The sequence below is a fragment of the Malania oleifera genome, chromosome 12 (genome assembly GCF_029873635.1).
Source record: "Malania oleifera isolate guangnan ecotype guangnan chromosome 12, ASM2987363v1, whole genome shotgun sequence".
In the NCBI taxonomy this organism is placed as follows: Eukaryota; Viridiplantae; Streptophyta; class Magnoliopsida; order Santalales; family Ximeniaceae; genus Malania; species Malania oleifera.
In genome coordinates, this window is record NC_080428.1 from 87,889,457 (window position 1) to 87,961,545 (window position 72,089).

The 72,089-nt window shown below is 36.0% G+C and overlaps 2 protein-coding genes and 1 long non-coding RNA gene across 3 annotated transcripts; 2 read left to right on the plus strand and 1 right to left on the minus strand.

Moving 5' to 3' along the window:
* Positions 1-1,546: 1,546 nt before the first annotated feature.
* Positions 1,547-22,260, plus strand: LOC131144467 (uncharacterized). Its single transcript, XR_009133823.1, has 3 exons — positions 1,547-2,239; positions 21,755-21,899; positions 21,975-22,260. It is a non-coding gene; the product is annotated as an uncharacterized LOC131144467 (long non-coding RNA).
* A 272-nt stretch (positions 22,261-22,532) lies between these two features.
* Positions 22,533-40,728, plus strand: LOC131144468 (glyceraldehyde-3-phosphate dehydrogenase A, chloroplastic). The gene is made up of 5 exons (XM_058093139.1): positions 22,533-23,017; positions 23,298-23,423; positions 32,299-32,615; positions 32,926-33,170; positions 40,021-40,728. The coding sequence occupies exons 1-5, from the start codon at positions 22,964-22,966 to the stop codon at positions 40,521-40,523; spliced, it is 1,245 nt and encodes a 414-aa protein (XP_057949122.1). The 5' UTR covers positions 22,533-22,963; the 3' UTR covers positions 40,524-40,728.
* A 603-nt stretch (positions 40,729-41,331) lies between these two features.
* On the minus strand, positions 41,332-44,103 carry LOC131144470 (xyloglucan endotransglucosylase protein 34). Its single transcript, XM_058093140.1, has 5 exons — positions 44,024-44,103; positions 43,556-43,827; positions 43,325-43,425; positions 42,952-43,145; positions 41,332-41,898 (listed from the first exon to the last, which is right to left on the minus strand). The coding sequence occupies exons 2-5, from the start codon at positions 43,749-43,751 to the stop codon at positions 41,499-41,501; spliced, it is 891 nt and encodes a 296-aa protein (XP_057949123.1). The 5' UTR covers positions 43,752-43,827; positions 44,024-44,103; the 3' UTR covers positions 41,332-41,498.
* Between the last annotated feature and the right edge of the window lie 27,986 nt (positions 44,104-72,089).

The following is a 72,089-nucleotide window of genomic DNA, read 5'->3' on the forward strand; positions in this document are numbered from 1 at the left end:
AAGTGGGGTGCCCGGCACAACAATTACTATATTTTAGTTTTTGTCACTAGTGAGATCTTCTTTTCTCTTGTTATTTCTTTTCTGTACTATTATTAATAATTCTCCAAATAGTTAGTTAGTAGTGGATATTTTGTGTTTATGATTTGTAGGATTAGCATATGTGTTTTGGTGTTTTAGTGTTTTTCATTTGCAAGTTTTGGAATATAAAAATCAAGATTTTTTTATTTTAATTTTGAGAGTTGTGTTTGAGTAATTATTTAGTTAATGCTATAACTATTTTGTCTTTCTTATTGTTATTTTATTACGATCATAACTATTACTACTATTAGTTTTATTATTATATATCATGTATGTATGAATAAAAATACATATATTGACGTGGCTAAATTAAAGGTCATGACTTTTAATATGTTTTTCTTTGAATAGAGTTTAGTTAGTTATTGTTGGTAGTGGTAATTTATTTTTAATTATTTCCAATTTCTTGCTTTAAAAATATTTAAAATTTAATCAGAGAGTGAAATCATAAGTTGGTCCCTATTCTGTTAACTAAAATCTATTTTAGTCCCTATATTTCTAATTAGTACAATTAAAGACTTGCACTAATTGATTCATGTTGTTATTTTTGTCATCCTAATTGGATCTAAAAATATTAGTGAATTTAAATACATCGCTTACATATATGAAATATTGAATTAATATTACACTTTGTATAACTATTATTCATAATAAGTTGAGCATTAAAAGAAATCTAAAAAAATTATTTGTGATATATGAAGTAGTCATGTCTTCACATTTATAATTAGTATAAAATAATTTAAAATTAATATATTCTTTTTTGCAAATAATAATATCTAGACCCCAAATGAGCTAACTAATCTCCCAAGGTCAAAAAGTCTTTTCATTAATTTTCACTCTTCAATTCATAAGCAATAAATTAGTTTGGGTAAGAACTTTAATTGAATAAAATTAATAAATACAAGTCCTTAATTGTACAAATTAAAAGTGTAGGGATTAAAATAAATTTTAGTTAAAAATAGAAGGACTAACTTATCATTTCACTCAAATTAAAATATGAAAAATTACATAAAATTTTCTAAAATATTAAAACGATTTTTGAGATTTTTAGGGCCTCTATGGTTCCATTTTGATATATTTTTGCAAAGAGTAAAATTTTAAACACGTCTACATTTTGTAATTCTATGCATAACATTGTAATTTTTTGTTCTTATAATTTAAAACAATGTCAATACAAATCCATTCCATCTAATTTTATTAAACAATTACATTGAACAAATGAAACAAAATAAGGTTCAGGCGTTTAATATTATTGTTAGGAAGTGTTAGCCTGTATTTTTAGTGAAATTGAAATATAAATATGGTGGACCCCGAGTTTTCAAGCTGTACGTGCGGGTTTTGTTCGGGTTGGGGGGAAAATGCTAAATGATGAAGATTGAAGGCCATTTTTTTTTTATTTTTTTATGACAGGTGAATTTTCACCATCCACGAATCCTTCACACCATAGTGCGGCACCAAATTTCGGGCGCCCATGTTAATCTAGATGCAAATACTCTCCTGGCTTCACATGCTTTGTGTACGTTGAATATTTTTGTATATTATCTTGGTAAAGAGTAATGTTATAGAAAATCAGGGCTGATTCCTTACTAAGTGGCCACGTGTTATCACGGTCCACGTCACTGAGCATTTTCCTTTGGAAAACTAGCTCTCCTTTTCCTGCGTGCGAGTAGGGCAGTCCGTCTGAATTTATTTGCGTTATAGGCCAGGATGCGACCTTGGGGTTGGTTTTGTGAGCGCCAACTGTTCTTGCGGCGGGGACATGCGATGATGTTCCATCGTCCGCGGAAGCACGGGAAGCTGCACGGCCAGATGTTGAGCAACCTGGCGCCCAACCGGTTTTGGAAACCGGAGGTGATTCGGGATGCGTTTGATAGGGTTTTAATCTGAGTGGTCTCTGATGTGTTTGTTAGGGTTTGAGGTTTTTTGATTGGAACAATGTTGACTAAATTCTAGACGAACTGAAACGGGGCGAAGGGGCTGAGCTTTCGCGGCAAGAGGCCGTGGAACTAGGGGATCCAGCGGCGGTATTACTTGGAAACTCTTTGCAGCGGTGTGATCTAGCTGTAGTATTACATTATGGGGACTCTGATCGCTCGGTTCAACGACAACGGTGGACCGGTCCATGGGTTCTACAGCTCGCGCCCACTGTCGTTTTGGGCATATGGTATATTATGACGCTATTAGGGATTGATATTTCAATTTAGTCGCAATCTTGCGATTCTGCATCTGTTAAGTTGTTATATGTTACTGATTGCATCCACTTTATCTTTGTTACCAATATTGCATATTTTTGCAAAATCTGTGACCCTGTCTTGGGATGACACCAAATTCTAACAAGCCCAAGAAAATTATCTGCTCTCATCTCGTGCAAGTTACACGGGATTAACAATATATACTTTATAAAAAACCACATAAACGATGACAAATCAATCCTCAAGAGATGTAGGTAATGTTTATGTGGAAAATCCTTCAATATAGAGGGAAAAGTCATAGGATTAGCGTACGGAAAATTATCCACTATATCAACAAGGTGATTACAAATAATGTTTCTAGCCAAACAATAGTTCACCTATTAACAAGATACATAGTCATCAAGCACATACAAACTCTTGGATAACAATAATGTTCACAACCCTAAGGTAGATTTAGACAAAAACATCAAGAAAAGGTCCCCCCATGTGGGTATTTTCACCAAAAAAATGGGAATGCCGATGAATGTTCAAAACCAGTATAAATAATCTTCATGCTAGTGATAGAAACCTACTATAATTTCATCAAAATCAAGCTTTAAACAATGATTCGATCTTGGCTTCAAAGATGTAAAACTAGTGAAGAAAAACTCAAGTTTTCCCCCTCTTCTCTTGCATGCAAGCACAAGAATGACCCTTCGATCTCACCCATGAGAAAAGGCAACCAACTACCAAGAATAGTTACATGGCAAGTTCCTTTGCAATCTCACTAACTAGGACTTTGACTTCTATTTTTTTGTTTTTGCTTTTTTCATTTGTTGCAAGATGAAGTGGGTTCCACTACATGGGTAGGATACCACCCAACATATCTCCCCTCTAACGCCCATGTGAGGGTTCCACCAAGCCTATTGCCCTTATGAGTTGTATTCATTTTCTTATGGTCTAACAAGTTCATCTATAGCATCTCGAACCCAATGATACCTTACATCAATATGCTTCGATTGTGGATGAAATGTCATCTTCTTGTTGAGATGGATGATTCTTTGATTGTCATAATAAAACACTTTTTTTTTTGTTTTAAGCTCAACTCATGTAGTAAAATTTTCAACCATAGGAACAAGATTTTGTAATAGCAATGTACTCAACCTTGGTTATAACAAAGTAACACATTTTTGCAATCTGCATTGCCACGATATTGCACCCCTTGAAAATTTCATCAAGCATTTGAAGTGGACTTCCTAATGTCAGTGTTCCACTATTCCTTTCCGTATGTGCATTTGTAAAACCAACCAAAGTTGACTTTTCATCACCAAAGCATAAACACTAAGAGGTGCCCCTGAGATACCTAAGAATCAATTTTACTAAAGCCCAATGCTCTTTACTTGGATTAGAAAGAAACCAACCAACCACCCTAATTGGGTGAGCGATATCTAGCTTGGTGCAAACCATAACATACATGAAACTACCAATGCATAAAGCACTCTATTCATTTCTTCTTTTTCTTTCTCATTGTGGGATAATGTGTAGTGATAAGATTAAAGTGGCTTGCAAGTGGAGAATGTATCGATTTTGCCTTGTTCATATTGAATCTCTCCAACACCTTTTCAACATGTTTCTCTTAAGATCACCAAAGGTTGTAGTTCATTTTGTCACTAGTAATTTTGGCTCTAAATATTTCATGGCTAAAAGCTTGCTAAGTTCCTTCGTCAACATGTCTCTTTTGTTAATGTCATGGCCAACAATTAACATATCATCAATATAGCAAGTGAATAATAAAATTATCATTGAAGAACTTTGCGACAAGCACACAATGGTTCGAAGTAGTCCGAGTATATGGTTCATCATAAAGGAGTTAAACTTTTTATACCACTGTTAAAGTGCTTTCTTGAGGCAATATAAGCCTTTTTTACAATCTGTGTACTCAAGATATTCTTTACCTTTTACTTTGAACTCCTCTAGTTGTTCCATAGATTGTTTCATCTAGTCACCATGAAGGATTGTGGTCTTTACAACACGTTCAATTTCTAAATTCATTTTTGTTGCCAAATCAAGAACAATTCGGATAGAAGGCATCTTAATCAATGATGAGATGATTTCATCAAACTCAATTACTTTCTTTTACCCAAATCCCTTAACAACCTTCCTAGCTTTGTATCTTGGCCGTGAACTTCTCTTCAGACCCATTTACTTTTAAGTGCTCTCTTGACCTTGGTCAATTTCACCAACTCAAAAATGTAATTCTTATGCAATGATTTAATCTCTACCTACATAGTTTTTGTCCACTCTTGTTTGTGCTTATGTAAGATGACTCGTTGATAGTATTTAGGTTCTTCAACATCTGTAAGTAACAAATACTCATGAGGAGAATATCTCTTGGAAGGTTGTCCATGTTTGGAACATCTCCTCAACTGAGGCTTTGTAGGTAGTTGACAAAGTGCTTGCTTAATATCCTAATCGGGTGTTGTTTCATAAGTTGAGCTATCACCATGTCTACCATTATGATTTTCTTGCATCTCTCCCCCATTTTCATCACTTATTGTAGGTTGAGGAATTGAACTAAAGTCAATAATGCCTTCCTTACAACTTTCGGCTGCTCAATTTTCTTAAAGCCTTCAATTTTTTGATCCTCAAAGAATACAACATCTTTACTTCTGATAAGTTTCTTGCCATTGGATCCCATTATTGGTAACCAAATTCTTCATGTGCATAACCCATGAAGATACACTGTCTAGACTTGTTGTCAAGCTTAGATCTTTAATCTCTTGGAATCTATACAAATGCCGTGCAACCAAATACACGTAAGTGACCATAAGATACATCTTTCCCTCGCCATAACTTTTCTTGCACATTCCCTTAAGTGGTACGGAAGGAGAAAGGTTGATTAGATCTACTACATTTCTCATTGCTTCGCTTTAAAAGGATTTAGTTAGCTTTGCATGAGAGGGCATACGCGTGATTCTTTCTACAATAGTACAATTCATCCTTTTTGCAACCCCATTATGCTTTGGTATCTTGGAACTGTTTCCTAAAGTTTGATGCCATGATTGTTGCAATAAGTTTCAAATGAACCTGTACTCACCACCTTTGTAAGCTTGAGCACATTTTTATTGCACTCCCTTTTCTTTTTCAGCACTAGCATGAAAGTGTTTAGAGTTTAAACATAACCAACACTTGGTCTTTAGATTTCAAAGCAAAAGCCCACATTTTCTTGAGCGACTCAATAAAAGTAACGAATTATGAAGCACCATGGTGTAAACATTAGTATGAATCAAATCTAAAACACTTGTTCTTCTAGATGGAAGAGATCTATGAAATGCAACTCTATGTTGTTTACGTGCTAAACAATGTAGGCAAGTCTTTAGAGGTATACTTGTCTTAGGAAGGACTTGCATTTTACTAGGAATGTCAAGTCCTTTCTCACCAATGTGCCAAGCTGTTTATGGTAGAATTTGGTAGAAGAGTCTTTAATTGCATTCACCTCTCCCTTGCATAGCTTATCTTGTGTTATGTAAATAATGCTCTCTTTCTTTTCTATAGCCACTATTAAGCTACTCTTAGTGAGTTTCATCTCTCATTTTCAAAGGAATTTACAAAACCCTTCATCATCAAGTGCCCCAGTGGATATCAAATTAAGTTGCATCTTAGGAACATGTCTCACATTATTTAGAATCAATTTTGCACCCAGTATTAGTTTCCACGTGGACCTTACCCATGCCAACTATTTTGGCTATAGCATCATTCCCCATCCCAATAAAGCCAAAATCACCACTAGTGTAAGATGTGAAGAAGTCATGATGAGATGTACCATAAAATGAGGTGATTGAATCAAAAATCAGTGTAGAGTCTTGACATGTGAGATTTACACAACCACTATTACAAATGATAACATCACCTTCAGATGAAACTGATGTTGTGTCTCTAATATTCTTTCTTTTTATCACCTCTCTTTGTGGACTTCTCAATTTTATATATTCTTTTTTCATGTTTTTGAGCTTCCCACAATGGTAACATTTGATCCTTTTATTGACTTGGATCTTCCTTTTAATTTATTGCAATTGTTGCTATCATAAGGTTTTCTAACTTTACTTTTTTATTTTTTTTTCTTTGTAACAAGCGCCTTTGAACGTGAAGAATAAATATCATTTTCTTTCCTTCTATTTTTTTTTATTAAACATACTATCTTTCACCATACTCAAAGTCAAATCACCATTAGGAGCTGAGTTGCTAAGTGAGACTACTAGCGTTTCCCAACTATCTAACAAAGAACTCTTTTTTTTTTTTTTGATAGCAAAAGAAATTGATTGATAGATTAAGAATGTACAATTAGGATAAAAGACATCTCCTTAACTATAGGATTCGCCAGAGAATACAAAAAGGGAAAACCAAAAAGCACAAAAAACAATGCAGGAAAATTGGCATGCCCTAATAAGTCAACAAAGAATGCCAATCATGCTGAATATCCGAGCAGCACATCCCGTTGAAGTTTCCATGACCCACACACCAAAGAAAAGCCAAATAACGAATCTTCTCCCACACCAACAGGAACAATAACTTCTTCCCTGAGAATATATGTGCATAACGTTCCTTATTTTTTCCTACCAAAACGACAAAAGAAATTGCCAAAAACCCCTCCATCGTCTAATTTGCAATAGGTTATTAGTGTTGATCCTATTAAGCACAACTACCCATAAAAAAAACTTTGATTTTAGGGGGGTGGGGACTTTGGCCTTTCAAATAGTTTTGTAGAGTGAAAAGGAAAAATTTTTACTAGTCAAGAAGTCCCCAAAAAGATTTGCAAGAATGAAATCTGAGGAGTCCAAAGACCAGGATCGACTATTAGCTTTTGAAGAGACCCAACAATTGTTCAACAAGACAAACAAAGAGGATAATTCTTTCGTCTCCCTATCATTCAAGTACCTCTGAAAGTGAAAATCCCAAAAGGATAAAGGACCTCTTGGATCTACAATAAAAGAAGAAATGGAATCATTATGTTCTAAGCTTAGACGAAAGAAGCGAGGAAAATCGGTGGACAAAACAATGCTTCCCAACAAAAGTTCTTTTTAAAAACGAATATTACAACTCTACCTAGAAAAAATTTAGTATGGGGAATAAAGAGAAGTTAAATTTGAGAAATAGCTTTTCACGGAATTTCCAATGAACATCTAGAACCCAAATTAGTATCCAAACTTGATTTTAACAACTTTATGCTACAATGAGGAATCCTCTAGGTGGAACTGCTAAAGCCATTTGGCTTAGAGAGCTGTGTTTTTAGACACTAAATTTCCAAGACCCAAATGACCCTTCCATTTAGACCTACAAACCATCTCACATCTCACCAAATGGTCCCTAAAGCCCCCTACCTCGGACTAAGCAAAATTCCTTTTCGGTCCTCATTCCCTTCACCTTCCATCAATCTGGTTCTTGTTGGTAGTATGATTTGATTACTTGGTGAGCCGATGGGAGAAGACTAGTTCAAAGGCTACGAAGGAAGGAGATGACTGATTCCAAGCCCTCAATTGATGGAACTCTATAATCTTGTAAGTTCTTGCTGCCTTCTAAACTTTTTTCTATTAGAACCATCCAATTGAACTTCATTCCCTCTCGAGTCAGCTAGCCACAGTCCCATATCATTCAGAATTTTTTGAGCACCAACATCCTGTGCGCTAATCTCCTCCATTGGAGTAGGTGTTAATCCATCCCCACACTGATTAGTAACAACTTTGTCCACACCCAACTCCCCTCCCCTCTTCAAACATAGAAACATCCTCTAAACCTTTAAGTGGAGAAGGGGGCACATAAGAAATATGCCCAAGAGTGTCAGAAGAATTGGAACTAATCTATATTTTTTTGAATCTCATCCAGCAAAAGATCACTATCACAATAACAATAGCTCACCAAGTAATCAAATCATTCTATCTAGTCAAACACACAAGCAATCACAGATCAACCTAACATAGGAAATTTTTATGTGGAAAGCCCTCCAATGTAGAGGGAAAAACCACAATATCGAAGTTTGACAAATCTTATGTTATGTCAATAATGGAATTAAAGTACAAATATTTATAGCCATGCTAGAGATTACCAATCAACGAGATATATGATCATCAAGTGTGAACAAACTCTTGGAGAACAACAATGTTCATCATCTTAAGGTGAATTTTGACAAAACATCAAGAAAAGGTCTCACCAAGTGGATATTTGTAGCCAACAAGTGGGAATGCAGATGAACAATCAAAACCAATAGAAATAATCTTCATGCCATTGGGAATTGGGATAGTCATATTAAAATTGTCAAAACTAGGCTTCAAACGAGCATCCAATCTTAAGCGAGGTTGTTAAGGGAAGATCTCCTTTGGAGTTCTCAAGTCATTGGATGGAGGTTTGCGAATTGCAGGAACAAAGAAGGCTTCCATCGTGGAGGTAGTCAGGTAGCGGCAACATAGTATGATTGAGAAGAAAAGATGATGACGGCGGTTCGGCGAGATACAAATCTAAGGTTTAGTGGATTTTTGAGTATAGGTAATGTTTCGTGGGCTTGCTGTGAGAGGTTAGGGCAAGTTTGAATGATCTCAATAGACTTAGTCCATTTGGTGAGTTATTGTGGCCTCCTTACTGAAGGGCCCCCGATTAATTAGATTGAGGGGATTAAAGAGGTAGCATTCTCTTTTAACAAAACTAATGAAGATTCCTAGATTCGACTTGTAGGGGACTCTTGTAGATAAAAGGGCTTTGCCCCCTGATAATGTGGATGTTGTGCAAGTGGATAAATGGAGAAATTATGAATTGGAAACTTCTTATGCCATTGTAGCTAGTATATTTGTAGAAATCTCATTGTAAAATCAGAGTGTTGGAGGTAAACAAATTGTCAAGAATCCTTATGAGAAGCAGAAGAAGCAATCAGATGCAGGACAGAACAAGAAAAGCTTGGGCAATGGGTTGTGCCCAAAGGTGGCAAGTACTTCTGGGGATAGAAAGGATGCAAAAGAATGTACAAAGGCAGTGGAAATGAAGGTGTACAAGTGTCAATCAGTGAGAAAGGAATGGGAAGGTAGGAAAAAATTGTTTCATAACAGTTTTAGAAACTCAAGTTTAAGGGAGTAAAATTTCTAAAAATTGAAGATGCTGAAAAGTTTTATGTTCAGGAATCTTAGAATTGTTGTAATGCTAGCTTAGACAAAGGAGGTAATTATTATTAGAAGGGAAAAAGGAATTGGGGGGATATATTGGAGGAAGACAGTCAGTATGATAGTTTTGCTTGTGATAGTGGTCTTTTGTTGATGAGATTTGTAAAAATATGGATTTTAGTTCTGATTCTTCTGACACTCTTGGGGATATTTATGTGTTTCTTCTCCGCTTGAAGGTTTAGAGGATGTTTCTATTTTTTGAGGAGGGGGAGTTGGGTGTGGACATAGTTGTGACTAATCATTGTGGGAATGGGTTATTACCTACTCTAGTGGGGGGCAGTGTGCAGGATGTTGGAGCTAAAAAAATTCTGAATGACAATGAGACTCTGGTTAGCTGACCCTAGAGGGACTGAAGTTCAATTGGATGGTTCTAATAGAAAAAAGTTTAGAAGGCAGTGAGAACTTACAAGATTACAGAGTTCCATCAATTATGAAGAGAAGGGCTTAAAGAGGGGTTTTTAAAATTAAGGTTTGGTAGTTATTTTATTTATTTATTTATATTATTTTATTATTTATTTATTTTTTAAGTTTTAGTTTTTTGTTTCTTCTTGCTTTGAGGATGTCTTGTCCTCTTCTAGTATGTAATTCTCTTCTCTCTTTCTTAATAAATTTCCTTTTATTTTTTACCATTTGTTGCAAGATGTAGTGGGTCCCACCACATGGGTGGGACACCACCCAACACTATATGTTTCCTATGAATCATTGAAATTTATATTAAATTTGATTAATTTTGTATGGAACATATGGGCAAAAATGCAGTTTTTTATCATCAAATTAAGCCTTCATATTTTTATTGGTTTCGACTTGGAAAAAAATAATAATAGTGATAATTGATGACAAAGGATAAAGAAATGAATTGATTATTATTATCCTTATTCTGTCACTAATTTTTGCTTTATGTTTTAGCCTTGGCAATTAGATGTTAGATTGCCTCAATCTGTAGTGTGGGCATTCTCTGGCAATTCTTTTAACAAATTGTTAACTCGAATTAAGGGCTTGGAATCAATCGTCTCCTTCCCTTGTAGCCTTTGAACTAATCGTCTCCCCTAGCGCTCCTTTGATGAAAACTTGCGCTCATTCGACGAAGCTTTACCAATCTTCTTGAGTGAGAGCCCTTCTCCAACAAGATGCTAACTCAAATCGAGGGCTTGGACTCAGTCATCTCCTTCCTTTGCAGCCTTTGAAACAATCGCCCCCCCTCCTGTCCAACCTTTGAACTAGTCGGCTTTAATATGAAAGGCGTTCTGCCATGTTTGTGATGAACACTTAGGTTTTCTCCATTCTGAAACCTTTATACCAACCTTTCATCTCTTGTTCCTACTGGCAACCATGCCTGTGACCTTCTCGAATCTTGTAGCCTCATCTTTTTGACCCACCTCTCACCATCTAAGTTAAACTAGTTGTTTCAAGCCCTAAGTCACTATACTAGTAGGCCTGCCTAGTGAGACAGTTACAAGCCCCAAGTCCTTGTACTAGTTGAACCAGTGAGACAAAGCCTCGATCATCCATTTTTAGGCCTTTGTTATTTTGCCTCGATCTTCGTTTGCCCCACTTTGATAGATATTAGGCTTATTTACTCTTGTTTCCTCCTTTTAGTAGTGCTTATCGGGAATCTCAAGTTCTTCATTAACAAAAAAAGCTTCACCCTTGAAGAAAAGGGAGGGTTCCTCGCATCACTGAGAAAACAAAGTGCAACCTGTTTTCCATTTCTCTATCAGAATAGGGGAGATTGTGGATTTGTGGCTGGTAAAAGAGCTCATAACCTTCCTCACCTCAAGAACAAGAAGTCAATGGTTGAAAACCCTTAGAGCTCCAAACCATGTTATCATGATCCAATCAAGAGCTAATGCTTTGGCTGGTTATATCTTAGAAGAAAATCTCAACTAATGGTGTGATTTTTAATGGTGTGTGAACCAGATGGAAAGGAGGCGATATGGTGGAAGCAATTCTAGGAGGTAGTTACAGAAGATCATTCATCTCGAAGAGATTCTCACTCCAAACTAGTTTTGAGGTGTTGTGGCTGTGGCTCATATAATGTTTGTTTTGCAAACAAGCAACAACAACAACAACCTTTGAAAGAATCTAGACCTTTGGTATTCACAAGATTGCAAGCCTCAGAAGGGTCTTATTTGAGAAATGAAAGTGGGTTAGCAGAATGATAAGAAAGGAAAGGAAGGAAGATTTTTCACAATTTGGGCAACTTTTCAAAATCAAACCTAGTTTGAGAAAAGGAAAGTTTGACCTAGGTCATGGGAATGATAAGAAAGGAAGGAAGATTTTTCACAATCTGGGCAACTTTTCAATTTTAAATACCCATGCTACTGCTGGGTATTTTAAGGAAATGGGCCATAATAATAAATACCATGATCTAAGAACTAGTAATGGTCTAGATGTGGGAGAGGCTTTTCACCAATCTAAGCCCAAGGATATTTTGGCTGCCACCTGTGGCAAATCACCCTAAAATCCAAGTAAATAAAGACTCAAAGTAGGAAAATATGGAGGCTATGTTTTTTGCTGAGAGGGTAGGACCTTCTTGGGCCTAAGTTGTCTCAAAGGACATCAGGAAAATAACAGGAAATAAGATAAAGGCATCATGCGCTGAAATTGAGAAAGAATCCCAAAGTACAACCTTGCAAAGACTCTCAGAGACATATCAGGAGATTAAAACAAAGATGGGAGTGGAGGATTCTAATTTGGGAACCATGGAAAATTGATAGTCGAAGCTGTTGGCATTGGCCTATGGATCCTGATGAAGGTGAATTTGTTTCTCTTTCACTGTACAACCTTGAAAACAAGGATTTATTAAGCGAGTAGTTGTGAAAAATAGGAGCTACTGATAGCCAGAGCGGCCCCTCCCAATAAGTTGCTCTTATTGATTCTCAACGAGAGAAAAGAAGAATAGTCAGAACAGTCTAGGTAAACAAGTTGTTGAGGGTTCACAAGGTTCGGGTAAAGCTTTGTTTTTGGAGGACCCTAATATGAACTTTTCCCTCCCCCATCACCTCTTCTTTGGAAGTGCCAATTTGCAACGCTCGAATTGAACCTCTCAAAACTTCATTGATCAGCACAGTTAACCCAAAAGGTATTCTTTCCAATCCAAGCATTCTATTTCTACATCTAATTCACTTTTGTTCCAAGAGAGGTTTTGTAACGACCCCAAAAAGATATATACGTGATTAGGTTAAAAATCCTTTAAAAAAATTATTATTATTATTATTAATAATATATATATAATAATATAATAGGATATGGATGATTTGAAGATTAGATTAAAGAAATTCAATCTGATCCATATAATAATATAATATAATAACATAATATATATAGATTGATATCAATCTGGAAGATCAGATTGACCCCTTCCCCTTCTCTCTCTCCTTTCCTGTCTTTATCTCTCTCTCTCTTAAATTATTTCATTTATTTATTTATTAATATATATATATATATATATATCATTTCTTAATCCTTAAGAAATCCTTAAAGTTACGAAAATACCCTTCCTCCAATTCTTTATAAATAGGAAAGTTCTGAGTTCATTTTTCATAGGAAATTTCAAAGAAGGAATTGAAGGAAAAGTGAGGAAAAAGATTTAGTGGGGGACTGAGAATTTTTACATACTTAAAATTCTTACTCTTCTACTCTTTCCCAACTCACTTTAGGAATTCATCTTAAACCATATTAGAGTAGATCAAAATAAGTGAGCTTGATTAAGTCAGCTTTTTATTAAAATGTTCCCAAGTTAATACTTTACAACATTATTATATTGTGTTAAAAATAAATATTTTTAGCACGAAAATCGTGTGGCATGAGCTTATTTTTATTTAATTACATTGCATGTTAGATATGGTAATATTATACAATGTTGTTTTAATTGTATATCTAAGAGATATGTTTGGTGATATCAAGGCAAAGGGGGGACGATGATATGTAACGCCTCAATTTTCGGGACTTTAGTTCAAGGGCTTGTTGAATTGGGGGGACTTGCTGAGTAGGCCCATCGTACGTGGTAGGGTGCTAGATAAGTGCTCAATCTTAGCGAATGCTTTGATATGTACCAGATGTGGTCACCGAAAGATAAATTTTTATATATGTAAACATGGTCGGCAGTATTAAATGTTATTTCTTATGATACTGTAAAACTCATTTTTACCACACACTGATAATAATCTAGTCTTTACTTGTTGAGCGTCATCTCATCCCAATTATTATCATACATTACAGATACCTTGAGGAGCATATCAGAGTGACGCAACGAAAGCGTGGGTGGGATAGAAAGAGCTATTTAGGATAAATAGTTATGTTTTTAACATTTTGGAATTTTAAGTATGTATATTTGATATTGGAGATATTGTTGTAATAAAGAAATTAGTACTCTGGTATTAAATGTATTTGAGGTTATATTTGCTTCCACTGTAAAATTATTTATAGGAACCCACGCGGGTTGGGGTCACTACAGATTAATTAAGTCTTAATCTTGTTAACTGTGAGGGGGAAGTGGTTAATATTAGTGTTGGGGCGAGGAGGAAGAAAAAAGGATCTTTTAAGTTGAGTAGAGAACTAGGTAGGCTTGCCTCCTCAGTCAATTATGACAAGGGGGAAAAGAATTTGGGTGGTGATAGAAGTTATCAATGAAGATTCTCTTGTGGAATGCTCAGGCTTAGAGAAGTAGTAGGAAGCATGGGGTAGTGATAAGTTAATCGTTGGGTTTCTTTAGATATCTTGTTCATCCAAGAGTTAAGATTGAGTTAGTAGATGCCTTGTGGTGAGTATTTGGGATTCTAAACTTAGATATTAGGTGTTCTTTCCATTTTTAGGTGCTTTGGGAGGGCAAATCGTTGTTTGGGATACTATGGTGGCCTCTTTTAGGTGGTGGATTCTCTCTTTCTATAATGAAGGTTAATGAAAATAGTAATTCACTATTCTTAACATTAGGTCCGGGAGACTTTTTAGTTCATCATGCTATTGTTCTAGGTTTACATACAACTAGATGCACACGGTTCCAAGTTAATGCCAGATAAAAAAGATTTCGGTTATAGTTTTCCTTGCGATGGTCTAGGACGAGGTGGTACTTGTGATATTTCGGCTTGGGACACATTTTATTCGGCTTGGGGATTGGTGGTTTTTGTCAATTAATGGACCAACTCTTTTTTTTTAGGGGATGGATAGTTTTTTTGGCCTTTGCAGCCTGCATTAGGTGGTGGGTGGAGATTTTAACACCATCTGATTTACAAAGGAGAGGTTGGGGGACTCTAGGGTGATTAGTAGCATGAGAATTTTTTATTCCATTATCTGAGTTTTGGTGAAGGATTTATCACTAAATAATGGTCATTTTACTTGGATAACTTTAGGAGACAGGAATGCTTCGTCTCGTATTGATCGCTTTTTGTTCACCAATGAATAGAAGGATACTTCACCAATGAATAGAAGGATACTTTCCCGAATATTTAGACTAGTGTCCGGTCACTGCTCTCTTCTCTTTGACACCAGCCCTATTCATTGGGTCCCTACTCTATTTTGAGAATATGTGGTTCATGCACCCTTCTTTTAGAGAGAGCATTGAGTCTTGTTGGTGAGAGATCAATGTTAAGAGATGGGCGGGCTTTAGATTTTATAAGGAAGTTAAAGAATGTGAAAAGTAGATTGAAAATCTGGCATAAGGACGTTTTCGGTGATTTGAGAGTAAAAAAACATCTAATTTGAAATGAGATTGAGTGTTTGGATGGGTGGGAGGAGTGTGGCTTGGCTAGCGAAGAGTATAGGGTTAGAAGGGGCCAACTTTGTAGTGATTTGGAGACTGCTCTTTAGGGACAGTGTAAGTTGGAAACAAAAATCTAGGATCAAGTGGGTGAAAGAAGGGGATTGTAATAACAAATTATTCCAAAAAGTGGCCAATAGAAGGAGGAAGAAGAATTTGATTAAAGAGTCGGAAATAGATGAGGGTAGTGTGGTGAGGGATTCAGGACAAATTAAGGAAGTGGTACGAAATTCTATAAAGGGTTGTACATCAAGGAGTGTTTGAATAGGTTAATGATTGAAGGTATAAACTAGAGCCTCATTGATGAAAACCTTGTTACTTGGTTGGAAAGACCTTTTGACATTAAGGAGTTGGGGGGGGGGGGGGGGGGAGTTTTTAGGATGGATAGGCGCCAGTGAGGAAGAGTGAGTTAGTTGTTGTGAGGGGTAGTAGAAGGGGTAGAGGTAGACCTAAAATAACTTAGAATGAGATAGTGTGTAAGGATTTAATAAACCTAAATTTGTTGAAAGAAATTGTCCATGGTCGTATAAATTGGCGGAAAAGGATTCATATAGCCGACCCCACCTAATGGGACTTAAGGCTTGGTTTTGTTGTTGTTGTTGTTATAGGGGCAAGGCACTAGGATCTGATGGGCTTACCATGGTTTTTCTCCAAGATAGTTTGGAGGTGATTTAGGAAGATCAAATGGTCTCCTTTAGCGAGTTTCATAGAAACTAGGTGGTGGGAAAGAACATGAATGCCACGTTTATCGCTACTTCAAAGAGGGTGAGGGACTTCCTACTAATAAGTCTGGTAACTAGCCTTTGCAAAATTCTTTCCAAGGTCTTATCCAAGAGGCAATAGGAGTTATTAGGGAGAATAGTTACTATTGAAGGTTATTTGTCTTTTTGTATTGTTATTAAATGTGTTAGAATGTTAATTAGTGAGTTAGTAAGGGTATTATGGTCAATAGAATGTATTTGATTTGTATGATTAATTGAGGAAGAGATCTATCTTCAAGTTAGGTCATTCATTTAATCAAAATCTCAACACGATATCAGAGTTTGGTCCAACCTAAACCCTATCACACTCAGTTGTTGCTGAAAAACAGCTTCACATCGCTGCCCTTCTCAGATCCACCTCCACCCTTCATTATTTCACAAATCCAACCATATAGCCAAAAATAGAACCCTCTGAAGCCTAACTTTACAAAACCCCATCACTGGCAAGTGCCCCATGCACCAGCAGATTGCTGATAATCCCAACCCCATGCGCCAGCGTGTGAGAGAGATTTTGGCCGACTTTTTCTGATTTTTTCCTCCACCATGTCCTGATTCCTCCCCTAGACCATATTATCAAGCTGTTGGGCATTTTTTTGGCTCAAAGGTCCAACCTTGTTCGACCGTGTGCTCGTGGTAATCCTTCAATTTTTGTTCATTGTTTGTAAGGGATTTTTTGTGAGTTCTTGGAGTCGTGGGAGTGTTCATAAGTTGAGTTGTGAGGCTATGGCTGTGCTATGTCAGTTGTCCGTGGTTGTCTTGGTGCTTCACATTGTTTGTGGTTTCCCTGATTAGTTTTGATTATTCTCCTTGTCTGACATTGGTGTGGCTGTTGGTTTGTGAGTGTTGGGATGGAGTCTATGAATCCCTACAACTTGTTTACTTTATTGTTGCCATAGACAACAACTCGAAAATTGGATGGAAAAAATTATGTTTAATGGTCTAAGGCTGTTTGGGTTTATTTAGTAGGATTAGAAAAATCTAGCCACTTGCTCCAATCTGATCCTTTTGATGAGAGAGAAAAGAAGTATGGATTTAGAAAGACACCTTGATTGTTTCCCTTTTGTGGAATTCAACGGATCTCCATATTGCACGGATGTGCATGCATCTAGATACGTGCAAGGAGATTTAGGATTATGCCAACATTGCCAAGCTTCTGTACTATAGTAATATTACACATATGTATGATTTATCTTAGGAGTACTTTCAGTTACAACAAAGTGATATGGGCCTTGCTGATTATTTTGGAGAGATGAAACATATTCATGATTAGCTTAACGTCATGCAACCTATAACTTCCAATGTTCGTGAGATGCAGAAACAAAGGGAGAAGATGACAGTTTATTCTCGCATCCTTCATGCTTCCTTTAGCACACATTCACTTGTTCTTGCATTTGGCTCTAAGAAGACAACCTTTGCCACACAAGGTGGTTCTAGTTATCTACCAAACAATTGTTGAAGTTATTGAGGTGGTTTGAGCGGTCATGGTGGTAGAGATGGACAAGATAGAGGCACTTGTTGCAAGTGCACTCATTGTGGACGAGGTAATCGTACTATTGAGCTGTGTTGAGATCTCCATGGTAGACCTTCACGTGTTGCCAATGTAGCCACGACCGAATCCACGCCTTTGGGGGCAGCCAATGCAGCCCCCACCAACTCCACACCTTTGGGGCCAAGTAGGGGGCAATGTACTGTATCTATGTCAAATGAAGAGTATTCCAAGTTCTAGCAGTATTAAGCATCACAACAAGCTTCTCTTCCAATTCCATCTCTTGCTCAAATAGGTAAATGCCACACAACATGCTTGTCTTCTAGTACTTCTCGCCCAAGTCCTTGGATGATAGACTCTTCAGTCACTGATCATATCACAAGTATACCTAATTTCTTCTCTACTATTCACTATCTTGCAAATTTACCTTGTGTTACTTTCGCTAATGGATCCACTACTATCGTCAAGGGAATTGAGACTGTAAATTCCACTTCTACTATTTCTCTTCCTTCGATATTGTATATTCCCAACTTTCCTTTCAATCTTATGTCCGTTAGCAAGATTACTAAATCCATGAATTGTTCAGTAACATTCTTCCCTGATCGTGTGGTTAATCAAGATTTGAAGAGAAGGAAGATGATTGACTGAGGGCGTGCTTTGAGTCGCTATCTCCTTCTACCGCCTGCATTGCTACTACCGCACCTCTCCCAAATTCATTGTTGCCTTGGTCATCCTCCATTGAAAAAGTTGAAATGTCTAGTTCTTGATTTGAGTTTTGTGTCTAGTCTCGATTGTGAGTCATGTCATTTGGGAAAACATCATTGTGCCCCTTTTGCTTCTCGAGTCAATAAACAAGTTGCAAGCTTTTTCATGTTAGTCCATTTTGATGTTTGAGGTCCTAGTAGAGTTGTGCCCAAGTTAGGTTTTCAGGATTTTGTAACCTTTGTGAATGATTATTCAAGAATGACATGACTATATTTAATAAAAAATCATTCCAAGTTATTTCATATATTTTGTGCCTTTTGTTTTGAAATAAAGGCTTAATTTGGTTTGCTATTTCGAATACTTGGAAGTGATAATGCTAAAGAGTATTTTAGTTCACAATTCACTACTTATATGACTCAGTTTGGTATTGTCCATCAATCATCTTGTGCCCACACTCCTCAACAAAATGGGGTTGTAGAGAAGAAAAATAGATATATCCTTGAAATCGCTCGCACCTTACTTTATCAAATGCATGTACCTAAAGTATTTTGGAGTGATGCTGTACTTAGTGCTTGCTATATGATCAACAGGATTTCAGCCACTGTTCTTAGTGTAAAATTCCCTACTTCATTCTCTTCCCTAATTCACCTTTATTCTCTCTACCTTCTTGTATATTCGGGTGTGTGTCCTTTGTTCATAAACCAACTCCTGGGGTGGATAAGTTGGATCCTCGTGTTATAAAATGTGTCTTTTTAGGCTTACTCATATACTCGAAAGGGATATTGTTGTTATAGTCCTAGACTGCATCACTTCTTTGTTTTTGCAGATGTTACCTTTGAGTCTACAACTTACTACACCCAATCCCTAAGTGCTTCTAATCTCAATTAGTCACTTCCTCTGCCTAATCTTCCAGATTTTAGTTTGTTGTCCTTGCCCAATCGACCACCTATGTCTCCATGTAGTTCAAGTCTTTCTCATCGTCTCAATCGTCCTAATTTGTTGGTGTATTCACGACAGCGTCTCCAAGGAAGAGAGTCCCTTCTAGCTTCTACTAACATGCCTTTGGTTTCCTTGTTTGATGATCATATTTTCATGATGTTGGTCCTCCCATTGCTGTTCGAAAATTTAAACGCACATGTACCCAACATTCCATTTCCAACTATGTTTGCTATGACTTCTTACCACCCTCCTATTATTGTTTTGTTATTGCTCGATCATCTGATGCCCTTCGTAACTCTATTTTAGAAGCCTTAGCCTACTCTGGGTGGAGGAATGCCATGGTTGAAGAGATGAATGCTTTATAGGGCATGGGACTTGGTATCTCTTCCTCTTAACAAGTCTATGGTTGGTTGTTGCGGGGTATATAGTGTGAAAGTCAACCCTGATGGTTCTGTGGCTTGTCTAAAGGTTCGTATTGTTGCTAAGGGGTATACTCAGGTGTATGGTTTGGATTTTTATTCTGACAGTTTTTCTCCGATTGCCAGACTTACATCAGTACATTTGTTCATCTCTTTGGCTACTACTTGTCGCTAGCCTTTGGATCAATTAGATGTAAAGAATGTGTTCTTACATGGTAATTTCGAGGAGGAGGTCTATATGGAGCAACCACTTGAGTTTGTTGCTTAAGGTGAGTCAAGCTTAGTGTGCTGGCTCAAGAAGACACTATATGGTTTAAAGCAGTCTCCCAGAGCATGGTTTGGTCGTTTCAATGTTGTAGTATTTGAGTTTGGTCTTCAACGGTGTGCAGTGGATCATTCTGTGTTTTATCTTCATACTTCATCGGGTAGGATCCTTCTTATTGTTTATGTGGATGATATTATTATTGTAGGTGATGATGATAAAGGTATTCAGAGTCTCAAACTTTTTCTACAGACTTGTTTTGTAGTTCTTATGATTTAAACTTAAGAACCGTTGGTTTGTTTTCTGCACAACTTGTTCCTATAGGTGATTTTACGCACAAGAGTTGTGTTGGTACTTGGTCTTTGACCTAAATATGTATATTTCAAGTTTCAGGCGCCTAATAAGATCCCAGTTGAATGTAATGTTAGAAAGATAATTAACATACCATATGTGTGAAGACGAATGGGAAGCCATCTCTCTTTCTACGAAAAGACGTTGAACAGTTCAACTCTTAAATCCTAGCATCTTTCTTCGCATCTCTTTGTGCAAGAAGGCACTTAAACATGGATGTCATCTTGAGATCGGTAGATGATGATGTGAAGAATACTTGCTAGATGCTCTAGGAGCAACCACCGCATTACCCATTCCCTTCATATGACTCGATTTCTTCCCAAGAACGTGCTGCATTATCTCCTCTTTAGTCATATTACGCCGGCCCTTGAGTGATGCTTACTCCCCCAACATCTTTACCATTTCTTCCTTAAAAGCAAAGTAATTTAAAGTATAACTGTTATATAAAAATTTAAACTAAAACAATCCCAATAAACGTAATTGAACTATCACAAAAACTAAACTTACATGATTTTCCTTGGATTCCTCTGATAACCACTCACCTTGCTTGTTCTTATGGCTAGTTGCAAAAATTCAATCAATCATACAGTTTTTCTATTTTCATTTTTTTTAATGCAAACTTAACTTTATTAACTCTAATTTTATGAATAAATATTAAATATTTAATTTTTTCCTCATTTGTCAATTTTAAGTTTAAGCCTTCTACATGGTTTTTATTAAATAGCGTATTAAGGTAACTCCACTATCTTTCTTTTGTCTTCTTATTTAACTGGGAAAAAAGGCATTTGGCATTTGGCAACATTCATTTAACCTCATTAGTACTTGAGCATATCTGAAGGCAGTGCTGGACATAAGTTAAATTACCACTTAAAAAAAAAAAAACAAAATGTCAATATTATGTGCCTTGTTTACAATGTTACTGACTGAATCAAATAATTTCATTATCCTGAACAAGAGATGTCACCTTTATAAATTTAATTGGGTTTTTTTCTTGACACATTTAATTTTCATTTGTTATTGTAGTTCAGTGATGGCCATGGTCACCTGCGTGGTTGGATTGCACTATGGGCACATTCTTGTCCATTTTGAGGAAATAAAATTTTCCATGTCATGGACTTTCTATTGCAAAAGAATTTTAGTTGAGACTATTCCCCACCTTTCTCCCTGCGGCTCCCTGCTGCCACTTGCAGGATCACTAGGGTAGGATCCTGCACTGGATGATCCCATCCAGTTGTCTTGTTGGGTTGGGCTTTGCCCTGGATTCTTTGGTAAATAGTCTCTTTGATAATGCTTTATTGATTTTCTCTTAAATCACAAAAATAAATCCCAGTAGTTGTTTTCCTCACTGGACTTAACAGTTCCCTTCTTAAAGGGATACATATAAACAAGGTTCTTTACACATTCAGTTATATGTGCAGCTGGCATTTTTTTTGTTGGAATTTATGTGATGATTGGATCTCTTATCAGTATTGTATTCTTTGATCTCTTAGTAAGTTCCTTTGTTTTGCTGCCTTATATCTTGTCTAGGTGACTGGATACTTGGGCTTTTCTCTTGAATTGCCAATCACATGCTTGAATTTTCTGGTGTCCAGTAAACATCCAAGATGAACTTTTGTCTTCTGTGACAGGTTGATGTGCATGGATACAGGGGCACAGCCGGCTGTGATAAGAGTGGATGGGGATGCATGCGTTAACAATTTTTATTCTTGCAGCTTGCAATGCCTTGCCCATTGTCCCGCAGGGATTCTATTGGAGGCGGCCTAAAATAACATTGTAATTTACCGTTTTTTATGCCATTAAATGTTGCACTTTGATTTTCGCTTGCTTATCTTTTCTTTTCTTTTGCAGCTTAGGTTGGTTGGAATTGGGTCAAAGCCGCAGCAAAAGCGGTTGGGACCATACTCAACCTTGGGACACAAATGGTGAACTTGGAATACAAACGGCCCTCCTGGGTGCATCAGGACGAGCTGCCAATATCAAGATGGTCTGCTCAACATTTTCACTTAGCTAATATATAAAATAAAAAAGAACATATTTATTGCATTTTTTTTTTTTTTATATTTTTTATGCACCAAAGAAAATCATATTGTAATGACTGAGCATGTTCAAATCATCTTCCGTGAATTGCTTTTCATTTTTATTTTTCTACATAATATACACCATACACGATCAAAATAAAAGAACATAAAGAAAAAAAAAACCATAAAATAGCCAAAAAAAGGAAAAGCAAACCCAAGAGCCTTTTAGTCTTTAGGGTTAAATAAAAAATAATAAAAATTGAACAACATTTATGTCTCATGGGTGATGTGCCAAACTGATAATAGCTAGCCGCCCACTGGCAAAATTTAATCCCGGAAATTAAAGACCTTATTAAAATGTATGCGTTAGTGTGTGGGGCTGTCCGCTAGGTCAGTGGACCAAAATACCCGTGAATAGAAATTATAGAATGGGTGGAGCTGAGGCGGGCTGGCTAGTGCATTAAAACACAAACCACAGCCATACGTTAAGATTGAGAGGCTATCAATAATCTCATCCTATCCTCGTCCCGTCCCGGCTTACCTATACCTACTTACCCTCCTGCTCAGCCTCTCTTTCCTTTCCTTACAGTCTATCTCTCCTTCATTTCGTCGGAGTCATCTCTCTCTCTCTCTCTCTCTCTCTCTCTCTCTTACTAAAACACCAAAATAATTAGTACGCATATTTGCCCCCTGGCTGCGCGCACCTCCATTTCCCAGCAATTACAGGAGCCTGCAGGCAGCTAGCCGCTTTGGCCGCCCCCTCGCTAGCTCCGCTACCACGAAGGTGCGTACAATATTCACTGCAGATAGCTTGCAAGCATGGCAGCTGTTTCCGCAACTCTCTGTGTCGCAAATCACCCTTCGTCTCTTCAGGTCGATCCATCTTAATTATATAATAATTTAAATTCATTAGGTCTCGACCTTTCAAATTAATATGTAATTCTAATTGAACAACTGGCTAGGCTGATCAATTCGTTAATTATTCTAGCTCCTCTAAAACTGGAAGAATTTTTTCGAACTGAAGTAATTGAGTATTGCTTAATCATTAATGATTAGATGCATGGGATGGATGGTGTTGCATTTAATTTTACATATATCTGTGTGTGTGTTAATAATATGTGTGTGTAATTAATTAATTGACGTACGTACACAGGTCACCAACTGTACCAAGGGGTTCTCTGAATTTGCTGGACTACGCAATTCATCATCTTTTTATTTTCCCTTTGCTCGAAAAACCTCTGAAGATTTCTTCTCCGTCATTGCTTTCCAAACCTCCGCTGTAAGTAGTTTTAATTATCTGTTTATATATATAATTTTCTCTCTGGAATGAGGTTAAAAGTTTTTATTGTTATTTTCATGTGCGTTAATTAAGCCCTTACTACTTACCCTCAGGCCTCAACTATATACATTGGTTCATGAAAACTTACAATTTCTAAATTATCACTGTTGAATTTCTCAATCCTTGCTAGATAATTTAAGCCCTCTTTTAGACTCAAAAAATACTTGGAAAAACAAAAGAAAATTTGAAAAAAAATCTATTTTTTCATGTTTGTTTAAAAGACTAAGAAAGAAAAGAAAATATATAACAAAAATTAGTGCATAAAATTTGATTTTGCATATTAGTAATATTTATTTTTCTTATTTTTTAATCACATAATAATAAGTTTTCATTTTGAATAGTATGTGATATAAAGATAAAATATAATGGAAAGATTTTTTATTTTCTTTTTTATTCTTTTCCTAAACCTAAGGTCTTGTTCGGAACTTAAAAAGCATTCAAAAAAAAGATTAAAAAAAATTCAAAGAAACATTTGGTTATCAAGGAAAGGGAGAATGAAAATAAAATATATGACAAATTAATGAAAAATCATGTTGTACAAATTTTCATTTTTAATATAATATGATATAGAGAGAAAATAGGTTAATTAAAAAATGTTTTTTTTTCTATTTCCTTTTTTTTTTTTTTTCCAAACAGAATCATTAATCTAAACATGCCTAGTTAAGGTATCGAAGACTTTTGGAAGGAAAATTGTTGGAATTGATGTATTCTCAAGAGAAGGGGTGAATTGGAATTTTAAAAACTTCTTCCTATGTTTAATCAGATATCAGTAATACACAACCTATGGTCTTTCTAATCATATATCAATTACGTAGATAATGATATACGGCAATTAAATCATGCGCATCATTCACAGTATATTAAATATAACATACATGCTCAAGAATATAAAGTACTGGAAAATAATAATAGACACACAATATGTTATCGGGGTTCGACTAATACTGCCTACGTCCCTGCCTCTACTTTGTAAGCACAAGGATTTCACTAATACTCACTTAACGGGTGAAATGACACCTAATACAACACCTTAACAAGATGATGCACCCAACTTTCCTACCAGGGTCAAAGCTAATCCGAGACTTTTACCAAGGCAAGTCTCCCTCTTCAGGCTTACGCCTGGAATACAAAAGATATAAAAATTTACGTACAACAAAATGCTTCTTATACAAGCAGATATGTACCACTATGCACAAGCACTAATCAATGCACCTCAAACAGATATAAACTATAAGCTCTGTACTATATGTGTGTTAAACACTCAATCTTATGTCAATATTCAATCAAGCACAAGAGTGTATAATCAAGCTAATCTTTGAAACAATATATAAATGTATATCTCAATCACAATTCAAAGTTTCAAAAATTTCTGCCAAGAGTAAACAGAATATCTCAAAAATATTTTCTCAATATCAAAGCAATAAGAGATATTCAAAAATGAGCTTGTAAAAAGATTTTTGCACACACAAAAATACAAGCTCAATGAGTCTTGCAATGATAATGCAAATACTCACTAGCCACTAGATTTTCTCACACACTGATTTATGAAATAAAATCGAGGGAAAAATCTTATGTTCAACTCTCAATTTGAAAATTAAATACACAATACAATGAGAGTTTCCTAGCAATATAGAACAACGTATAAACACTCAAATAAGTCTCACAAAGATTGGTTTAGTAAAGAAATGATTGTATGAGAGAGTATAAGAAATTTGGCTTAAAAATGTAAAGTATGGGCAAATAGGAGTATAAAAAATTTGAGAAGATTTTTGTTAATCTTATTTGCTAATCTCTCTCTAATCTACACAAATGATGGGATATATATAGAGTTTCCAAAAATTTGAACCATTGGGGACACAGAGGGAATTTTGGAAAAAGTTTAAGTAGGGTTAATAAAAATTAACCACGTTTCATCCTCGATAAAATCCGAGCAACCCGAGAGGGTTGGTCGACCATTTTTATGGTTTAGTCGATCGAGGTGCTCAATTCAGTCGACCAAGATGAATTTGAACTGGGAAGATGGTCGACCAGATTTAAGAAGATTTTAGAACCTCTAAGGTTCGATCGACCAAATTGAGTTCGGTTGACCGAACTTGGGTGTCCGGTTGACCGAACTTGGGTGTTCGGTCGACCAAGTAAATTTTCTACTAAAAGTTCAGTCGACCAAGGCGTTGGGATTTCCCACGTGCCAATTTGATCGACCAGAGCGTTGTAATTCATTTTATGGACGGTTGATCAAGTGGTTAACTTTTTGACCCTAGGGAGGTTTGGTCGACCGAAGTTACTATGTATGTATGGGTTCGGTCGACCAAGCGAAGTCAACAGTTGACTTCTACCCAATTCAGTCGACCAAGGCATTTACACTGCTCAAGTTCAGTCGACCGAAACTGTTCAAAAATCATTTTTGGCCTAAATAAAATCCAAGTTAAATCCATGTTACCATAAGTTATTAACCTTATTACTTGGGGGATTCTTATAGTCATTTTATGGTCTTTGAGTTAACCCTAAAAATCCGGCATTAGTCGATCGAATTTCTAAGGTCTATCTATGGTCTTGAGCTTATAGTCCCTACCATGCATGACATGCATTAATTATTACAGACCGATAGATAATTATTACAGACCCGAATGATAAATATAAAAATATAATATAACTTAAAATACAAATCGATCTTCATGCGCTACTCTTTTGCAACTCCATGAAATACGTTAGGGTATGCTTGTTTAGGTGCTCTTACGGTTTCCACATTGCATAATCATTTGTGCTAACTAAAACATGAACCTACTCAAGTACTCAAAGTACATGGATGAAATACTGTGGCTTGTCATAATCAAAATAGGGATTTGATCAAAAAGTCAACAAAAATAAAGCTCAACAATTTGATGGAAAATTATTAATTTACACTTAAAACTCAAACATAACTTATATTTGAAGATTACAGAATAAGTTAAAATAAAATATTATTAAGTGTCTGCTTAATTGGGGAATGAATTTTTATTTTCTTTTTTATTTTATAGTTTTTTTTTTAAATTATAAAAAGTTGGACTTATTTTTCAATTTTCAAGATTTATATTAAAAAATTAGAAAATAATATATTTGTTTAATTGTGCAACATGGTTTTTATTTTTCATTTAATTTTTAGAATTCAAAATCATTACAAAAAGTACATTTTTTTTTTTCAAATTTTTGAAAAAAAATAAAATTAAAATTAAATGTACAATAACAACAACAAAATCAAACTTTAAGTCCCACTAGGTAGGGTCGACTATATGAATCATTTTCCGCCAATTTATACGATCATGGACTAAATGTTTTTAAAAAAAAACAAATTCAGGGCTATTAAATCCTTACTCATTATCTTATTCCAAGTCATTTTAGGTCTACCCTACCCCTTCTACTACTCCCCACAGTAACTAACTCACTTTTTCTCATTGGCGCACTATGTGACCTATTTTGCAAGTGTCCAAACCATTTGAATCGGTCCTCCTTTATCTTTTCTTCTATAGGAGACACACTTAACTTACCACGAATATGTTCATTCCGTAATTTATCTTTTAGCGTTATACTATTCATCTATTTAAGCATTCTTATCTCGACAACTTTTACTTTTTGAATATTCTATTTTTTCGTCACCCAATATTTTGATCCATATAGCATGGTTGGTCTTATAGTCATCCTATAAAACTTCCTTTCTAATTTTAAGGGTATTTTACGATCACAAAGCACACTTGAAGCATTTCTCCATTTTACACAACTTGCTTTAACTCAATGCATTACATCATCTTTAATTTCTCCATCAACTTGCATAATAGATCTAAGGTATCGAAATCTACAAGTGCAATTCATTTTTTTATGATCAAGTTTAACTTTATTTCCATTAACATTCCTCCTACCATTACTGAAATTATATTTAATATATTATGTCTTATTCTGCTTATCTTAAAGTCTCTAGATTCCAAATGTTTTCTTCATAATTCTAACTTAATCTCTACTCTGCCCCTAGTTTTATCAATTAATATAGTATCATCTGGAAACAACATACACCATGGAACCTCATTTTGAAAGCTCTTAGTTAGTTGGTCCATCACTATAGCAAAAATGTAAAGGTTCAAAGCAGATCCTTGATGTACAACTATGGTGATTGGAAATTCTCTAGTTTCTCCATCTATAGTTCTTACACTAATCACTACTCCATCGTATATGTCCTTAATGACATCAGTATACCTATTACATACATATTTTTTTTCTAAAACCCACCATAGAACTTCCTTAGGTACCCTATCACATGCTTTCTGAGACCTTGGTTTTTAGCCTTAATCTTTATTCAATTATCCTTCCCCACAATTTCATCATTGTATGACTCATAAGTTTTGAATATCTTCTTTATTTTTGTATATAGGTATTAAAGTGTTTTTCCTCCATTCATCTGACATTTTCTTAGTTTTTATAATTATGTTAAATAAATTAGTTAACCATATAATTCCATTATTACCTAAGCATTTCCAAACTTCAATTGGAATGTTATTCAATACTATAATTGTTCTATTTTTCATCTTTTTTAGTACAAATTTGACTTCGCTAACTCTAATTTTGTGAATAAGTCTCATATTTTTAGTATTTTCCTCATTTGTCAATTCTAAATTTAAGTCTTTTATTTAGTTTTCATTAAACAATTCAGTAAAGTCACTTTGCTATCTTTCTTTTATGTCTTTGTTCTTAACCAAGACAATATCATCCTCACTTTTTTATATATTTTACATTTTTAAGCCCTTACTCTTCTTTTCTCTAACTTTAGCAAGTTTAAATCTATCTTTTTTCCATTCTTTTGTAGCTAATTTATCATACAAACTATTAAATGATCTGTATTTAGCTTACTTGACTTTCTTTTTTGCATATTTTCTCATTTCTTTATACTTTTTAAAGTTATCAATGTTTTTATAGTTTTAACACTTTTTATATCAAATTCTTTTTGCCTTTTCAACTTTTTGGACATCTTTATTCCATCACCAACTTTATTTACTATTCGAGAATCTTTATTACTATCTTTTTAACAGAGCTAGCTAATTTACTCCAAAGAGTATTTGTATCTATCCCATCCTCTATAATCTAATCTTCATCTTTGATCATTTTATCTTTAAATTTTATTATATTTTCTCCCTTTAGATTCCACCACCTAGTTCTCGTACACTAACTTATTTTTATCATTTTTCTTCCATTTTTTCAAAAAACTTATCTAATACTAAGACTCTATGTTGTGTGAAGACTTTCACCTAAAATTACTTCAAAAAAATCCATTTGACTTATATTTGTTCACTTTAAAATGTTATTAAGTGTTCTTCTCTCTTCTTAAAGTAAGTATTTATTGTAATAAAATCATATGACATAACAAAGTCTAAGATCATCCATCGAAGCTCATGTTTGACTCAATATCTATATCATTTATGTATCCTCTCATAATCATTATTATCCTTTCCAAAATATTCATTAAGATCTCTTTCTATGAATATTTTTTCAGTCTCTAATATGCCTTATATAATACTATCCATATTTTTCAAAAATTGTCTCTTAAAATTTTTTTACTAAGCCTACTTGAGAAGCGTAAATAGTAATGATATTTGTTATCTCTTGGCCTAAAACCATCTTGATTTTTATAATTCTATCCCCTATTCTGTTTACATCAACAATAATTTCTATTCCATTCTTATATTTTTCTTTTCTAGTGTACCAAAGTTTAAATCCTGATTTATCAATTTCTCTAACTTTCTTCCTCACCCACTTAGTTTTTTGAAAACAAATTATATTAATTTTCCTTCTAATCATTGTGTCAAAATTTTCAATGATTTTACCCTTTAGTGTCCCTATATTCCAAGTTGCTAATCTAATCTTAATTTTCTGAACTAGTTTCTTCACCTGCCCACATCCAAAATGATTTAGGAACCTTCGCATATTTGACACTATACCCGAGCGCCGACACGATGCGTCAATTCGGGATGACGACCTTGCCCACCCTCACTCACTTTTCACTACACTCGGGTGGTACAAGTGTAACACGTTGCTTGTAGGAGACGCTCAAACAAATATTCAATAAGGATTTATATCATAATGGTCAGACAAATTTTACGCTAGCTCTTAACTACCTAACGCAACCCACCTCCTCCTTTACTCGGGTTTGGGACTAGTTATGTGTGAAATAATTAGGACATTGAGTGCATCATAGGAGTCATAAAAAATTAAATGTGTATAAAAAAAACTAAAAGGTATTCCCAACTTCCCCATACAAATTTTAAAAATTGAAAGAAATGTGTCATTTTTAATCATTTGAAATAATAAATAAAACTATTTTCCATTAGTGAATGTGTCAAAATTTCTTATTGATTTTCATTTTTTGGTATAGATGTTAAAAGGGCAGCGTGGTGCAAAACTTAAAAAAAAATTAAAATTTTTTTTTTATAATTCTTCAGAAAATTTAAAAATTATTTTCTACAACTAAATTAGCGTTGATACTTCTCCAAAAATAAAAAATAGAAACAAAAATTCACCAACTATTTTTGTGTCCTTAATAAGGAAAAAAACCAACTCAAATTATTAGAAGCTTATGATGTAAAAGTGTCATTTGAGCATCATACTATTCTTTGAATTTTCGCTTGTGTATATTACCAAGTGAGTATTGGTTAAATATGTAAATATGTACACTTTTAACATTCTATAATGTGTTTTAATGATTTAAGAAAATATTAATACTATTCTTCCATCAATTGCTTTTCTTTTTTATTTTTCTACGTAATATACACCCTACAATATCAAAATAAAAGAAAATGAAAAACTAAAATAGTAAAAAAAAGAAAAAAAAACCACCAAAGCCTTTTAATTTTTAGGTATAGGTATAAATAAAATAAAAATAAAATAACATTTATGTATTTCATGGGTGCGGTCATAGCTATTCCACTCTTTAATCCAGGGAATTGAACAGACCTTAAAACCTCCATCCTTGACCAACCATCTCTCCCACGTGCTTGTTTTTTGTTTTTTTTTTTTGTTTTATAATTTGAAAGAATCTAATTTTTTTTAAAAAAAAATTCTTTACCAAAAAATTTTGAAGACAAAAAAAATGTATGATAGTTTCATCTCTAAAAAGTCATCACTAATGTTTTTATGAGTGAATATCCAATTTATTCGTCAAAAGATACTGTTTTGAAATAAAATACAATCATTGTTAAAGAATATAATGATTGAAAATTTTCTGATTTATGTGACAAAAAAAAAATCCGTAAAAATTTAAGTTTTTTTGCGACAAATTAAATTTGCGCCTAAAAATCATAAGAGAAGGAAAAATTTCATTGGCAATTGACATTAAGGATTAAAAAAATTTAGTCCTAAAATCATTTAGTAATGAATTTATTTATTAGTACTCAAAATTTTTTAGAGATAAAAAAAAAGTTAACAGCATAGGGTTTTAGTCCATGTACTTTTAAGTATGTCTCATTTTGTCTCTTTTACTTTTAATTTGTATAATTAAGAATTTTTACTTCCTAATTAAATGCAATTATATTTGCCATCAAAATTAAGTCTAATTATGACAACCAAACTCACTAAGATGTTCATAAAATGCTGAGCTAAGATTGCATCATTATAATTTTAAGGTATCTATCCTTTCAAAAATGAAAAAGAAAGAAAACAAAAATAAATTAAGGTATGTTTGGTATAATTTTTATGTTTGTTTTTTTTCCACTGTTTTTGTTGTGCCTTCTTAAACATCTTGATCGTAACAACTAGTTCATGGTAGTGAGATTCTATCCCATAATCATTAAAATAATATTTCAAAAACTGAGGCTAAAGATTGTTGATTAGTGAAAAAGCATACACTTATTTATTGTTCAGTTAAAGATTTCTAAAAATGGGATAAGAATACTCAAACTTTTAATAATTATGTTTTAAAGTCGTGCTTAGTTGACATAAAATAATTTTAACTACACATGAAGTAAAAAGTTTAAATCTTTTGTTGCACTTAAAGGGAGTATAATGGTTAGAATATATTTATGAGTAAAAGACACGTCCTCGAGGTTTGACAAAAAAATAAAGTTATTTTCTGAAATTTTAAAAATTTCATTGACTTTTCTAAAGTTTTAAAAATGACATAAACCTCTCATTAGATTTGATAAAAAGACACAAACCTCCCATTGAAGGAGTTGTCTTTTTTGTAAAATATAAGAAAAAATTTGTACCTTTTTAACAAATTTCAATGAAATCTCAAGAATTATTGAAACCTTAGGAGAGATCTTTAGGATTTTTGAAATCACATGAAGGATCTATGTCTTTTTTGTCAAATCTCAGGTGAGGCCATTGTCTTTTGTCCTATGTTTATTTAATAGCAAAATAATTAATTAATTTATGATTTCACTCTAAATAATGACTTAATAAAATTGGATAAAAGGTATTAACTTTCTTAAAATGTCCTTTCTAATGTTCAAAAAAATATAAGGATGGGGTTTTGCTGAATGTGTAAAAAAAAAATTTATGAATACTACTAAATTATTTTAGATGACAATTGTGAGTTTCTAAAATGGTATGTATCTCTTTTAAGATTTTGTTAAAAAGCACAAACTTTCCTTTAAGAAACTTATCCTTTTTTTTATTTATAAAATACAAGAAAATTTTTGTATCTTCTTGGAAGAATTTATAGGATTCTTGAAACTTCAGGTACCTGGAATTTTTTGGAATCTCATGGAGCTCAATGTGTTTTGTCCATTATTTTTTATATTTCCATTAATTTATGGCTGTGTGTGAATAATGCAAAAAGGAATATGGACTTATACAGGTCGGGGGGAAAAGGGATGACAGCAAGTACAAGAGGTGGGGAGTGGTGGAGGCGAAGTTGAAGGTGGCAATCAACGGGTTTGGGAGAATCGGAAGGAACTTCTTGAGGTGTTGGCACGGGAGAAAAGACTCCCCTCTCGATGTCATCGCCATCAACGACACCGGTGGCGTCAAGCAGGCCTCCCACCTCCTCAAGTACGACTCCACCCTCGGTATCTTCGACGCAGACGTCAAGCCCGCCGGCGACAACGCCATATCTGTCGACGGAAAGATTCTCAAGGTCGTCTCCGATCGCAACCCTAGCAATCTCCCGTGGAAGTATGTATTTTATTCATCGTTTCCTTTGAGATTTATCCAATGTTTGGCAGGGGTCTTGGATTTTGGATTTGTATAGATGTGGAGAAAATGTGATACAAAAATATATTAAATTTGTCCCAAATTTATCAAAATTTAAATTCAAACTAGAAATCCATGCTCTAAATAAAGCATTAATTTGTTATTTTTATTTTTCAAATTTTCATATGCGTGATTAATAAATTTATTATTATTTTTTTTAAAAAAATTTATTACACTACATGCAAGTAGGTATGTTCGTGTTTTGATTGTGTGTGTGTGTGTTCGTACACAGGGAAATGGGGATAGATCTAGTGATAGAAGGAACGGGGGTGTTCGTGGATAAGGCGGGAGCAGGGAAGCACATAGAGGCAGGGGCGAAGAAAGTGCTGATAACAGCACCAGGGAAGGGTGACATTCCCACCTATGTGGTTGGGGTTAACGCAGACGCTTACAACCCGGAAGAGCCTATTATCAGCAACGCCTCTTGTACCACCAACTGCCTTGCCCCTTTCGTTAAGGTCCTCGACCAGAAATTCGGTAATTCACACACCATCACTCTCACTAATTAATATTTCCTTTATGTTTATTTAAATCAGCTCTTGAATTTATGCCAAACTCAATTCGCCCCTCCATGTGCCCACACTATTTTATTTGCTTATTTATTTTGAGTGGAATTTCGTTACCAATATCAGACAAGAAACGGATACAAAACAATTAAAGCAGTTCAACCACCACCAGGAAGCGCTGTGCAGCGCACTCAGCATTATTTATTCCCTCAATTTTAATTGGTGCTCTCTAAAGAGACCCTTCCGCAATAGAAGTTGGCTTTATATCTCGAGAATATCGAGTCATCCGTTTACATTGAAAAAAAATATTTTATGATTTTTATTTTTTATTTTGGGATTTTATATAAATATTATTTTATAGTCACAAGTTATATGACTAGATTTGTTGAAAATTTGAGAGGAAAAAAATGATATAAAAACACAAGTGTTAGATTATATTTATATTGGTGTTTTTTTTTTTTTTTAATTTTAAATTATATTTTTTTAAAAAAAATAAAAATAAAAATGTACTATTTTAAAATTTTAAGTTTTTTGTTAAGGTATTAATAAATAAAATCAATGACTAAATGAGTGCTATTTTTTTATTATTATTTTTTTTAAAGTCAAGTCAATTTTTGGTGAAATATTAGAGAAAAAAAATTAAAATAAATAAATTATATTTTTAAACAAGTGCTTAATAGGTACCCGTTTATTAAATGGACAAGTTTGGATTTATAAAATTATTTACCTATTAATAAACGGATCAACTTGAACTCAACCTACTTAACACACTCATTTATAACCCGTCCAAATCTGGCCGTGAACCCATTTTGCCACCCATAGTTAGAAGGTTCTAGATTTAGGGTTTTGTTTGAGGTCGTACTTGTGTGAGGATAGCCATGGGTTAAAGAGGGTGCAAATCGCCAGAAAAGCAAAGTTACGGTCTATTTATCCCACATCAATTTCACCCATTTTGCACACTTACTTTATTGATAAGGAAATGACCATTATATAGGCTAAAAACAAACGGTTACAAGCACAAAAATAGGCACCACTAACATCATGCTAACTAATAAAACACATTTATTGCTATTAATTTATTCAACAAACCTTCCCTTCAACTGATGTTCCATGCATAACATTAGTTTAATAAGACTCAAACTTTAAAGCGTCATCCCTCAGATAAAGTCCTTTGAACTGCAAACACAAAGTAACTCCCTGAGCTTCTGAAATGTTGGAAATTTGAGAGGCTTTGTTAGAATATCAGCAATTTGGTCTTCACTTCTGCAGTAAACCAGATTAATAATTCCATCATTTGTGAGATCTCTCCAGAAATGATACTTCACATCTATATGCTTGCTTCTACCATGTAGAATAGGATTCTTTGAAAGCTTTATTGTTAAACTGTTGTCACAGTAAATGAGAGTAGGCCCATCTTCTTTGAATTGCAGCTTTTCAAGAATCTTCTTTAGCCAAATAGCTTGACAAACACAAGTTGTTGCTACAACAAATTCAACTTCAGTGGTTGACAATGTGATGATTGGCTGCTTCTTTGATGACCACGAAACAGCTCCTATTCCCAACATGAAAACATACCCAGATGTGCTTTTTCGATCATCAGAAACACAAGTTGTTGCTACAACAAATTCAGCTTCAGTGGTTGACAATGTGACGATTGACTGCTTCTTTGATGACCATGAAACAGCTCCTGTTCCCAACATGAAAACATACCCAGATGTGCTTTTTCGATCATCAGAATCTCCTGCATAATAGCTATCTGTAAAGCCAAACAAATTTGACTTTTCTCCCCTTTTAAAGAACAACCCAAACTCCTTAGTACCTTGCAAGTACCTAAGAATTCTTTTTGCAGCCAAAAGATGAATCTCTGTTACTCTCCATGTATCTACTAATGACACCTACAACATGCATTATATCAGGCCTTGTTGCAGTCAAATACATTAAGCTCCCCACAATCTGCTTGTAAAGAGTACTGTTAACCTTCTTTCCTCCATCATCTTTGTTTAGTTTCAAACCAAACTCAAACGATGTATTCAGAGGATTACAATCCTTCATCTGAAACCTGTCCAAGATTTCTCCCACATATTTCTTTTGAGAAATAAGAATGCCACTAGAAGACTGCAACACTTCTATGCCAAGAAAGTATTGCATCATGTCAAGATCAAACATTTCAAATTCAGCCATCATGGACTTCTTAAAGCTTTCAAACATGACTGTATTACTTCCAGTATAGATTAGATCATCTACATATAAGCAAAAATGAGCATTTTCCCTCCATCCTCAACTTTTATGAAAAGTGTATGTTCATAAGGACATTTTTGAAATCCTTCCTTCAAAAAATAAGTTTCTATACGATTATACCAAGCCCGTGGGGCCTGTTTTAATCCATATAAAGTCTTCTTTAGTCTATACACTTTATGCTCATTTCCAGATTTCACATAATCAGGAGGTTGATCGATAAATACCAGTTCCTTCAAATCTCCATGGAGGAACGCTAACTTCTTGTCCAACTGAAAGATAGACCATGAGTTCTGAGCTGCTAATGCAATCATCAATCTGATTGTGTCATGCCTTAGAATTGGATCAAAGACTTCTTTATAATCAACACTGCACTCTTGTTTATAGCCTTTGGCCACCAAGCGTGCCTTGTACTTGTAGACTTCATCATTCTCCTTCAGCTTTGTCTTGTAAACCCACTTCACGCCAATTGTTTTGTGCCCTTTTGGAAGATCAGATAACTCCCAAGTGTTATTTTTTTTGATGGCTGCAATTTCAGCATCCATAGCCTTCCGCCATTTTGATTCTCTGATAGCACTTTCAAACACTATATGATCACAAACTGAAAATAGAGCAACATGAGTGATTTGGTCTTCAGATTAATCAATTCCGATTACCTCATAATCTGACATCCATGTTGGCATCCTTCGAACACAATGAGAATGTGATTCAGCTGCTGCTTCTGGTGCTGTTGGAGTGACTTCAGAGGCTGCAGGAGTTTCATTTTGAGAATTCTCAAATGCATTAGTTGCTGGAGCAAGGTGTTGCTGCGGCTGGTTTGCTTCATCACCATCTTCTCCATCAAAACTAGTTGGAATTGGCTCTCCAACTACATTTTTGCTCCATTCCCAGATTTGATCTTCATCAAAAACAACATCTCGACAGATGAATGTTTTCTTAGTGTTAGGATTGTAAAGCTTATAAGCTTTTGACTGTTCACTAACACCAAGAAAAATATATTTTTCTCCCTTGTCATCTAGCTTCTTCCTCTTCTGATCTGGAATATGGGCATGTGCAACACACCCAAAAATTCTGAAGTGATCAACAGCTGGTTTCTGTTTGCTCCATGCTTCCTCTGGTGTCTTATTTTGAACAGCAAGTGTGAGACTTCTATTCAATATATGAATGCTCTAGTTAACTGCTTCAGGCCAGAAGCTCTTTGGAATACAACTCCTTATAAAAAGGCTTCGCACCATATTTAGAATAGTATGATTCTTCCTTTCACAAATGCCATTTTGCTGGGGCGTATAAGCTGCTGTAAGCTGCCTCTTGATTCCATGAGTCTCACAGAAACTTGCAAATTCATGTAAGTTATATTCTCCACCACGATCTGTGCGAAGAATTTTTATGGGACTGCCAACTTCTTTCTTAACCAGCACTTTATAGCTTTTAAAGGCTAGAAAGGCTTCAAACTTCTCTTGGAAAAAATAAACCTAGTTTTTACGACTAAAATCATCAATGAAAGTAAGTATATATCTTTTACCTCCATTAGAGCATGGAGTTATTGGCCCGCAAATGTCGAAATGAACAAGTTCTAGTGCAGCCTTCGCCCTCCATGATTTCCCTTGTGGGAATTGATTACAGTGTTGTTTGCTAATAACACATTCTTCACAAACTTCAGAAGGAGCTGTAATTTGAGGAAGACCTGTCACCATATTCTTCTGTTGTAAAGTCTTCAACCCACCAAAGCTAAGATGCCCATAGTGAAAATGCCATAGCCATTCCTTCTCTCCCAATCTTGTAGAAAGACATGAGTGAGTGGTGTCATGGAGATACAATGGAAACATTCGGTTGACTATCATGTTGACTTGAGCTATCAAACTCAACTTCTCATTTTCAATTCTGCAGACTCCATTTTTTATAGAGATTCCATATCCCTTTTCTTGTAGTTGACCAACATTGAGTAAGTTTGTTCTCAATTCTAGAACAAAGAGAACGTTAAAAATAGTTTGAATAGAATTTTTTTTGGTTTGAATTGCTACCTTTCCCTTTCCCGCAATAGAGACTATAGAACCATCACCGAACTTCACAACATCACGGAAAGCTTCATCCAATTTAGAGAATACAGACTTCTCTCCACTCATATGGTTGCTGTAGCCAGTGTCAAGTACCACAAGAATTTCTTGTGGGTTTCCTCCTTCACGTGACAAGCCATCAACAAAGACACTTCTTCTTCCTTCTGAGCAAAATTGGACTGCTTTCCACCATCTCTCCTTAGATTAGTACGACACTCTGACTTTTAGTGGCCAAACATGTGACACTTGTAGCATTCAACTCTTGATTTGTCTGCTGACTTTGACTTAGAAGGCGTTGAATGATTGTTTTTGTTGTCATGGCCTTTTCCTCTCCCTTGAGAATCAGAATCTTCAAATTTCTGATTTGAGTGTCTACCATCATTGGCACCTCTGCCTCTGCCTCTTCGTCAATGACCTCCTCCTTTTGATGCCGAGGCTTGTAACGCTTGCTCCTCCTTGTCTTGCCGATTCATTTTCTGCTCATGAACCAACAAAGAACTCTGAAATTCATCAATGGACATGCTGTCAGTGTCTTTAGATTCTTCAATTGAACAAACAACATAGTTGAATTTTGTTGTCATCGAACGAAGAATCTTCTCAATGATAGTGACATCTATCATTTGGTCGACATGGATTCTCATCTTATTTGCGATTGCCATCGTCCTGGAGAAGTAATCTGTCACTGATTCTCTAGACTTCATGTGTAAAGTTTCGAAATCGCCTCGAAGTGCTTGCAGTTGTTCCCTATTTTCCTTTGCCGTCCCGTCATACTTCTTCTTCATAGAGTCCCAGATCTGCTTGGAAGTTTCTTTACAAAGAATGGTTTCCTGGATGGAACCATCAATTGTCTGGAAGAGATAATTCTTTACTTTGGGATCCTTCAACTTTTGCCCTGCAAGCTCCACCTTCCGTGCATCTGTCAGCACAACACTTGCTGCTGGTTCTGCTACTCCAAAAACAACAATTGTCCAATATTCTTTGGACCTCAAAAAATTTTCCATGAGCATGCTCCAATGGTCATAGTGACCATCAAAGTGTGGAATGGTTGGCTGCACAAAAGTTTCAAAAACCATTGTGGAACTCTAACTTGGCTCTGATACCACTAATGTAAAATGGAAGAAGAAAATGATAAATTTAAAAATAAGGGGAAACAAAGTTGGATTGAAAGCTCTACTACTTCATTGATAAGGAAATGACCATTATATAGGCTAAAAACAAACAGTTACAAGCACAAAAATAGGCACCACTAACATCATGCTAAACAACTCCTAGGCACCACTAACATCACGCTAAACAGCTTTTAAACACCACTAACATCATGCTAACTAATTCCTACAAATTAGGCAGAAAATAAAATGCATTTGCTGCTATTAATTTATTCAACAAGAACATCATAAATAGAACACAGTGAAACAGAAGAAGAAGAAGAAGAAGAACAAGGAAGAGAAAAGGGATCGACATGCTTCATGAGAGGGAAACCAGTTCTGAAATCCGAATTCAAAATATGATAATCGTCTCATACAACAGACACAAAGTACTTATACAGTTATACCTGCATCTTACTAAAACACATAATTTCATAATAAGCCCAACATAACTGAAAATGACAACAAAAACAAAAATTTAATGCATGCATATTTTCTGTCTATGCTGAAAAAATGTATGTTGAATAGGCAGCCTGAATGATGTAGGTGGTCCTCCATCACTCTGGCAAGACAATTTCGTCATCCTAAAATGCTCCTTCTTTCTCTCAAATCTCATTAAAATCATGCACAGATACACACCTTCCTTACAACTAGGATTTTCCTGCTCTGGCCAAAAGAGATTTTTTTTCTGCAGTCCTGGGTGGGCAATACATAAACATTGTCCACCACTCAGGGATAACATTTTCTCTTATCAAGGCTTTGGAAAATTGAATTGTGAATTTTGAAGATCTTTACCTCAACATTGTCTTTCCAGGTGAGAAGTATAACCTGGAAACATTGCCTCTCTGGGTGAGAAGTAACCTGTCCTTTTGTTGAATTGGGCAATTGGCAATGCGCGTATAATCATTCTAACACCTAAGCTACAAAGTGTTCTCTTTATTTTTTCAAGTTTACACCTCTGAGATGAACACCAGCTCTTTTAACTTCAGGCTTACATTGATTGTTGCAAAACACTTACCTGGTTGGAACGTTTTGTTGACAGAAATAAACAACTTTTTATTGTATTATTAGTTATTATCATGTGGCAAATTGGATGCTGGCTGTGCCATCTCTGTAAAGCGCCATTTTGAAGCTTGCTAATGGGAACAAAATACCATGATGTCCAGTATTTATGAATATCTCTCAGCTTGCATTCATTCCATGCTTATATGCAATAGTTCATCCTTTTATAAATTTAATTACAAGACTGCATGGGGCATCTGTTTGTCAGTTGACATCCTTTTGCTTACTATGAAAAGGAGTGGGCAGTGCCATAAAGAATTCCCTAAGTGCAATTTTTGGCTAGTTAATTTTGATAGAAGATTATGTATTTAATATAATATGGCAGGCATCATAAAGGGTACTATGACCACCACCCACTCATACACCGGGGACCAGAGGCTTCTTGATGCAAGCCACCGGGATCTTCGGCGAGCAAGAGCTGCGGCTCTCAACATTGTCCCAACTTCAACGGGAGCTGCAAAGGCAGTGGCTCTTGTCCTTCCTACCCTTAAAGGGAAACTCAATGGCATTGCTCTCCGAGTGCCCACACCTAATGTCTCAGTTGTGGACCTGGTTGTTCAGGTTTCAAAGAAAACATTTGCAGAAGAGGTGAATGAAGCTTTCAGGGAGCGTGCTAAGAAGGAGCTCAAGGGCATTCTGTCCGTGTGTGATGAGCCACTTGTTTCGGTGGACTTTAGATGCTCTGATGTGTCCTCAACGGTGGACTCATCATTGACCATGGTTATGGGAGATGACATGGTAAAGGTGATTGCTTGGTATGACAACGAGTGGGGTTACTCACAGAGGGTGGTTGATCTGGCCCACATCGTTGCCAACAAGTGGAAGTGAATATAAATTGCTCCCTTTGTAATTCTTTTTGTCCTTGTTTGTGTTTCTAATTTGGCAATACCCGACAAAAAAAAAAAAATTGTAATGTGAAATTTTCCCTCTTTTTACATTTTGAGTTTTTGAATCTTCGCTTTCTAAACTGCATGTAACTAAGATGACATTTGTGAGATGGCTGCAATAAAGCTAGAAAGTACACGGGTGCAAATGGGATTAATTTTATGTTTGAACTAAGGATTCACTGGTGGGTTCAACATGAATGTAATTGTAGTTGTCATATATCGTCCATAGCGTTGTGGTTAAGTAGGCTCTGGTATAGCGTTGTTTGAGCTGACGATGTTGATGATAGGGTATGGTGCTGGTGGCGTATCAAACATGGTATGTGGGAAATATAGACAAACTTTCCGGAGTAGCAGACCGTATCAAACGCCAGTTAATGTTATACTTACCATATATGCATAGGAAAATGGTTTGTTGGTAAATACTAATATATGCGGTGCGGATCTCTCAGAGTCACAGCTGTCTGTCACAGCTGATGGCGGGCGTGTTTTGATCGATGGGCAGTGGTGGGGATAACCTTTTTCTTCATTTTTACTTTTTAAATAGAAGTATGTCGGTAAGACAGCAAACTTGCTTTATTCTATATTTCTCAAAATTAAAGCAATCCACCGCATGGTCCACATGGACTGATGGAAGCAGCACCGACTGCTCAAGTTGATAAAGCTATGCAAAATAGCAATAAGAACAACAGGACACTGGACATGGTGTAGCAATTAACAACATGCACAAGCAGCAGCGTTAAGCAGGGAGAGAATATAAATCATAATGCAATTTATTTTGATATGTTGGAATAGAGTCCGATCTTAAATTTAAAACAGATGAATATCATAATAAATGATTAGTGGGGAATTTGGATGATTTGTTTTTTTGTGTGGGGAAGAGAGGCGGGAAAAGGGAGGAACTCAGATGGTTCAGAATTCAGATGTCCCTGTCTCGTGCGCATTCGGGTGAGACATTTGGGTATCTAACCCGATCAGTGCAGTAGTTGTAGATAGTGAACCTCTGGCGAACCCAGCGGAGGCGGCGGTACTGAAGAGCGTCGAGGTCCTGGAAGGCCTTCTGGTCCCACCACCGACTGCCCTGAGTGGCGCAGAACTTGGCCTCCACCGACGCCTCGCAGCCGTCAATGTGAAATCCTCTATAGGAAGCCACGAAGGGGGCCTTTGACCAGTCCGTCTTCTCCAGCCCACCCCTTGTTGCCCAGTCGTCCGCATTCCACAGGCTCGAATATATCTTCATTGGCTGGTTGAACGGAAATTTTACACCCAAATCTTTGCAGTTCTTGAACACTCTGATTGGGACGTCATCGACGAAAAATCTGCACATATGCCCAACATTTTCCATTATTTGCACTTTGCACCCACCACCCCCAAAAATTTTATATATATATTATAAACTATACCCGTTACTGTATGTAGCAGCATACCAAATTATATCAAACAAAAAAAAAATCAACCATCACACTCATGCAGAGCGCAGGTCAATATACGCTCAATGATTCATAGCAAGTCCCAACTATTTACTGGTGAGTTGAGTGCTTAATTAATTTTGGTTTAAATATCAACAAATTAATCAAGTGAGCAAGTCAACGCCAGCAGCAATAGTCCAGCTTGTATACCATGATTTCCATGGCAAACCAAACAAACATCTTATTTTTTTCTTCTTAATAAGTAAATTTTTCTTAGGACATCAAAAGGAAGGAAAGAGCAGGACCTATTCACAGAGAGACAGTCGCACTGCATCTGCCGCAATGGTTTTGTTTCAACGTCTATTCTTTGTTTTTTTTTGTGGAATAAAAGCACGAAAAAGTAAACATATTCCACTGTTGGTTTTTTTTTTTTTAAGTGGACAAGTCTAAAACAAAAAGCGGGGAATGATCAAAATAGCCTCTCCTGTCGCGTCTCATGATGGACCGGTTTCTTTTATGAATCGATCAATTTTCACTTCCTCCACAGTTGGCAACAAAGTAAAATTTGGGACAAAAGATGGAGACTTTCCTCAATTTTCAAAAATGACATATTCATCCTTCAACAATATCATACACCTTATATCAAATTTTTCAAAAAAGTACAAATTTTCTTTTTAAAAATTTACATTTTAAAAAATTTATTAAAAATTTATTTTTTTGGTAAATTTAAAAAAATCCTTGAGTTTGTTGCAATCTCTGAAAAAAATTTCTTACCAAATCTTAAGATTGATATCTTTAACCCTATAATTTATGAAATTTCGTGCACATTAATTAAGAGGGTAAACTTTCTTTAATAGGTAAATTAGTTAACGAGAACATAAAATTTATGGGAGAGATTTGGAACTCATTTAACTACAAAAATATAACTATGCAATTGCTCGCAGAGAGGGAGAGAGAACATACACAATCTGATATAAATTCCAGAGAACAGAGTAGAAGTGGTAGTCTTTCGTGGGGTCAAACCAAAGGTAAATTCGTTGCTCTCGGTCTCCCTTTCCTCCGGTGAAGACATTTGTCTGCAAAATATAGGGCTGCCCGCTTCTGTTGCCCAAAAACTCGAAGTCTATTTCATCGTGCTCTGAATTTTGAGAAGATAGCTGCACACACAAAAAATACAAAAAAAATACGCGCAATAGTAATAATAATTTTTTTTTAAAAAAAATTAGAGAATAATTGAAGACCCATTATTTAACTCGATCTGAAAGAGAAAAAGTGAAAAACATGGGATGGATGGGCCTAGGACCAATACAGTGAAGAAAAATTATCGGTGGCTTACATAGAAAGCAGTTACTGTTCCTGCAGAGTCCCCGGGAACCATTTTTATTCGCATACTAAAATGGCCGAACAAGTAAGAGCCCTTGGATTGAAAGCCAGTACCTACATATATTCCCCCAAAAGTTAAATCAACACAACAGCACACAACAACGAGAGCAACAGCGTCCAGCCATTAACAATAATACTAGCTAGCTAACTGCGTGATGATGTGTCTGCATTAATTTGTGTGTACCTGTGTATTTATCCAGGACGAGCTGAATCTCAGAGCCTCCGCTGAAATACTTGATATGATCAAAAGCCCACGTGGGCACATAGTTTCTGCCAAATGTGACATCTATGGCCTTCTTCGGGGCAGCGCCCATGATTCCAGAGCACATCATCACCAAACCCACACATCCAATATTAATCCACAAGTAAGAAGAAGCCATGGATCTATATATATATATATATATATATATATATATATATATATATATATATATATATGTTCGTGTCGTACTCGACCTGCAGAAAAAAAAAAAATTATTATTTTAGAATAGCAACTACAAAACACAATGAGAGATTATTCATAAGCTAAGCAGCGCGTACATACACTTTGTGATCATTGATCGAAGAAGATGATTAAGTATCCTCCTCAACCAACAGTAGGAAAAAGAAAAAACAAAAACAAAAAAGGCATCTATAAACAGGAGTCCATTACCTTGCAGTGCAGCGCAGAGCGAGGGAAGAGAGAGCTAGAGAGAGAGGATGAGGAAAGGTGAGGGAATGCGAGCCTTTTTGTAGCATGTACTCCGCATATAAATATAATATTCAATATCGAACGTCTCAGTTGTTTTTTTACCCGCACAAAATGGTTGTTAAATTAATTTTTAAATTTTGGAATAATTGTGGCAGTGATATTATTGTTATTATAAAAATGGCTTCAATTATTTACTGACCTTGAAAAAACTACTAATTATGTACTATTAATAATTGCTTGCTAGCTGTTTTGATTAGTTGGGAACTTTGGACTTGGAGGAGTGGACGAGAAGACAGGAATTGAATTGAAGGGGTGTCAATGTAGGTAGCTAGGCGCAGGTACCTAGCGCTAGCAACTGATGGTCTAAAGGTAAAAACACGTGAGGACCTTTTCTCGATCCGTGTGCGTGTCATTGGATATCAACTCATGTGCAGTGTCGACCCACTCCCATTGCGAAGTCTGATGATCGGAAATTAATGAACACCGTTCGGCAAGGACGATTTTCAGCCTGAATGTGTGTACGTATTAATCGGGAAAATTTGCCTGAGTTCTTCCAGTTTCTCAGTTTGTTTTGATTGATTCTTTTAGCTAAATATTCTTAGCCAACTTCCTGGTCGCAGTACTAAATTGAGTATTTATAAAATACAGGGAAGGGGTATGATGTATAGGCATTGATGAAAACATTCTTACCAAGATCAGATGTGTGTGCACCTATCTCAAGTAATAGTAATTATAATAAAAATAATTAAATGTTTATCCTAAAGGCTGCTTACATACAGACATATGATCAAATAGTAAGGACTTCTCCTCTTAAGATTGCTTACCATGGTAAATTTAGGTTCCAAATTGTATAGGCATGACATAAGTCCCATAAATTTGTCAAATAAATTTGACCATGTTAAAATAAATAAATTGACGGTCCACTTCTTTTCATGTGTACGGTGGCAGCTTCATCTTAATTTTGACAACAATTTAGACACTTCCTCTTCTTCCCAATCATTATATATATATATATATATATATATATATATATATATATATATGCTCAATGCATGCGGCATATTTAAAAGTTTATTTTTTTGTTGGACATCCAACCCATTCTAGAATTTCCATACTTCAATAACTAAAAAGTCATGCAAACACTATATGCATCACACATTGCACACATAAAATTGATTAAATATTCAAATTATTTTCATATGTACAAAGACCGTGGCTGATAAAAAATCTATTTACACACTACTTAATGGAATGAATTTTATGTTAAAGAGATAATGCTCCTACTTACTCTATTTATGAATTTCTCATATTACTTCAATCCATCATTGGGAAAGAAAAAAGTTTAACCAGGTCAGATCTGTGTTGAGTTATTTCCTTTCATGTGAAGGAAAGTCCAAGTGAGTTTTACTAAAAGTCCAAAGTTCAGTCCTTTAATATGATAACTTAAAAGAAATTATAAAAAAATAGGAGAGAAGGGACGAGTCGTCACTTCTCAAAAGAAAAAGAGAAAAACATGATTTTTTTCATGCTGCACAGATTTCATCAAGACTCCGATCTCGCTGCATCTGTGGTCCGATCGAATTGAAATTTGGAGGAGAGGTTCACGACTCAAGGAACTACAATCTGAACGGTGGAGATCAGATTTTGAGCTCGGGAGTTAGGATTTTTTGCACATGAATAATAACCACGATTTTGATATATTCTCTCCAATTCTCTTTGTATTTGTCAAGATTGTTGATACCTTGATTAGATATATTTGTAACCTCTAATTGCGATTAAAGAAGACTTTGTATACCCATTATTTGGTTGATAGTGAATGTTTCAACTGGACTAGGACCCGTGGTTTTTCTTCCTCACACTGGGGAAGTTTTCACGTAAAAAATTACTTGTGTTCTTGTGACTTGGTGCGATTGATTATTTTTCTTATTATTTTCAGCACATATAAAAGTAGAGATACACTATATTTGCTTGCATATAAGGAGAATAATTATTCCACTGTAGTTGTTTGTTAATATCTTTCCCAATAAAGTGGTATTAGAACCCAGTTGACAAATTGTCAGGTTGGCAGTTTGAGTTATGGAAGCAAATACGAGTAGAATGATTAATCTCAATGGTTCAAATTATCACATATGGAAAAGAAAAATAGAGGATCTTCTTTATGAGAAATATTATTACCTATAGGTGTTTAGTGCTGAAAAACTAGAAAAAAAGTCTGATGTGGAAGGGACTTTGTTACATCAACAGTTGTATGGGTATATTAGGCAGTGGGTGGATGATAATGTTTTGAATCATATTAGTGGAGAGACAAATGCACGTTCTCTATGGAGTAAGCTTGAACAACTATATGCTAGAAAAGTTGGAAATAATATGTAAAGACCCGAAAATTTAAAAGGATTAAAATAATTTAGAAAAAAAAATAATAATTAAAATAACAAATAAATAAATAAAAGGAATGATGTGGGAAAAAGAAAAAAAATTAAATTTAAAAAATTGAAGAAATTAAATTAAATTAAGATAAATTAAATAACTAAATTACTAGTTGTTAAATTAAATATTATTGCATTGGATTTAAAATAATAATAATTAAAATAATATATATATATATATATATATATGTATAAAGTAAAGAAGATAAGAAGAAGAAAGAAAAATCAGAGCTGCCTCCCCACTCTGCACTGAATTTTTTTTAAAATTTATGCGCCAGCCACTCCATCTCTATCTCTCTCCTTCTCTCAATTTCTCGGCGAATTTGTAGCGGATCAAGAAACGGAAGGTGCCGTTGGATTCCTGGTTACGCTGTCGACATTTCTACTAGAGCAGATTGGTTGTGGGAATGACTTAGACACTGCTCCTAGGGAAAGGTAATTTTTCCCGATTTTCTCAATTTTGCTTTAAATCTATTGTTAAATCGGCGAACAGGTACCACCACGTGGTCCTAGTTGTCATCATCGTCATTTTTACGTAGGTAATTTTTCAATTGGGATTTTCTAGACCGTACTCCAAAGCGAGAGTGGGATTTGGGAAATTTGGCAAATTAGTTAGATTTGCGAGTATAACTATAAATTGAAAATTATGACTCTAGAAAATATTTAAATAGTATGTTATTTAAGAATAATTTGAATGGAATTAGGGTTTTTGAATCAGGACTCGGGTAAGCGCCGCGGGTGTAATTTTGGGCCCCGCAGACATAATTTAGAAAATTAAGTGGGAGTGTTAAATATTAGTTTAAATGTTAATTTGAGGTGTGTGGAGCCTAGGAAAGGCTAGATGGGTAGTATTTTGGGGAAATTATTTAATTAATTTGAGAAATTTGGTAACTTAACTATATTTAAGGGTATATTTATTTATTTAGAATTTATGGGCCTAGAAAATATTAAAATAATATTTTATTCAGGATTAATTACATGGAACTAGAATTTTTGATTCAAAATCCGGGTGAGTACCGCAGGTATTTTTTCAGAGTCCCTGTCGGTGTAGTTTGAGAATTCAGGTAAGGGGGAAATTTATATATTAAATCAAGTTTTTCATGAATTAAAAATGAATATGTGTTATTTTTGTATATATGTTTTTATGTGGGTTTAAAATGTCAGCCATGAAATTTATGTTTTCTGAGCTTAGGAATATCGATCTAGTTATGTATGTATGAAAGTAAACGAACAAAAGTGAAAGTAATTTTCTAAGGAATTATGTAAGAAATGAAGTGTATTTTGAGCATGTAAATGTTAAATGTGGGTTGACTTATTTTATGAGAAATATGTATGAATTTTACTACTAAATTGTGTGGCATGAGAATCTGTGCAAATTATATGTTAAATGTATGAGATGCGGGCTAAGTAAGTAAAGTAATGAGAATAAAATATGATATTGATAATGTTGCCTGTATATGTAAATGCAACCATGTAAAGGTACGACAGCTGAAAGCTGGGTTAGCAGATCTAACTCATTTCTATGTGGACTAACTGATTACAGCTAAAAGGAGCTGTATAGATTCTAGCACATTTCTATGTGGACTAACAAATGACGGCTAAAGAGCTGCTATTGTACAAAGGAATGAAATGAAAATGTTATGAAATGAAATAACAAGGAATGATAATGCAATGAAATGAAATGTGAAATGTGAATGATACAAATGGGAAAGAGTCACTTAAAGTGAAACACAAGGAAATGTTAAGTTATGAACATGAAAGAATGTGAATGATTGAATAATGATGGAAAGAATGATGTATTATGATATTAGAAGTATTTATGTATGTAGAACATGTTACGTTTGTGCGGGGCGCACTCTTCGCCTGAGAGCTTGCTGAGTAAGGCGAGTGCACTAGTAGTTTCAGATGTGACAATAGCTGCATAACGCACTAGGGCAGAGGGAACCTACTTGTATGGGCGAGAAGAGTTCCCTATCCTTAGGGCTTTTGCCGGTAAACTATTGTTGAATTATGTGAGTACGAGATTAATCTACCACTTGAGGGCTTATTGAGTAAGGTGAGTGCTCTGATTTGTTTTAATTGTGACCTTAGGGTTACCTAAGTATCAGAGTAGAGGGGTGTTACTTGTATGGACGGGTAATCACCCCTATCCTTGGGTAATCTTGTGGGTTAAATATTTGCATGTGATTGTTTAGATTCAGAAAACGATTTCAATGTTATATGATGATTTGCAAATGAAATAAAAATGATATCTATTTATCTCATGTTGGCCACACGCTGTTTTAATATGTATGTTTCTTCCCTTACTGAGATGTGTCTTACCGGAATATGATTATTTCTTTTCAGGACATCCTCGAGGTCGGGCTTAAAGAGCTCAAGGGTTGTTAGCCTTCTGAGGATTGTATAAAGAGAAAGGGTATATTTTTATATACTTTGAGGGAAATGTAAATATTTATGTTTTAAGTTTTTATGTTTTTGTGAAAATACTGAAATGCTTTTGGAGATGTATGTATATATGGAAATGCAGGTTTTGGATGGATACTTTGGATTATAGATAGAAATTAGTAAACTTTGGTATATTTTTATATGGAGATTATGATTATGTTTTCTACTGCGTATGTTATGTTAATAATGGATTATCAGGGATTTAATCTGGTATAACGCGTCGGACCCGGGTTTAAGGGTTCGGGGCGTTACATAATAAGTTGTTTCTAATTAAACAAATGATGACTTTAAGGTACCAAGATGGGACTCCTTTATCTGATCACCCGAATACATTCCAAAGAATTATTAATCAGTTGGCTGGAATGGGTATTAAGTTTGATGATAAGATACAAGGGTTATGGTTGCTTGGTTCATTACCGGACTTGTGGGAGACGCTCAGAACTTCATTGTCTAATTTCGCTCCAGAAGGTGTAATCACAATGGATATGACCAAGAGTTGTTTGCTAAATGAAGAGATGAGAAGAAAAATACAGGGATCCTCTTCACAGTCAGAGATCTTGATTACAAAAAAGAGGGGGAGAAGTAAGAGCAGATGTCCGAAGAATAGAGATAACAGTTGAAGCAAGTCCAACAAGTTTGCAAATGTTGAGTGTCATTATTGCGGGAAAAAGGGGCACATCAAGAAATATTGCAAGAAATTGAAGAAAGAAAACAAGAATGAGAAAGGGAAGGGAACGAAGAATGGAGATGACAAATATGGTGATGATAGAGTTGCTACCACCACTCCTGCAGACTTCCTCATTGTTTATGATGATAAGAAGATAAATGTTGCATGCCATGAGTGTAGTGACCTGAAGAATAATAGTATTTAAATAATAAAGAGGGAGAGAAATGGAATCAGTAATAGAAGGAGTAAGTAGACTGGAGAATATAATAATTTCAAAAAATTGCCGTTGACGAATATTGGGATTCGTTGACGAAGGTCTTCAGGATCTCGTCGATGAGAAAATACCGAGCAACGGATTTGGGCTACTCTGAATTTCATCAACGAAGGGTGAGGTTCATCGACGAATTTTATAAAGGACTCGTCGACGAGGTGACGTGTCTCGTTGACGAATCTGGCCTTATAAATACTAAAAACTCAGATTTTTTTTTTTATCTATTTTCAATGTTCTTCTCTCTCTCCTCTCTCTCTCTACGTCCCTCTCTCACTTCTCTCTTTTTTTTTGGGTCTGTTTCTCGCCGGATCGAAGATTTGAGGCTACCACGATGCTCTTGGCGAAATTCTTTGCAAGTCTGCCGGAGCTGATCGTTGGAAAAGTTGGGTTGGATTTCGTCTCAATCTCAGGGTAAGGCATTTTATTCAGTATTTGTCTTTCCCTCAGTTATAAGAAATGATGTAGGTAAGAAAATACTAAAATTTTGTTCTAGGGTATTTTGTTTTTAGGAGGTCGAGCTAGGAACCCTGCGGGTATAGAGCCAGAATTTTATAGGGGCTTTTCAAAGCTAAGGTAAGGGAAATATGCTATGCTAGGGTTTTAATAGAATTTTCGTAAATACATATATACCAGTTAGTATGCGGTTTCTACAGAATGAATGTTTTAATGTTGTGTGGCCTGAGTAGATATTACCTAATGTAAAATTTATACAGTACTTCAACGTATCATGTTATATAGCATATACATACAGTTATTTACAGATGATTAACATACAGACTTATATAGATTTTATTCAGTTCAGTATATCATAGTTTTTACAAAATATTATGTTTTCCTGAATACCATAACACACAGTTTATAAAGACAGATTATACAGTTATAGCATCGAGATGCTATAGTTACTCAGATTTTAGTATTTACAGTACAGAATTATAGCGTTATGGTTATTTTGGAAACATAATGAAAACAGCAAAGGTATATATATATGTACTTATATAGTATTAGATCCCTGTGGAGACATTACATACAGATACAGTTTACAGAGCACGGTATCGTTGCTATATATCGTTGCTATATACAGATAAAGTGCAACCACATATCTCAGATAGTGTGTGGGTACTATCTAACCGTGCTCGGAGAGGATGCAGCTCCCTAATACACTGGGTAGAGGGGGCCGGTTAGACGAGGTAGCAGCCAGTCCCATGCTTAGGAGTGGATGCAGTTTGGCCGGGCTGAGGTAGTGTAGAGTATGATGACTTACCTGGAAGGCCGACCAGGTTAAGTCCCGTCTACGGGCCACACAACCCTATCATGAGGGGTCAAATCATGACATACAGAGTCTCAGGGAAAGAACACAGTTACATATCTATATACGTATACAGATTTATAATTTTCATTGTATATAGTATGTTATAGCAGTATGAATAATAGAAAGTTCAGATGATACAGATGTTTTAAGCTTTTATACATGTGTTTTATAGATTTGCCAAATCATGTAGTTTTAAATATTATTATTATAATTTTATGACTCGGTCGCCACACACTAGTAATAGCATATTTCTATTTACTGAACATCAACTCACCCCATTACATTACCATTTTTCAAGTGAGACAGCTGGGCGAGCAGATCAGGCTCGCGGATAGAGAGTATCTTGATTACCCTAGTTTAGAGGGTAAGTTTTGCATAGGGTTTGTATTTTGTGTAGTGGACACTAGGGAGAGAGATGTATTATAAAGCTATGGTTGAAAATACTAAATTCTGGTATTGTATATACATGTATGTGTGGTTATGAAATTTATGTTTTTCCGCTGCATAGGGATGCCCATTATATGCAGGTGTTGGAATAATTCATTATAAAAAATATTTAAAAAATGGTGAAAATTTTGAGGACGTTACAATGAGACCAATAGGGTGATTGACAGTGGTGCCTCCATTCATGCTACATCTTGGAAGGATCTGTTTACATCCTATAGATCTAGTGACTTTGGAACAGTAAAGATGGGCAATGATGGCTTGGTTAAAGTCATTGGAATTGGGAGTGTGTTTCTGAAGACAAATAATGGCACAAGTTTAGTTCTTAGAAATGTGAAGCATATTCTTGATATTCGTTTGAATTTGATTTCTTCAAGTAAACTTGATGACAAATGGTACTGCAGCACTTTCAGTGATGGCCATTGGAAGCTCACCAGGGGTGCTATGGTTATGGCTCGAGGCATGAAGCACTTTGCATTGTACGTTCTGCAAGCAAAGGTCTTCAACGACATTTTTAATGCAATGGAGGATAATGGTACAATAAAGTTGTGGCACAAAAGACTGGCTCACATGAGTGAGAAAGGATTAGCTCTACTGGGGAAGAAAAGTCTGCTATGTGGACTAAAAAGTACACTTCTGAATGTATTCATTGTTTGTCGGGGAAGTAGAGCAGAGTTTCCTTTAAGAATTCCCCTCATTCGAGAAAGTCAGAGATACTGGATTTGGTACATTCGAATGTGTGTGGCCCTATGAATACGAGAACACTTGGTGGCTCCAGATACTTTGTGATCTTCATAGATGATCATTCAAGGAATTTGTGGGTATACCTTGAAGTCAAAAGACCAAGTGTTGGCTAAGCTCAAGCAATTTCAAGCCCTAGTTGAGAGACAGACTGGGAAGAAACTAAGGTGCATGACTCACTCAAAAAATGAGCAGCTCGGAAGTTAACCCAAGTATAGGAATTCTGTTGTGTAATATTCAGCCCAAAGGCTAGATCGTATCCTCAAGGAATGCAATTTAATCTCAAATTTTACGTTTTTCCAATCGAAATTAAAAAGTTACTGAACTCAATTCAGATTCGGGATTTTCAAGATTGTTTGAGATTTCCTTTGACAAATTAAACGAACACGCAAATTAAACCCTAATCTTAGCATACACTGAATTAAATAACAAGAATGGAAAACCTACGTCTAATCAAGCAGACATCGAAACACGTGTTAAACTTTGGAATGAAACTTGAAGATGATAACCTTCCTAATAGCTTAAACATACAATAGAAAAACTCAGTCAAACCTAACTTCAACAAGAACCAACCTTTTTTATGCAATCAAGAAGTAGAACAAAAATTAAAACTTTAAAAACTAAATAAGACAAAACACGATATAAAAAAAAAAAAAAAAAAGCAGACTTTAAGAAAACTAAATTTAAACTGAGTAGAACTCAACAAAACTTGAATTTTTAAGAAAGCAATTGATTTAAATCTAAAAAATATATATTTTTTCCATTTTTTTCTTTTTTTTCTTTTTTTTTTTCTTTCAAGAAACCAACCCGAACTCTAATAAATAATTAAATAACTCGACGTACTACTTAAATCTACTGCTAAACGTAATTGAGAGAAAATAAATAAATTCAATAATAATAAAACACCCTAAACAATATTCAAAAATTAAAAATTTTCAATAAACCTCAATAAATAATATTTAACAATATTCAACCAACAGTAAAAAAAAAGAAAAAAGGAGAGAGAGAGAGAGAGAGTTGTGGCTATGTGTTGAGAAGCAGCAAGAGCTTCGGGACATGGTTGCAAGAATAGATGGACCTCGGTTGTGGCTGGAGATGTAGTAGGACAAGTGAGGAGCTTCGGGTTGTTCACGGGTTGCTGCAGCTAGTTCAAGGAGGCTGGAGCAGCAGGTTGGCTCGAATGTTTTGGAGAAGCTGGCAACGACCTTGGAGATGCACAGCACCAATAGGAGTAGCTCGTGTGTGGCTAGTGTTGCTGGAGTAGAGGGGTTGGTAGTGGAGCAGCAGTGGACAAGGGAAAGAGAAGGAGAGAGTAAGGGAGAGTAGGGAAGGAGAAGGAGAAGGAGGGAAAGGGGAGAAGAGAAAAGGGAGTAAGGGAGAAAGAGAGCCGAGAGGTTAGAGCTAGGGGCTGAGAGTTAGGGAGAGAGCAAGAGGAAAGGGAAGGAGGTGACGAGAGAGAGAGAGAGAGAGAGAGAGAGAGAGAGAGAGAGAGAGAGGAAGAGTGCTCGGGGGCTTGCTCTGCAGAAGAAAGAAAGAAACAAATAAATAAGGAAGGGGGGGAGCTGCCCTACCCAGCGAGGCCCAAAAAAAACACCTGACCTGTAACGACCTGCTTATCTTATCATATAGTAAAATATATTTATTAATATAGTCAACCCGACCCCTTGAGTAATGGGGACACATCTGACATTCACAGCGGAAACCTAAGTAGCAGTAAATGTAAATCACATTCTCATAACCATAAAATACATAATACTAGAGTCAACTATATTCCAAAATACTGTGCTTATAAACAATTTCCAAAAATACAACAATATATATACATATCTAGGAACGCATAACACAAATCTCTTGTTCTTAGATCAAAACTTACCCTCGTAATGGGGTAGTATCACACTATCTCAACGGCGACCTCGATCCGCTGGTCTTTCTGGGATTCTTGAAAATGATTTTATGTTGGGGGTGAGACACCTCTTAGTAAGGGAAAACAAACTAAATACAGTTGTATGACAACATAAATATTTGGTGCTATAATACATATATAATACATTTCATATACCAGAAAACATTCATTATAACATAACTGAATAAGCATATACTTTCGTAATTTCTAATAAATCATACTGTACATAAACTGTCTAGTATAACTAATAATACTGAAATTTACCAAGGATGTATAACTAGCTGATGTCATGTATTACCCTCCCATGACGAGTTGTGCAGCCCGCAAGTGGGACCCGACAATGGCTGGCCGACCATTGCCGAGTCAAAAATATCTGTAAGTACGATGGGCCCGCCACACCCTGGTCCGGACTACCAGGTGGACGTCTACAACTCTACACTAAAAGCTACATCGACTATCCATCTCCTACCCCCTCTACTGGCAAGGGCGGTTAGCATAAGTCTGAAACATAATAATCTGATCTGTATAGCTACGGTACCGTGCTCCTAGAACTGAACTAAACTATCATTTGGGTTCTAATAACATATAATACATGATAATATAGTGTTTAACATAAATGGATTGATAGCATTTTCTATAATATCATAAATACATACGACCTTACTCCGATTACTTTCATATCTGCGGCTTTGCGCCGAACATTTCATAAATACGGCCTTACGCCGAAATTATACATAATACACGGCCTTGCGTTGGCTATCAATCATGGCCTTGCGCCAAACATTTCATACATATTATTTTAAATAAATAATCTGTTTATCATGTATTTTGAAACCATGATGTACTGCAATATTCCATCATTTCTAAAAACATAATTTATTCATAAAATTTCCATAACATAATACTTTTCATGTAAAATAATATTTATACCACACAATGTTGAATAAAACCATACATTCTATTCTAAAATCATATTTTCTGGCATTTCTTACTAATACATTCATTTCAGTACCATAACAATATTTTCTCATATATGCATTTTCTCAATAATATACAAATATAATACATGCTTTCCTGAACATAATTCTTCTAATAATTTAATAATAATTTTCATGAAAAAAAATAAGTGCTTAAGTTTATTCCCTTACCTGATTTCTAAAAAGCCCCCTAAAATATACTGGTTCTGCCCTCGCAGGGTTCTTCGTTTAACACCCTGAAAACGACAACTCTTAGAACTAAACTTCAGTATTTCTTCGTGAATAACATTTCCTATAACTATGGGAAGACCAAATTCTAAATAAATAGTCTGACCTTAAATCAAGGATGAATTTCAAACTAGCCCCACCGACAAACCACTCCAATAGGTATGCAGAATACTTTCCCATGAGTGTCGTGGTGGCTTTAGATCGTTGAAACAGTGAAAAACAAACCCAGAAAGTTAGAGAGAAGAGAGGGGAAACAAAGGGAGGAGAGAGAGAGAGGGTTTGGTGCGTCTAATTCAGCAAAAAAATGAAGTTTGAGCTATTTATATACTGGTCTTCGTCGACAAGCCACGTCACCTCATCAACGAGGTCAAGAAGGCAATTCGTCGACGAACACTCCCCCTCGTCAACGAAATTCAGAATTGCCAAAACATCCTCTCAATATTTTCTCGTCGACGAGCCTTAAATGCCACGTTGTTGACGAACGCTTCGTGTTCGTCAACGAATTCTGCTGCCGTCTTCTTTTACTATTTCCATTTTCCTCTCTCTTTATTATTTAAATATCATTATTCTTCGAGTCATTACACGACCCGGCTACATGGCCAATTCACATCAAGTTTGAATTTTTTTTCTTTTCTTTTTTCTCATTTTTCTCTCTACGAACGAGGCCAATTTTGACCCTTCTGGAGCCTATTTATCTCAAAGCTAAAAACATTGAAATTGTAGATAATCTTCTCATGATATTTCTCTAGAATTTTAAATCATCTCGATTGGAGCTCGAATGAAAAAGTTATGCATGAATTACAAACTAATGCTGGTTTTAGCTTCCAAAAATTTTCCTGTGATAAAAAAATGTCAAAAATTCATAAATCGCTCAATAAAAACCAAATATTATAAATAGGACACCTTGTTAAAATATTAAAAGTAATTAGATATTTAATTAAAAATATAAGTCCTAATGCACAAATTAAAACACCTAATTACACAGTTTTAGTGCGTAATCGCACCCTCCAACTAACGTTTTGCTAGTTTTTAGCAAATAATGTGAATGAATTTCAAGGCGATATCCACAATTACTAACTCCAGAAAACATGAAATTAATGCTCATGCAATACTACTATATCGTTTCACATACAGTAATATAACTGAATTTCACACAAGTTTGATCATATGCAATGCACACAACTCTGAAGCACATCACTCATGCAAGTTTCATCGTTTATATAACAATTAAGAATAATATACTCACATGAAATTAACTAGCTCTACAATTCAAAGTTAATGTGGTCATATAAGTTCGAGTATAAATAGGTAAAATCTCAAGGTGTGTGTGATGTGTGTGACTCATTACACCTAGGATATTAGTGGACACCTACAGAACAGTTGTTTTGACTCGACCTAACTGGTATACCCTCAAGAACACTCAAAAGGAATGGGTTCACTCGTCATATGTGAGAAGGAGTGTCGCGATCAAACATCTCATATATTGAAAGGAACAAACGCTAAGTATATGAAGTGGACTAGTTAGAGAAGGATCTTTCCTATCTATGAGACGTCGGGTCCTTCACCCTAGCATCTTCTTATCTACTCGCCATGTCCAACCAAGACCACCCTAGATCAAATCATTCACAAACTTGACGTGAATACATCTGAGGTATTAAACAGTTGAAAAATCTTCATATGTGGAGAACATGTGTCGTGTCCTTGACTTTTTGTGGTATTTTTGTAGAGCGGGCATTAGCATTTCATTTCATGTGCATTTCTATTTCTTATTCTTTCTTCTACTCATTCTTCAATTTCTGTCTTTTCTTGGTTAATTTGGACAATCATTACACTTCTTTTGTTGTCTTCATATCATCATTGGGAATTAAGATCGAACAGTGGTCCATGAACTAAGTCTATTTCTAGGGGTGGTTCAGCCTTCACATCTTGAGTAGGCTACAAGACCTAGGTTTCTATCTCTCCACTAGATGTCACCTCTAGGCTAGCAAATCAAAAGCAGAGACTAGTGTACAAGGAATCGTCTAGAAGAAAAGAGAACTGAGTTTCGTGAACTCTGATTTGATGTTAACACTCAAAAAGGACGATAAATAGCTCAAGGATACATTATAAGGTGTCATAATCGTCACAGATGTTCTCTCAGTGCTCATAAGGAACCCTAAGTGTAATGAATCACGTGAATGTGCCTCATGAGATACCATGTAAATGCAAGAGATTATATAGCCAGATTAACACAAGTGTACTACCAATTAATTCTTCATGGATTTACAAAATCATATAAAGAGAAACTACGTATAAGTGGCTCAAGTGTGTAATACTTAGGTTATATGCAAGTATGTGAAGGGTATGAGTCAATGTTAATCATGGCATAATTCAGTGTAGTTCCTCACTACTCTTCCTTTCTTTTCTCCTTTTTATTATTTATATATATATATATATATATATATTATATAAAACTCAGCAAGTATACGTGCACAGTGTCACATGTAAATGCTTACCCCCCCCCCAACTAAAGTGAAACATTGTTCTCAATGTGAAAGCATAAGGAAAATAGAAAAATTGTTCACAAGAAAAGTAGAGCGTACCTGGGTGGAGAAGTAATGGAAAAGAAAAACTGAACTACTAGAAAATATACTTAAAAATTAACTAAAAAAAAAAAAGGTAAAAGAAAATAAAAAGAAGGGAAAAAAAAACATCACAGTTGTCTGATGGAGGCTCTGGAGGAATCTCATCTAGTGGGTGCAGGTCCAAAAATTGAACTAGCGGGTCTCCAAATTTAAGCCACCACAATGAATTAGTCTTCATATCTGCACGAAAGTCAGCCTCAAATGAATTAATACTCTTCAGAATACCAAACAATACGTGTGCATCTGACTTTCTTGTTTTAACAAGAAAGGGTCTTTATTCTTTTAGGAAATTTACTTCTTTACGAACTAGTGTTTGAGGAAAAGTTGTTGGAACAGTTACCTTTAGTTCTTCAGAAGTATTAGCATTAAAAGTTTTACCTGGTTCCTTGAAAGTTAAAACATTCACCATTCTGCTTACCCTTTTTATCGGGTGTACCAATCATCTTACCACTGCAAGGATTTGCTTCAACATTGGACTCTTTGACATTTATTCCAATTGGGAGTGAAGGTTCCATGGCTGCCAAGCTCTGAGGATAAGGTACCACAGGTTGGTATTCCTTATTAGTATCAACCTCCTCATTAACTGACTGCTCCACTTCTAAGCCCACTTCCTCTGATTTTTCTTCAGCTTCATTTGTTTCAGTCGTAACTTCACGTGTTAGAACAATTGGTTGTTTGGCAATAAACATCTCAGGTTGGCAAACTTCTTTCCCGCATCTCGAAGTAATGGCAGCCTCTGTTGTTTCAAGAGAAACATTATGTGTCTGTTGTTGTTACTACTGGTATTCTTGAGGATTAGGCTGAGGTTCCATGGAAAATTCCTCTTATTCTAAGATATCCAACCACGTGCTTATCACATTAGCAGCGTCCCGTAATTCATTTAAGTCCTGAGTATACTAATTGATTTGAATTTGCATGAATTGTTGGAGCATATTCGCCATCTGCGTCATGCTATCATTAGGAAATCCTAACAGCGCACAGCTTTGAAGGATCTGTTGTGGCTGATACTGAGGCAAAAGGGTGTCTGAGTAATATGTTGGTTCATATGTATCTCCACCACTGATTGTGCTGATGGGTTGTACTATCATAGGTGTCTGATTGTATCGTGTATTCCACTGTGGGACACTTTCAGCTAGGTAATCAAAGAATAATAGTGCCTGATCCAATTCCTTACTAAATAGTTCTCCATTGCACCTGGTCTGGACAAAGTGTTTGCAATCAAGAGTAAGAGCTGTATAGAAATAATTTACTAACCTCCATGATTCAAACCCGTGATGTGGACAAGTATTTAGCAGATCCTTGAATCTCTCCCAGCAAGCTCGAAAAGTCTCGTCACCCTGCTACACAAGCTAAATGATCTATTCCTGCAAAAATTGAATTCTCCGTGAGGGACAAAACTTATGCAGAAATTCATGCTCCATATCAGCCCAATTAGTGATAGGGTGAGGTCTCAAGGAATTAAACCATATCTGTGCTCTATCCTTCAAAGAGGCAAGACATAAATGTAGTCTAGTAGATTCATCAGTTCTAGTACGAGAAAAAAAAAATATTGCAAGTCAACTCGAACTCTAATAGATGTCGATAAAGGCACTCAGATTCCGTCCCATAGAACTGAGGTAGCAATGACGTCCTCCCGCGTTGCATCATGAAATCAAGTTCTTCATTAGATAAAAAAGTGTAAGATGGTCCAGTGATGTATTGAAGCTGCAAAAAATCCATAAGCGTGCGTGGTGCAGGTGCAGCCATATTTATTTGTTTTTTTTTTTTCAAAACTCAAATTTTTTTATTTTTTTTCTTTTTCTTTTTCATGAGACTAATTAAAATGATGGGAAAACGCTATTTTGAGACTAAGACCGACATTCCTCGACAACAGCGCCAAAAACTTGACTCACTTGAAAAATGAGCAGCTCATAAGTTATCCCAAGTATAGGAGTTTTGTCGTGTAATATTCAGCCCAAAGGTTAGATTGTCTTCTAAGAGAATGCGGTTTAATCTCAAATTTTACGTTTTTCCAATGGAAATTAAAAAGTTTCCGAACTTAGTTCAGATTCGGGATTTTCAAGATTGTTTGAGATTTCGTTTAACAAATTAAACAAACATGTAAATTAAACCCTAATCCTAGCATGCACTGAATTAAATAACAAGAACGAAAAACCTAAGTCTAATCAAGCAGACATCGAAATACGCGTTAAACTTCAGAATGAAACTTAAAGATGATAACCTGCCTAATAGCTTAAACATACAATAGAAAAACTCAGTCAAACCTAACTTCAACAAGAACCAACCTTTTTTACGCAATCAAGAAGTAGAACAAAAATTAAAACTTTAAAAACTAAATAATACGGAACACGATAGGAAAAAAATTCTGACTTTAAGAAAAACTAATTTAACTAAGTAGAACTCAACAAAACTTGAATTTTTAAGAAAGAAAATGATTTAAATCTAAAAAAAAAATATTTTTTCTTTTTTATTTTTATTTTTTTCTTTATTTTTTCTTTCAAGAAACCAACCTGAACTTTAATAAATAATTAAATAACTCGACCTACTACTTAAATCTACCGCTAAACGTAATTGAGAGAAAATAAATAATTAAATAACTTCAATAATAATAAAACACCCTAAACAATATTCAAAAATTAAAACTTTTCAATAAACCTCAATAAATAATATTTAACTATATTCAACTAATAATAAAAAAAAAAGGAGAGAGAGAGAGAGAGAGAGAGTACTACATGTATGTTATCCGATGCAAGGTCGTGATTATTTATGTTATGACAGAATTTAGAAAATGTTATCAATCTATTTATGTTAAAATAGTAAACAATCATGTACTCTATGTTATTAGAATCCAGATGATAGTTCATATCATTTTTCAGGAGCACGGTATTGTAACTGCACAGTTCAGTTCAGTTCAGACTTGTGCTAACCACCCCTACTAGTAAAGGGGGTGGGAGATGGATAGTCGATGTGACATGTAGAATTGTAGACGTCTACCTGACAATCCGAACCAGGGTGTGGCGGGCCCATCGTACTTACAGATATCTTTGACTCGGCAGTGGTCGGGCAGCCATTGTTGGGTCCCGCCTTCGGGCTACACAACCCGTCATGGGGGGTAATACATGATCCCAACTACCTATTCATTCTGAGTATATTTCAATACTACTAGTTATAGCAGATGATTTTATAAACATTAAGATACAATATGATTTAGTATAACTATGAAATTGTATGTTTGTTCAGTTATGATATTATCTGTATTTTCAGGCATGTAATATGTACTGTATATTTATTTAATATGCAAATATTCATATTGTCACACAACTGTATTCAATTTATTTCCCTTATTGAGACGTGTCACACTCTAACTTTAAACCATTTTAGGGAACCCAGAAAGATAGGTTGTAATAACCCCAAAAATGATTATACAAGATTAGTGGGGTGACTCCAAAGAAAATAAAATAAAATAAATTAATTAATTAATTAGAAAAAATAAAAAAATATTAAAATTTATTTTTATGTTTATTAATAAAATATATTATTATTATTATTATTATTATTATTATTATTATTATTATTATTATTATTATTATTATATATAAATATAACCCTTATCTCCTGAAGCAGAAGCTTTAGGAGAATCACGTTGGAATTGTAGGAGCCCCCCTTTTTTTGTTTCCTTCTGTTTTATTCTGAATGCAGAATTCTCTCTCTCTCTCTCTCTCTCTCTCTCTCTCTCTCTCTCTCTCTCTCTCCTCTCGTTCTCTCTCCATCTCTCCTCAGTTCCATGACGGATTCTCGTCCAATCAAAAATTGGAAGATACCGCTAGACTCCATTCTCTGTTGTTGTCATTTCTATTGGAGCGGATTGGTGGTAGGAACGGTGTAAGCGTATCTCCTAGGGTAAGCTAATTTTTCTTTTTTCCTCAATTTCTTTCAAATTATAAGCCCAATTGATAATCAGATACCACCACGAGAATATAGGGGTAATTCTCTACAAGTTTAGTAGAATGGATTTCTCGTGGGGTCGTCGTGGGCACAACCCCAAATTTCGGATATGGGGGTTATTAAGGGGTCTATTTTTAATTAATTAGGGTTGATTTAAAAATGCTATAATATTGAGCATCTGAGGTTGAAGTAAGAATTTTCAAAATTTAGGGCCAAAGAATTTTCAAAATTTATGGTCTGGGTGAGCGTCGCGGGTGTAATTTTGGGACCCGCAGGCATAATTCAGAAAATTAAGTTGGGGTGTCAAATATTAGTTTAAATGTTGATTTGAGGTATATGGAGCCTAGTGAAGGTTAGATGGGTATTATTTTGGGGAAATGAATTAATTAATCTGAGGAAAATGCAAATTGCAGGATTTGAGTTTTGGGCGCCAAAGGCGTAGGATTTGGGGTTCTAACGAGACTCTCACTAAGTCAGGTAAGGAGAATAAATTATAGTAGTATTTTTTTAGAATTACTGTTTGGATTAATATGTGAAAATGAGCATATGATATTTTTCCTGAAAGTTATTATGATATAAATATTAGATAAATTGTGTCGCATTTGAGTAATATTAAATTATGATGTTTTGGAGTGTGAAATTAATATATTATGAATATTAGATGAAAACTGTGTGACACATCACATGTGTTGAAAAATACAAAATATAACGATGGGTATTTTTTTAGAAAATATTGGAATGAGAATGATTGATGTGATTAGTGGAAAATAATGAAATGTGGTATTTGTATGTGAGTAGAAAATTATTTGCATGAAAAATGAGATTTTACAAATTACTGATATGAGTATTTTGAGAAATGTGGAAATACATGAAATATGATATGTACTATTATGAGATGATGGAATGTGCACATAAAATGATGAGAACATTTATATTGAAATGAATTAAGATATACTGATATGTGATTAATGATGTATATTGATATAGACATACTGAAATGATTGCCGGTATGTGGCAGTGAACCCTAATGGATGGTTATGATATTGAGCACGGTACCGTTGCTAGTGGTGTAGTGCAACCACACAGACTTTTGGAGCATGTGGCGTGACAGTTGACTGAGCCATTTTGTAGGGTTGTTGGGTCCCCCTGAGTTCGGATCAAGGCTATAGGCTGACCAATCGTACTACAAACGCAATATGTGATATCATATTTTGATCTAACCGGGTTGGCCAACCACGATTAGATCCAACCTTCAGGCCGCACAACCTTGACCATGGGGGAAGCATGGCATGGAAAGAAATATCCTCAGGGTGGCCATGAGTTACAGACACAATGTTGGTATTTGATACCAAGGATACTCATGAGCTGAAAAGTAAAATGAAAACGAAAAGTGAAAGAATAATAAAATTGGCTAAAATGAGAAATGAAAGAAAGTGTGGTCATACTTGGCTGCATAACGTGCTAGGGCAGAGGGAAACTACTTGTATGGGCGGGTAATCTGCCCTATTCTCAGGAACTTCACGGATAATTATGTGTTGGAAATCATTGAATTTGAGAAATGGTTTTAAAACTTATAAAAACTTGTGTGGTATATCTATATGATTATGAGAATGTGTATATCAATGTATTTTCTCAAATGAAATGATGATTTGAAAAGTAAAGTGTATTATAACCGAACTCATATGACCACACATTATAAATAATTTATTCCTTCTTACTAAGACGTGTCTCACCCAAATTATCTAAATTTTTCAGAGAACAGGGATAGGCTAGGTAATAGAGCTCCATGACCCTAGGGAGCTGGGACCCTAACTTACAGGGTGAGTTTTGGACTAGGGGAGGTCTAATTCCCATAGAGTTGAGTTGTTTTTTAGTATGGGGTGGTGATGTTTATATATATGTATGTTGATACTCTGGGTATTGTATTTTGACTGTTACGTATATACCGTCTTCCGCTGTTAGGTTATATGAATGAAATAACTTTTTACCTGATTCCCAATGCGGGTCGGATCATACGAATGGTAATAGGGTTGTTGACGTGACCAATTTATGGATGTTGTTGATGATGAGTGAGTATTTATTTATTTATTATAAAAAAATTTACGAAAATCGGGGCGTCACAGTTTGGTATCAAAGCCTAGGTTGCTAGGTTCTGCAGACTTTAGTAGACAGTGGAATACAATACTAGAGTATAGGAGTGGATTTTGAGGAAAATAGGAGACGGGTAGTTGGGAATGTGTGTTAGTGATTGTTTAAGGATGAGGTAAGAATTTAGGGTTCCATCTTGAGACCTAGAGGCAGGAGTACTGGGGTTATTTCTGTGTTTTTCCTAGGGTGACGATTTCAGGAAAACCATGGATACTATCGCTGGGTCTTGTTTTTGAGTGGTAGGACTGAATACTAAATGAGGATTATGGATGTGAAGATAAAGGGTCGTAGAAGGGTAATTTATGAATTATAGCAGTGTATTGGTTGTGTGATAGTAATTGTTTACTAAGATTAGTTGTATCCTTTGCAGGATGGATCTGGGGAACAGTAACACAAATGCGGGAGGTGATGGAGTAGGACCTTCTAGTATGGGTGGTGGAGACCCCGACGTGGTGTTGCATAGCATCACTCAGCAGGTGATGGCTGAGATGGCCAAGAGCTCAGGGGAGTGGAGCTGCATAATCGAGTAGTTTACACGTATGCGACCCCTGTCTTTTGCTGGAGGAGCGGACCCATTGGTAGCAGAGAACTAGGTTCAGGACATAGAGGATATACTGGCAGTCCTCTCATGTACAGACGAGCAAAGGGTGTTATTTTCTACATTTAAATTGACCGGGGAAGCAAAGTGCTGGTGGAGGTCAGTGAGATTGTTGAAGGAGCAGAGGCCAGACCCTATTGCGATGATGTGGAGTCACTTTAGGGAGATTTTCTTCGAGCGGTACTTTCCTGCTACAGTTAGGAGTGCAAAGGCATCGGAGTTTCTACATCTGACATAGGGGTCTATGACGGTGTAGCAGTATGCAGCAAGATTCGTTAAGCTGTCCCGGTTTGCCTCGTATCTGGTTCCAGATGAGGAGAGGAAGGCAAGGGAGTTTAAGGAGGGCCTAAGACAGAACTTGTATGAGCAGGTGGTAGGTTTTCGAGCTCAGACCTTTTCAGAGATAGCGGACAGGGCTACGGTGATTGAGAGTAGCATATAGAGAGGCGCAGCAGCATAGAGCTAGAGGAAGAGGCCCGCACCTTCTGATTTTCAGGCAGGGTCCAGTTGAGGGCCATGGAGGAGATATGATAGTAGAGGGGGATAGGGACAGTGTGACAGCCCGAATAAAAATGGAATTTAGAAAATAAAGAGGAAGGGAAATGAAACCAGTAATAGAAGGAGGAAGTCAACTTGCGTTCGTCGACGACATTGCACTTTGGAAGTAATAACCGAGGGGGGGATCATCAGGGCTTCGTCGACGAATACAAGGGATTCGTCGACAAGGGCTTAAGAGAATTCGTTTACGAAGACTGAATTTCATCGATGAAGAAATATCGAGAGGCGTTTTAAGCCGACTGAATTTCGTTGACGAGGACTGAATTTCGTCGATGAAATTAATGAAGGATTCATCGACGAATGACGTGGCTCGTCGACGAATCCAGTTCTATAAATAGAAAAATCCAAAATTTTAACTTCATAACTAAGTAAACTCTCTTCTCTCTCTCTTTCCCCTTCGGCCCTCTCTCTCTCTCTCTCCCCTTCAGCCCTCTCTCTCTCTCATAGATTTTGGGCTAGATTTACATCGGATCAACAATCCGAAGTCACCACGACGCTCCTGGGGAAGTTCTCTCCAAATCTGCCGGAGCGGATCGTTGGTGAAAGCAAGTTGGAAATCATCCCTAACTTGAGGTAAGGCTTTTTAAGCCAAATTTGGTCTTATGACAGTTATAGGAAATGATATACACGTAGAAATACTGAAGTTTAATATTGGGAGTTTTCAGTTTCAGGGTATTGATTAGGAAATCCTATAGGGGTTAGATCGGGATATTTTAGGGGCTTTCTCAGTAGCCAGGTAAGGGAATAAACTAAAGTAGTCATTTTCATACAAATTATTATTACTTATAAGAAAAGTTATTTTTGGGAAAGCATGTATTATAGCTATATATTACGAAGGAAAATGTACGTTTAAGAAAATTCTGCTATATGTTGAAATGTGTATATATATGTATGAGATGCTAAAAAGTATGATTTTAAAATGCAATGTATGGTTTTATACAGTAAATGTGTGACATGAATATTATTTTACGTGGGAAAATATTATGATATGATGATGATATGAATGCAGTATGATTTGAGAAATTATGAAAGTATACAGTACATTATGATTCTGACAAATATATGATTAAATGATTATTTTTAGAATGACGCATGTATATATGTATGATTTTGGCGCAAGGTCGTATCGGCCTAAGGTCGTATGTATGTATGATTTCGGTGCAAGGCCGTATTTACGAAATATTCGGCACAAGGCCGTAATTATGAAATATGTTATAATATCATGTACTATATGTTATCAGAACCCGGATGTTAGTTTAGTTCAGTTTCAGAAACTCGGTACCGTAGCTATATAGATTAGATATCTATGTTCAGACTTGTGCTAACCACCCCACGAGGGGGTGGGAGATGGATAGTCGATATGGCTTTCAGTGTAGAGTTGTAGACGTCCACCTGGCAGTCCGGACCAGGGTGTGGCGGGCCCATCGTACTTACAGACATATATGACTCGATAGTGGTTGGTTAGCCATTGTCGGGTCCTGCCTTCGGGCTGCACAACCCGTCATAAGGGGTAATACATTACATTAGCTAGCTATTCATCCTGGGTAGGTTTTCAGTATTATCAGTTATAACAAACGTTTTATGTACGATATGACTTATTAGAAAATATGAAAGCATGTGATTACTCAGTATGATATGATGAACATTTACGAAAATATGACATGTACTGTATATGTATAATTGCATTAAATGTTTATGTTGCCACACAGCTATATTTAGTTTATTTTCCCTTACTGGGATGTGTCTCACCCCTAACATTAATTAATTTTTCAGGAAACCCTGAGTGACCGGCGGGTTGTGGCCGCCATTGAGTTAGGGATATTACCCCGTTAGGAGGGTAAGATTTTGTACTAGGATCAAAATTATTTTGTGTTTGACCCAAGAGTTATTTTGATGTTTTATGAGGATGTATATAAATACAGTTACATGATGTTGTAGTAAACTCTGGTATTATACTTTATGGATGGATGATTTAGATTTTATGCTTGCTGCTGCTTAGGTTTCCGCTGTAATTGACAAGTGTCCCTGTTATTTACGGGTTCGGGTATACTTTTTCATTTATTATATTACATTTTATATTAAGAAATTAAGGGTCGTTACAGATAGGGAGGAGGAGATCGAGCAGTACAGGGCAGACAGATGCCCCCTCCTCGTCCCAGATGTTTGAGGAGCCACCTAAGAGAGTGCCAAGCGAGGGAGGTTGTCTACTATCAGTGCCATTAGCCTAGGCATATCGTGAGGAAATGTCAGGCACCTCTAGTGGTAACAACTGCTCCTCACCATATAGAGGAGGCTATCAGGCACCTCAAGGTGGACAGCAGAGGAATACTGCTCTGGCACGAGTTTATGCACTGATGCCGGGAGATGCTGAGGCGGTAGAAGATGTGGTGACAAGTACTGTTTCAATACTGTCATTTAAAGCTACTGTCTTGTTTGATTTTGGGGCAACTCATTCCTTTATCGCCTGAGAATATGTGAAGTTGTGTGGGTTTGAACCTTAGTAGTTAGATATTAGTTTGTCCGTTGCTACGCCGACTGGGGCTGTAGGGATATGCAGAAAGGTACTCTAGGACTGTCTAGTGGGTATTCAGGGGAGGTCTTTGTCAGCTAATCTGGTGGCTCTATATATGCATGGGTTTGAGATAATCTCGGTAATGGATTGGCTAGCTGCCCACTATACCAGCATTGATTGCCATCAGACAGAGGTAATGTTCAGACCTCCAGAGGGAAAGGAGTACGGATTCGTGGGATCATGTATGCGCACCCCACCCCAGTTACTATCTGCTATTCAGGCACGCAGATTGCTATCAGAAGGCTGTCAGGGATATTTAGCCTGTGTGAAGGCAGTATCGGAATGGGAGCTGAGGGTGAAGGATATCCCAGTTGTGAGGGATTTTCCTGATGTATTTCACGAGGATTTACCGAGACTACCTCCTGATTGTGAGGTAGAGTTTATTATTGATCTGGCTCTGGGTACAATGCCGATTTTGAAGGCGCTGTATAGAATGGCACCGGAAGAGCTGAAAGAATTGAAAGAATAGTTGCAGGAACTGTTAGATAAGAGGTTTATTCGGTCCAGTGTGTCACCTTGGGGAGCACCGATTTAATTTATGAGGAGGAAGGATGGGTTTATGAGGTTGTGCATCAACTACTGAGAAATAAATAAAACAACTATCAAGAATTAAATACCCGCTCCCGCGTATCGATGATTTGTTTGATCAGTTATAGGGGACACAGATCTTTTCGAAGATAGACTTACGCTCCAGGTACCATCAGGTGAAAGTCATGCGGAAGATGTTTCGAAGACGACATTTAGAACACGGTATGGACACTATGAATTTCTGGTTATGCCATTTGGGTTAACGAATGCTCTTGCAGTGTTTATGGATTTGATAAATAGGGTTTTTCACTAGTATTTGGATCAGTTTGTGGTAGTGTTTATTGATGATATACTGGTGTATTCGAAGAGCCTAAAGGAGCATGAGGAGCATCTGAGTATAGTGCTTCAAGTGTTGCGAGAGAAGAAGCTATATGCGAAGCTCAAGAAGTGCGAGTTCTGGTTGGAACAAGTTACATTCCTTGGACACGTTATATCCAAGGGTGGTATTTATGTTGATCTGAGTAAGACTAAGGTGGTAGTAGACTGAGTACGACCAAAGAACATGCACGAGATCAGGAGTATCCTAGGATTGGTTGGGTACTACCGCAGGTTTGTTGAGGGTTTCTTTAGACTGTCCGGCCCATTGACCAGATTGACTAGGAAGGGAGTAAATTTTGAGTGGTTTGATGAATGTGAACAGAGCTTCTAGGAATTGAAACAATGACTCATCACTACGCCTGTGTTGACAATTCTTTCAGGAGAAGAGGGGTTCGTAATTTACAGTGATGCGTCCCATAAAGGGTTGGGTGCGTGTTGATGCAGCGAGGGAGAGTGATAGCCTATGCCTCATGAAAATTGAAAGAATATGAGAAGAATTACCCTACCCACGATCTAGAATTGGCAACAGTTGTTTATGGGTTGAAGATTTGGAGGCACTATCTATATGGAGGTAGGTGTGAGATGTTTACTGACAATAAAAGTTTAAAGTATTTCTTCACACAAAAGGAATTAAATATTAGGCAGAGAAGATGACTGGAGTTAATAAAGGATTACGACTGCACTATCAGCTACCACCCAGGAAAGGCTAATGTGCTCACTGATACTTTGAGTCGAAAATCAGTGGATTCATCTGTGTCTGCAGTGGAGATTCAGCATCTGATCCAGATGGATCTAGAGAGGCTCAGTGTGGAGCTGGTAGAGGGCAATCACCGGGCGTTTATTGATAACTTGGTTTTGCAGCTGACTCTATAGTAGAGAATTAAAGTAACTCAGAGAAATGATGCAGAACTAGTAGAGCTTATGGGGAAGATATAGGATGGTAAGGAAACATAGTTCAGTATCTTATATGAGAGAGCCTTGAGGTTCTGTACCAAATTATGTGTTCCTGCCAACCCTGAGATCGAGAAGGTTATTTTGGAGGAAGCACATCGGTCCTTGTATACTGTATATCTAGGTAGCACTAAAATGTACAGGGATCTTCGCGAGTCCTTCTAGTGGAGCAACATAAAGAGGGAGATAGCCCAGTATGTGGATCAGTGTTTGACGTGCCAGCAAGTGAAAGCTGAGCATTAGAGATCGGCGGGGTCTTTGCAGCCACTCCACATTCCAAGAGTTGAAGTGGGAGCATATAGCGATGGATTTCGTTACAGGATTGTCATCGACTTTGCATGGACAGGACGCTATCTAGGTAGTGGTGGATCGACTGACAAAGACTGCTCACTTTTTGCCGATCAGAGTTAGCTACTCGATTGACAGATTGGATAAATTATATATCTAGGAGATAGTTAGGCTTCACAGTGCCCCAGTGTTCATAGTTTCAGAAAGAGACCCATGGTTCACATCTTGTTTTTAGAAGAGTCTCCATGGGGCCATGGGTTCTCAGTTGTCGTTTAGCACAACGTTTCATCCTCAGACAGATGGGAAGACGGAGAGGACAATACAAATTTTAGAGGATATGCTGCGAGCATGCGTGCTGAACTTTGGAGGTCGTTGGATACAATATTTGCCACTGGACGAGTTTGCGTATAACAATAGCTGCCAGGCCAGCATTGGGATGACACCGTATGAGGCGCTATCTGGCAGGAGGTGTCGATCCCTGTTATACTGAGATGAGATTGGGGAGAGACAGATGTTGGGGCTAGAGCTGATACAACAGACTCAGGATAAAGTCAGACTCATCAAAGACAGGATTAGAACAGCATAGAGCCAGCAGAAGAGTTACGCAAATACTCATCGGAGAGAACTAGAGTTTGACGCAAGAGATCATGTATTTCTGAAGGTGGCACCAATCAAGAGAGTTATGAGTCTTGGGAGGAAGGGTAAGTTGAGCCCTAGGTATATTGGACCATTCGAGCTTCTTGAAGAGTGGGTCTAGTTGTCTATCAATTGGCATTACCACCGGTCCTATTTAGGATCTATGACGTATTCCATGTTTCTATGCTGAGGAAATACTTCTTAGACCCCTCCCATGTGATCAGCTATGAAGCACTGGAGTTGGGAGACACTTTAGCTTATGAGGAAGTGCCAGTGCAGATTCTTGACTGGAAGGAACAAGATTTACGCACGAAGAAGATTCCACTGGTAAAAGTTTTGTCGCACAACTATGTCATTGAGGAGGCTTCCTAGGAATTAGAGGACTAGACGCGTCAAAGATATTCACACTTATTCAGTGGAATTTAGAGTTGAGCCAATCAGAGTAAAAGGAATAATATTGTGTATTTTTATTTGTGTAGTGTACGTAGGATAGATAGAGTTTTTAGTTTAGAAATATGAATGGCTTTGAGAGAATTTTGAATAGTTGTAATCTCCCAGAACCCTCGTTGTAACCATGGTATTCCTCTGCCATAAGTGCGGGTAATTAATAAAATTGTAAGTGTTCTCTCCAAGGATGAGAAGCAGATGAATAGAAAATTTCGAGAACGAAATTTTTATAAGGAGGGGAGAATGTAATAACCCCAAAAATAATTATTCAAGATTAGTGGGGTGACTCAAAAAATTAATTAATTAATTAATTAAAAAAAGAAAAAAAATTAAAATTTATTTTTATTTTTATTAATAAAATATATTATTATTAATATTAATTATTATATATATAAGCCTTATCTCCTGAAGCAGAAGCTTCAAGAGATTCACGTTGGAATTGTAGGAGTCTCCCCCATTTTTGTTTCCTTCTGTTTTATTCTGCGTGCAGAATTCTCTCTCTCTCTCTCTCTCTCTCTCTCTCTCTCTCTCTCTCTCTCTCTCTCTCTCTCTCTCTCTCTCTCAATTTCGTGACAAATTCTCGCCCGATTGGAAATTGAAAGATACCGCTAGACTCCATTTTCCGTTGCCATCATTTCTACTGGAGTGAATTGGTGGTAGGAGCGACATAGGCATATCCCTTGGGGTAAGCTAATTTCTCCTTTTTCCTCAATTTCTTGCAAATTATAAGTCCAATTGACGATCGGACACTACCATGAGAATCTAGGGGTAATTCTCTACAAGTCTAGGGAAATGGATTTCTCGTGGGGTCGTCGTGGGCATAACCTCAAATTTGGGATATGGGGGTTATTAAGGGGCTTATTTTTAATTAATTAGGGTTGATTTATAAATTCTAGAATATTGAGCATCTGAGGTTGAAGTAGGATTTTCAGAATTTAGGATC

Excerpts from the sequence above, each read along its gene's own strand:
- LOC131144468 (XM_058093139.1), top strand. The coding sequence starts at position 22,964 with ATGGCAGCTGTTTCCGCAACTCTCTGTGTCGCAAATCACCCTTCGTCT. Across the intron at positions 32,616-32,925 it reads CCTAGCAATCTCCCGTGGAA|GGAAATGGGGATAGATCTAG; the intron begins GTATGTATTTTA and ends GTTCGTACACAG. Across the intron at positions 33,171-40,020 it reads GGTCCTCGACCAGAAATTCG|GCATCATAAAGGGTACTATG; the intron begins GTAATTCACACA and ends ATAATATGGCAG.
- LOC131144470 (XM_058093140.1), bottom strand. The coding sequence starts at position 43,751 with ATGGCTTCTTCTTACTTGTGGATTAATATTGGATGTGTGGGTTTGGTG. Across the intron at positions 43,426-43,555 it reads CGTCCTGGATAAATACACAG|GTACTGGCTTTCAATCCAAG; the intron begins GTACACACAAAT and ends GAATATATGTAG. Across the intron at positions 41,899-42,951 it reads TGGAATTTATATCAGATTGT|ATTTTTCGTCGATGACGTCC; the intron begins GTATGTTCTCTC and ends GCATATGTGCAG.